We start from the raw sequence: 72,089 nt of genomic DNA on the forward strand, positions 1-72,089 counted from the left end.
AGAGAGAGAGAGTGTGTGTGAGCAGGAGAGGGGCAGAGAGAGAGGGAGAGAGAGAATCCCAAGCAGGCTCCACACCCGGCACGGAGCCTGATCCGGTGCTCGATCCCATGAACCGCAAGACCATGACCTGAGCAGAAATCAAAGGTCAGATGCTCAAGACTGAGCCACCGTGGTGCCCCTAATCTGCCTTCAAAATAGTTGTACCCTCTCATAGTGTCGATAGAACTTATTTGGAACTCTTCATAGATACATGTATTAGTAATGATATTTTTATATGAGTGACCTCCCTTCTTTTACTATATAAATATTGTTTGAGAGAACCAGTGTGTAAAGTCTTTGAGGATAGAGAATTTTAGTACATGTCCAAGGGAAGAAAAGACCAGGGTTTCTCAAGTTCTTGTTCATTGCCCTCTTCCTCTTACAGCTAACCATAAATGCTGTTGCATTTATGCATAAAACGCATAACATGCACAAAAGCTGTTGAAGATGAGAAGTCTATTATAAAATATTAGAGCAGGTGATTTTTCCACCTCCATCACGTCACTTTTCATATTTTCAGGAAAAAAAAAACATGCTTTTGCTCACTGTGCCCAAGCAATCACTACTATTTGAGATTTCTTTTTGTTTGGGGAAAAAAATGCCATTGATTTTAATCTTTCTAATCTATGAGTTTAACTTCTGAATTCTACATGGGAATTCAATTCATTAATACTGAATCTAGAAACTCTAGTCAAGACCAGACATTTTTTGAGGCCATGCAGCTTAAACTGTGCTGCGTACTGTCATTTTAAAAAGATTTTTCTTATAACTTTTAAGAATGCTTATTCATTTTTATTTTGAGAAAGAGAGAGACAAAGAGAGTGTAAGCGGGGGAAGGGCAGAGAGAGAGGGAGAGAGAGAGAAGCCCAAGCAAGCTCTGTGCTGTTTAAAATAGAAAAAAAAAATTTTTTTTTAAGTGTACTTATGTATTTTGAGAAAGAGACGGGGGGAAAAGAGAGAATCCCAAGCAGGCTGGGCACTGACAGCACAGAGCCTGACACGGGGCTTCATGCCATGAACCGTGAGGTCATGACCTGATCTGAAATCAAGAGTTGGTCACCCAACCAACAGAGCCACCGAGGTGCCCCTGTCCTTTTTTTTTTTTTTTTAAAGGGCCAAAGGAAGTATAGTTAAATATACATTATAAAATAAGGTCTTGACTTTCAAGAAATATATGAACAATTACAGACATCTGGAAGTGTGAGTGTGTTTAAGTGTCTGTTTTTACACGTTTCTGTGCCATTTCTTTCACCAGGCCCCTAGAGACCTTCCTGTAAGAGATCTTTGTCGGTTGTTGGTAGCCTTAAGACACAGACTTATCGTGTCACGTATCCCTGTATTTTAAAATGTATTTACTTAGTATGCCTTTATTTTAAAATTTGTCTTTCTGGGGCGCCTGGGTGGCTTGGTCGGTTAAGGACTTCGGCTCAGGTCATGATCTCGCGGTCCGTGAGTTCGTGCCCCGCATCGGGCTCTGTGCTGACAGCTCAGAGCCTGGAGCCTGTTTCAGATTCTGTGTCTTCCTCTGTCTCTGACCCTCCCCTGTTCATTCTCTGTCTCTCTGTCTCAAAAATAAATAAACGTTAAAAAAAATTAAAAATAAATAAATAAAATTTGTCTTTCTGTCGACCCTCTTTAATGTCATACTAAGGCCCTCTGCTCCACTTTTCTTTGTCTCCATCAAGATCCATGCCATCGAGGGGCACCCAGGTGGCCCAGCCAGTTGAGTCTCTCACTCTTGATCTTGGCTCAGGCCATGATCTCACAATTCGTGAGAGCGAGCCCCGTGTCAGGCTCCGTGCTGACAGCGTGCAGCCTGCTGGGGGATTTTCTCTTTTTCTCCCTCTCTTTCTCAAAATAAATAAATAAACTTAAAAAAGTTTAACAAAAAAAGATACATCCCATCAAATATTTATGCACAGAGACAGATAGTTGTAGGATAACTTGCAGGCATTTGATTTGGATGACTGGGAAGAATATGGTGTAGTGGATATTTATTTGTCATCATTTCAGATGTGCAGCAACTGAGTCACTCTCCTTTGCTGAGGCAGTCTTTGCCACATGAACCCAGATGGTAGGCAAGCCCTTCCCCACCATAGAAGCTAAAAAAGCTGTTCACTTTCCCAACCTCCCCTGGAACTTAGGATGCTGAGGGGCATATGGGCTATGTCCACTTAGATGTGCCCTAGTCAAACCTTGAGTAGGGAGCTATTTATGCACAGAAGCACTGGAAGTGGGGAAGTCAGTCTCGGGTAGGAGTGGCATAATAACATGAGCAATATTTAAATTGCAGTGTGTTCATGGGGCCCAAAACGTTTTCCATTGGTGCTAGCGGATTTTGTTTGCTAGAGCTATGATCAGAAACACAGGCACGCCTGGGTGGCTCAGTGGGTTAAGCGGTTGACTTGGCTCAGGTCATGACCTCGCGGTTTGCGAGTTCGGGCCCCGCGTCGGGCTCTGGGCTGACAGCTCAGAGCCTGGAGCCTGCTTCAGGTTCTGTGTCTCCTTCTCTCTCTGCTCCTCCCCCTCTCATAAATAAATAATCTTTCAAATATAAATAAACACCTCAAAATAAATGTGAAAAAAATTAAAAAAAAGAAAAAGAAAGAAGGAAATACAGAACAAAAGGGGCACCTGGGTGTGTCAGTCAGTTAAGCCTTCGATTTCAGCTCAGCCCACATTGGCCTCTGTGCTCACAGTGAGGAGCCTGCTTGGGATTCTGTCTCCCTCTCTCTCTCTCAAAAAAAAGAAAAGAAAAAAGAAAAGAAAAGAAGAGAAAAGAAGAGAAAAGAAAAGAAAAGAAAAGAAAAGAAAAGAAAAGAAAAGAAAAGAAAAGAAGGGGAGGGGAGGGAAGGGAAGGGAAAGGAAGAGAAGAGAAGAGAATGGAAAAGAAATACAGAACAAACATAGTTAGTGATAAATAGTTCATGTGGGGGCACAACGATATTAAAGTTCCTCTGAACATCTAAGTAAAGTTGTCTAGTAGGCATTGGTATACAAGATTCCAGATTTTAGGGAAGAGATATAATTAAAGCTAAAGGCTTAAAATTGTCCATATGTAGGAGTCGGCAGAAGCTTTGGGTATGGAAAAAAGCCTAGTTGACTTCTGAACAACGCATGTTGCAACTGCGTGGGTATGCTTATATGCAGAATTTTTTTTGATAAATGTAGTACAGTCATGATCTTTCATGATCTTTCTAAGAATTCTTTTGATAAATGTAGTACAGTCATGATCTTTCATGATCTTTCATGATCTTCTAAATAACATTTTCTTTTCTCTAGCTTCCTTAACTTTGAGAATAAAGTATATAGTACATATATAAAATGTATATTAATCAACTATTTACGTTATCAGTAGGCTTCTGATCAGCAGTTGACTATTAGTAGTCGGGTTTGCCGGGGGTCAAAAGTTAACTGGATTTTTGACTGTGTGGTAGGTAGGTCCATGCCCCTGACCCTGCCATTTGTTCAAGGGTCAAGTGTACATATAAATAGTGTATGGAGTAAGCATAAAATTTTTATATAGGAGTATCATATTATTCACATTATTTTATAATTAACATTTTTTTCCCAAAAACTTTGCTTCACTTTTAAAAGGAAATTCTTTATACTTTTTCCCTAATATGTTGCCCAATCTTATTCTTTGGACCGCTTCCCCTTTGTTCTCCCCGATTTATTAGGCAACATGGCTTCCTTCTTTTGTGTGAAACCTGAGTCCCAGGCCAAAGCTAACCGCCAGTCAACGATTCAATTTAGTTCCATTTTTTTGCAGAAACTGAGTTCCTATCTATAAATAGATTGAACCAACGGATAGGAAGAACAAATGTTTCATTATTATGTTTGTATTCGTGGGTTCTGTGGATTGTTTCAGAGCAATAGCAAATAATGAAAGTCGAATCCTCACTGACGAAATTCGAGCAATTTTCTTTGCAACACATATGGTACCTTCATTTTCATAGACTATTCATAACTTTGTTTCTATAACACAAAGTATTTATTAATTTGCTTATTAATGCAGAATTAATTATTTGTACATATGAAATTTTTCTATGTCACGTTAACTTTTACCTTTAAGAATCAACACATACCCTTTTTCCCTACCATGAGTGATGATGGGCATCGAGGAGGGCACTTGTTGGGATGAGCACTGGGTATTATATGTAAGTGATGAATCATGGGAATCTATTCCTGAAGCCAAGAACAGACTGTATACTCTGTATGTTAGCTAACTTGGCAATAAACTATATTTAAAAAATAAAAAAAAAAATAAAAATAAAAACCTCCATTGCTAGGGAAAAAAAGAATCAACATGTATATAAATAAATATCTCACATGCAATTTTGTAAACTTAAGGTCTACTGCACTGCGTTTCAAACCTTGTATATGGGATGTGAAATAATTTATTTTTTCTTTTAGCCTCAAATTTGTTGTTTGATTACCAGTTATTTAACTTTTCTTTAACTCAGCATTCTTTAAAGCATTTGATGTTTGGAGGGCTACCTACTAATTCACTACCTGCTACTAGATTGCTTGATTGACATATTTTTAAACAGACAAAAACTAGCTTAATGTTTATTTTTAATGTGTTTATTTTCTCACTACAAAAGGACAATGGGGGCGCCTGGGTGGCTCAGTCGGTTAAGCATCCGACTTCAGCTCAGGTCATGATCTCCTGGTTCGTGGCTTCGAGCCCTGCGTCGGGCTCTGTGCTGACAGCTCAGAGTCTGGAGCCTGCTTCGGATTCTGTGTCTCCCTCTGTCTCTGTTCCTCCCCCACTTGCACTCTGTTTCTCTCTCCAAAATTAATAAAGATTAAAAAAAAAGGACAGTGGAAGTAGATGTTACCTCTTTAGTACAGGTGTTGTGCATTCCTTACTTGATAGCATTGACCTCGGGGTAATCCAGGATCTGATCTTCTGTTTTTAAGATTGGAGATGGGAGACGGGGGCATATGAATTCTGGATCATTGTCAGAAGCTATCTATACAAGGGAGTTTGTATCAGCTGGCATTATTCTACCAGATAATTTACACTGATGGCAAAGAAGGTACAGACCTGCGAGGCCTTCATGAAAAAGTAACCAGCATTTTTTTTCATTCTTGCTATTTCCATCACCCTAAACTTCTTCATACCTTGACCCTAGGCTAGTACTATAACAGACGAATGTTTTTTTTTTTTTTTTCCTTTCCCAGAAGCTGTTTCCATTGCTACCTTAGCGTTCCCAAATTCAGGCAGTAATATGCCTCTTGGAGGGACAAGATAGGGTTAATGTTCTGCTGCAGTGGGGCCTTCATTTAGTGTTTCAGTTTTACTTTGCTACCTCATTTCTACTTTCCCTACAGGGAGCAGATGCTTGGCCACCTGTTCATGGATCACAATTCTCACCTTCTCTGGAACAATTGCCCTTCTTCTCCTTCTTCTCCTCCTTCTTCTTCTTCTTCTTCTTCTTCTTCTTCTTCTTCTTCTTCTTCTTCCTCTCCATCTTCTTCTCCCTCTTCTTCTTCATATTTTATTTTATTTTATTTCATTTATTATTATTAATTTTTAAAATTTTCATCCAAATTAGTTAGCATATACTGCCACAATGATTTCAGGAGTAGATTCCTTAATGCCCCTTACCCATTTACCCCATCCCCCCTCCCACAATCCCTCCGGTAACCCTCTGTTTGTTCTCCATATTTAAGAGTCTCTTACGTTTTGTCCCTCTCCCTATTTTTATATTATTTTTGCTTTCCTTCCCTTATTGGAACAATTGCTCTTCTAATCCAGACCTAGGCAAATACCAGAGGCCCTTACTTTTGGAATAATTACGGCTATGTCTTTTTTAATCAACAGGGAGGTGACTGGCCCAGCTGGAGTGTAGGTTTACATTGAGAAGTGGTAAGTAACATCAGAGGGAAAAGATGGTCCAGATGATGGTAGGGCTTGCATAACAGTGAGAAAGTGAGAAGATTCTTGCATCTGTGTTTTTTCTTTCCTTTCCTTTCCTTTCTCTCTCTCTCTCTTTTTTTTTTTTGCCTTTTTTTGGTTTTATTTTTTACATCTTCTTGTTTTCCAAAAAGGAAGAAAGTTTGAGGTTAAAAGTGTGGCATGTAACCCCAAACCTAAAAAAAATTTGTCAAAGTTTCAGAACAATACAATATAGTTTCCCATGCAAAGCTGATCCTCATGAAAATTCTGTTTTCTAGGTAGCAAATATTTTACTATGTGCATTTTAGAGAACAGGAACCAAAAGATTAAGCAACTCGGTTTGACACACCTAAAAATAGGTTGTCTGATTCCCAAATTCATGTTTTTTTCCATTGCGTATCTCTTCCAAAGCCAAATTCCCTTTTGTATATTTTAGATCGCCTTGGGGAAGTCTCCAATTCAAAAGTTACAACCAGGTGACTTATCGATGGGATTCAATCTTTATACTTCCTTTGTATTTTATAGTTTTTGGTGCAATTGTAAATGGGATCTATTACTTGATTTCTCTTTCTGCTGCTTCATTATTGGTGTGTAGAAATGCAACCGATTTCTGTACATTGATTTTATATCCTGTGACTTTGCGGAATTCATGGATCAGTTCTAGTAGTTTTTGGGGGGAGTCTTTTGGGTTTTTTACATAGAATATCATGTTGTCTGTGAAGAAGGTGAAAGTTTGACTTCCTCCTTGCCAGTCTGGATGCCTTTTATTTCTTTTTGTTGTCTGATTGCTGAGACTAGGATTTCCAACACTATGTTGAATAACAGTGGTGAGAGTGGACATCCTTGTTGTGTTTCTGACCTTAGGGGGAAAACTCTCAGTTTTTCCCCATTGAGGATGATATTAGTGGTGGGTCTTCTGTATATGGCCTTTATGATCTTGAAATATGATCATTCTATCCCTACTTTCTTGAGGGTTTTTATCAAGAAAGGATGCTGTATTTTGTCAGATACTTTTTCTGCATCTATTGAGAGGGTCATGTGGTTCTTATCCTTTCTTTTATTAATGTGATGTATCACATTGATTGATTTGCAGATACTGAACCAGCCCTGCATCTCAGGAATAAATCCCACTTGATTGTGGTGAATAATTTTTTCAAAGTATTTTTGGATCCAGTTGGCTAGTATCTTGTTGAGAATTTTTGCATTAATGTTCATCAGGTAAATTGATCTGTAGTTGTCCTTTTTAGTGGGGTCTTTGTCTGCTTTTGGAATCAAGGTAATGTTGAACTCTTAGAATGAGTTTGGAAGTCTTCCTTCCATTTCTATTTTTTGGAATAGTTTCAAAAGAGTAAGTGTTAACTCTTCTTTAAATGTTTGATAGAATTTCCCTAGAAAGCCACCCAGCCCTGGACTCTCATTTGCTAGGAGATTTTTGATTACTGATTCAATTTCTTTACTGGTTATGGGTCTGTTCTAATTTTCTATTATTTCCTGCTTCGGTTTTGGTAGTTTATATATTTCTAGGAATTTGTCCATTTCTTCCAAATTGCCCAATTTGTTGGCATATCATTGCTATAATATTCTTTTATTATTGTTTGTATTTCTGCAGTGTTGGTTGTCATTTCTCCTCTTTCTTTCATGATTTTATTTATTTGGGTCCTTTCCTTTTTCTTTTTTATCAATCTGGCTAGGGGGTTATCAATTTTGTTAATTCTTTCAAAGACCAGTTTCTGGTTTCATTGATCTGTTCTATTTTTTTTTTTTTTATTTCGATATCATTGATTTCTACTCTAATCTTTATTATTTCCCTTCTTCTGCTGATTTGGGCTTTATTTGCTGTTCTTTTTCCAGCTCTTTTAGGTGTAAGGTTAGGTTGTATATCTGAGACCTTTCTTCCATCTTTAGGAAGTCCTGGATTGCTACATATTTCCCTTTTATGAATGCCTTTGTGGCATCCCAAAGGTTGGGGACGGTTGTGTTTTCATTTTCATTGGCTTCCATGTACTTGTAAATTTCCCTTTTAATTTCTTGGTTTACCTACTCATTCTTTAGTAGAATTTTCTTTAATCTCGAAGTATTCCTGGTCTTTCCAAATTTTTTCTTGTGGTTGATTTTGAGTTTCATAGTGTTGTGGTCTGAAAATATGCAAGGGATGATATTGATCTTTTTGTACTTGTGGAGGGTTGATTTGTGACTCAGTATGTGATGTATTCTGGAGAACATTCCATGTGCAGTTGAGAAGAATGTGTATTCTGCTGTTTTAGGATGAAATATTCTGAATATATCTGTTAAGTCCATCTGGTCCGGTGTGTCATTCAAAGCCATTGTTTCCTTGTTGATTCTCTGCTTACACGATCTGTCTATTGTTGTACGTGGGGTGCTGAAGTCTCCTTCTATTATTGTATTATTATCAATGAGGTTTTTTTATGTTTGTGATTAATTGATTTATATATTTGGGTGTTCCACATCGGGGGCATAAATATTTACAATTATTTGATCTTGGTGGATAGACCACTTAATTATGATATAATACCCTTCTTCATCTCTTGTTACAGTCTTTATTTGAAAATATAGTTTGTGTGGCTGCTATGTGGCTACTCCAGCTTTCTTTTGATGACCATTAGCATGATAGATGGTTTTCTGTTCCCTTACTTTCAACATGCAGGTGTCTTTAGTTCTAAAATGAGTCTCTTGTAAGTAGCATATAGATGGTTCTTGATTTCTAATCCATTCTGACCACTTATGTCTTCTGATTGAAGCATTTAGTCCATTTACATTTAGAGTGAATCCTGAAAGATACGAATTTAGTGCCATTGTATTGCTTGTCGAATTGGTGTTTCTACTGATGTTCTCTGGTCCTTTCTAGTCCTTGTTGCTTTTGGTCTTTTTTTGTTTTGTTTTGTCTTTTCTCCATTCAGAGTCCCCCTCTTAAAATTTCTTGCATGGCTGTTTCAGTGGTCACAAACTTCTCTAGTTTTTGTCTGGGAAACTCTTTATCTCTTCTTCTATTTTGAATGACAGCCTTGTTGGATAAGGAATTCTTGGCTACAGAAGCACTTTGATTTTAAAACACACATGCCTAGGTCCCACTTGTGACCAACTTCATGGTAATCTTTGAATGGAGGCTCAGCCATACTTAACTCTATGTGCAGACACTAATGTGGCATATGTGTTCTTTGATTTTCCATGGTCTTCACTAAACTTCCACACTCACATGACTTCTTGACTTTTGTAGAAGTTTGAGTTGTCAATTCTGTTCTATCACCTTCTCCACTCCTAACTCAATTGGCAATTTGAACTTCTGTATTCAATGACTTAAAGTTCATTGGTTTTCATTTTCCTTACACTCAAAATATTATGTCATCCTGTTTCAAATGTGTGGAATCAAATTGGAAATAATCAATGCACAGTCTGGGAATTAGAGTTCATGAGCCTTTCTATTATAGTTCTTTTTATAAGAGGAGCTGGGGACAAGTGTTTTCTCTGTGTCTTTTTGCTTTTATGAATGATTGCAAACATGAAACCTGGTGATCTGTTGTTTCCAGAATGTATCAATTACATGGAAAACTTACGAGAATGCAATCTTATTTTTAGGACATTCTTAATTTATTTTGTGCTTCCCTCCTTCCATGAAATTCTTCCAGAACACCCAAATCTGTACCGTATGATCACTACACCGCAGTTCTCTCCATACTGTTTTGAAAACCAGAGATATTTTATGTTGATGTCAGGAAAGCCAGTAATTGCAAAAATGAATAATTTTATTCCACTTTATTTCAAAATATTGACGGGCTGTGCTGGGTCCAGTCCACAGATGCTAATTCTATAGAATGAGACCTCTGCAGTGTTGCTCATATTTACTCACTCTCTGAATTTAAGGGGATAAAGTTAAGTTAAGGTGCAGATTTGAGGTGAGGACTTTTCAGACTGAGGACTTCTGAGAAGGTAGGTCTACTATAGGCTGAACATGCCTCTATAAAAAGAGAAGGTGTTTCCCCCCAGTGTTTTCTTTTTTGCCCCAGTAAGAATAGGGACTTTCCAGAAAAGCTGGCAGTTTCTGAGTCTTCCACTCAAGAAGTGAAAGCAGAAGTTTATGTTCTTAAATATTCAGCCCTGAGGTTAGAAATCTATTTCCTTTAAATATTCCATCCTGCCCTATCGCTGTCTCTCATTTTGAGTCAACTCTGGTTTAATAGAAATAAGGACATTTCCTCCCGAGATCCTTAAGTTCTGGCTATTATATCTTATTGCTCCAGGATTAGATAGTTGGATCAATCTAAAAGGACATTATTTTATTTTTTGAATGAAACAGAAACAGGATATCCATCCAGCGCCTACTGGTTACAGTGAATATGCCAATATAATTTGTCAAAATTAGAGGAAGGGTTTTTATTTTATTGCCCGCAAGATGGAGTCAGAGCTGTTTCTCAAGTTGTGTGCAGTGGTCTGAATGTTTGTAGCCCTCCCAAACTCGTATGTTGAAATCCTAACGCCCAATATAATTGTATCAAGAGGTGGGGGCTTTGGGGGGTGATTAGTTCTTGAAGGTGGAGCCCTCATGAATGGAATGAGCACCTTGTAAAAGAGACCCCACAGAGCTCCTGGTTCTTTTCACCATGTGAGGATACAACTGGAAGTCTGAAGCCTGGATGAGGAGGCCCCTCCCTCGACTATGTTGGCGCTCTGGTCTGCACTTCCAGTCTCTAGAACTATGTGAACTAAATTTCTGTTGTTTCTAAGTTACTCGGTCTGTGGTGTTTTTGTTACAGCAGCCCTAACTGACTAAGACAGCGTCCTGAGAATCTTTTGTGCTCCAGAGAGATGTTTCAAGACCATCATGGACAGAGAGTGAGGAGAAGGAGGAGAAGTCATACCTGGGGCATCTTGTGAACCAACCCCACTGAAATCAAAGCTCCTCTATTTTTTTTTTTTTATCCATGTTGGTATTTTATCCATGTTGGTATTCCACATGGGATTTTGTCTCTAAACAGGATTCCATTACTTAAAGAATTTGAATACCACTGAATCAGAGGGAAGTTTCAAGAGGTTCCGGAGGCGAAAAAAAATGGCTCACGTAAAATTTCTGTTGAATGAACTACATTCTTATATCAATCAATCATTCTTACATCGGTCAAATTCTAATCAAGGGACTAGAACCCACGGTAATTGGAACTGGGAAAATTTAATATATAAAGTTATTAGTAGGGGATTAAAGTTACAGGGCCTTGGTTAAAAGGACGTAAAGAAAACTCTAAAGAATACAAAATCAGACACAGGGAGCAGCCATCAGCGCTTGGGCTGAGACAGTACATTGAAGGAAGAGGCTTTTCCCATACCACACCACAGACTGAAATCCTGACCTCGGCAGAGGACACCAGTGTGGCTCAGCAGATAACTGAGATGCTGGCTGAAGTGCCAAGTCAGCAGGAATCTGAAAATTTGGCCTTTAGGGCGTCCACAGAAAGGTGTTACAATTGCGCATTCATTCCAGAGCCACCGGATCCTCTATGAGGAGAAGCCCACCGTCAAAGCTGCCTTGCTGGGACCACTCAGTTATGAAGGCACCTGACAAGGTGTGATTCAAAGTTCCCCAGGGGGCAGGTGCTACATGCAGCTGGCCATCGGGTACTGAAGGAAACCCAACCGTGCAACAGCCTGGTGAACAAAGGACACTGGAACCAGGAAGAGAAACTCCTTCCCCTGACTGCCTTCCTCCTTCAGTTCCTTCAACTGACAAACGTTAGCACTGTGCCAGCTGGCATGGCCGAAAAACGTACAGGCCACGTCCATTATAATAGAGGAGATGGTGAATGATAGATTTGGAGCAAAGAGGCGATAAACTGGTAATTGACTCAATTCCTACACCAGTTATTCATATGAGCTCCTTAGGACTCTTCTGATAGAAACTTGAGGTACAACTGAATCCTTTGAATTCATAGAATTGCTGCTTAGACAAAGAAAGGAGAGTTAGGAGCTTAACTGGTGTTACCAAGCATCTTGAGAATGAAGGCATTTACTTCACTCACTCATTTATTAATTCATTCATTCAAATCCCTACTGTGTTCGTAGCAGAGGCAAAATATATAGCTCCTCAAGGGACAGGAGGCAATGCACATAAAATAAGGCTCTTGGTACTCAGTAACCTACTCTCAAATTATTCTGGAGGGTGCTTTGGTATGAATCCAAATCTAGGCCTCTACAAATAGAAGAACTATCCTGGAGGTGCCTCAAACACCATAAACAATACAAACAAAACACACTTATTGCTACAAAAATTTATTTTAAACGTTTCTGAGCTGATTTGCAGGAATATATACACTCAGAGGCAATATTCTCTTCACTATCAGGACCAAAGAATGGGAAGGCAACTTAATATATTGCCATAAAACTAGACAAAACTTGTGATTATTAAATACCGAATCTAACTTTGAGCTTTCTGGTAGCTAAAAGTGGGAGGAAAGCATGATTGTTTATATGTTTCTCCCTATTAAAATTATAGAACATATCCATTCCTCAGGGGTTGTGAAATTAATTTTTCTAATACTCAGAAGTGTATCTCTTACATGAAATTTTCTGTATTGAGGTATAGTATATCATAGACAAACTCTTATTTGGTTGACGCTCCGTCACCAAAATACAGGTATTTCCTTCAGAACTAAAAGAATTGTTAATGATTGATGCTATTAATGTTTCTGGGCTAAGACGTAGGTGTGATGTTCATGATCAATCTTATACAATGCTGGTCTAAGGTGAACTGCATACCAAAGACAGCCAGGGTATTTTGGCTTGCGATTGAGGAGGTTTAAATAGAAAATATCAATACTAATTTTGAATGTCTACCGAAGTTCACCACCGTCCCCCAAACGCTCATCTTTACTCAACCACCTTTACTCTCTGGAAGTTAGATGCAATATAACAGTAGCTAAGCGTGGGTTCTGAAACCAGATTACCAGAGGTAATTACATTTCTGCCCTGCCACTTACTAAATGTGAGACTTCGTAAAATGTACTCAGATTTCCCAGAAGGATAAGTTTCTTCATCTTTAAAATGAGAATCAAGGGCACCTGGGTGGTTGGGTCGGGCTGAATTTCTGACTCTTGATTTTGGCTCAGGTCATGATCTCACGGTCATGAGATATAGCCCCTGTGTTGGCCTCCACGTTAGGCATGGAGCCTGCTTGATATCTCTTTCCATATCTCTCTGCCTCTCTCTCTCTCTCTCTCTCTCTCTCTCAAAAAATAAATAAATAAATAGAAATAAAATGAGAATCATAACAGTATCCACTTAGCAACTTTTTGATATGGTTCAAACCTATTTAATATTCTTAAAGCACTTAAAACTATGCTCAACAAGCAGTATGTGCTGTTTAAGTGGTGACTTTTTTAGTGTTGGAGTTTGGGACCCAAGAGAGTCAGCTGTTTAAATTTTTTTTTAACATTTATTTATTTATTTTTGAGACAGAGAGAGAGAGACAGCATGAACAGGGGAGGGTCAGAGAAAGAGGGAGACACAGAATCTGAAACGGGCTCCAGGCTCTGAGCTGTCAGCACAGAGCCCAATGCGGGGCTCAAACCTACAGACCTTGAGATCATGACCTGAGCTGAAGTTGGAAGCTTAACCGACTGAGCCACCCGGGCGCCCCAATACTGTTCACTTCTTCTTTTTTTTTTTTTTTAATTTTTTTTTTCTTCAACGTTTTTATTTATTTTTGGGACAGAGAGAGACAGAGCATGAATGGGGGAGGGGCAGAGAGAGAGGGAGACACAGAATCAGAAGCAGGCTCCAGGCTCTGAGCCATCAGCCCAGAGCCCGACGCGGGGCTCGAACTCCCGGACTGCGAGATGGTGACCTGGCTGAAGTCGGACGCTTAACCGACTGCGCCACCCAGGCGCCCCAATACTGTTCACTTCTATATGAGAGTGGAGTGGAAGGATTCACTGGTTAACGGAAACCGCAAAAAATGAGATCTGGTAATACTGATTTACTTAAGTTTTCCATGCTCACCTTTTTTCAAACAAAAATCTGTTTAATGTAAATTTTAGTTTGTTAACATAACAGTGCAATTTAGTTGGTTCCAAGAGTAGAATTTAGAGATTCATCACTCACCTACGACACCCAGTGCTCATCACAGCACGTGTCCTCCTTCATAACCATCACCATTTAACACGTCCTCCACTCACCTCCCTCCATCGACCCTCAGTTTTTTTCTCTATTGTTAAGAATCTCCTGTGGTTCGTTTCCCTCTCTTTCTCTTTTTCTTCCCTTCCTTCCCAAATTTAAGGCTAATTTAACTTATTTCATTGGCTTGTACAAGGAATCCGATGAATTGTGGACATGAACACCAGGTGATCTAACAAGCATCTCGCTAGCCCGGGGTCACCTCTCTCCAAATCTATGTCCTCAGTTTGAATTTTTAAACTATTATAAATTAGCGTTAACAAGGAATTGATACATTTGGATGTTTCTTAAATTGATCACATACACGAGGCCTTCTGATTAGTACCACAAACTGAGAAAAAGACTTTACTGTGATCCAATCGAATGAAAATTCCTTTAGGACCTTACATTTTGTTATTTATCATTTCTCCCGCTTGATATTTGATATGGTCACTCACTAGTTTTCCAACATAAAAATCACATTACCACTGGCTAGTTATCACTTAACAGGGTTTTGTAAAAGCCAGATTCCTTCCTTGCTTTCATTTACTCTCCTATTCATTCAACTAACAGGTATTTAGTATATACACTACCTAGCATGAATTCATAAAATTTGATTAAAGAGATCACATTCTAATGCTCATCTTAAGACCTCTTTTAACTAACAGACTCATGAGTCAGTCTAGTCCATAAAGTCAAATCAGTTTTCTTCCCGGAGATATTTGAGAGAAAGGGTTTATACTAGCAGAAAACACGCAGCAGTTAAATTATTAAACTCGTTATTGTTAATAATAGGTGGACTTTTAAAAATGTCAACTCTCTTTCTATAATATAATAGAAAAAAAATAGTAACAATGTGTCCCCCAAATAGATGAATAGTAATATAAAGTGTTGGTCGTCATTCAAATTGATGTACTATAGCTCTGAAATGGCAAACCCTGACATTGTATAGCAACATACAATGGGTCTATTAAACACTGAATTAAGGGACAAGGAGAACACAAAATTGTGTTAGAACACTGGCGAATGTCCACTGCACTGTCGGGGCTTCATTGTGAACCTTCACATATCCCAGTTTTCAGTTATTAGGTACAAGTTTTGTTACAGAAATGTCAGTGGATGGCTTACCTGGCTGTAGGGACCTTAAATAAACCCCCTTCCCAGGCCCCTCCCACCCTCATTCCCTAGGAAGTGCACACACACCTCCCTCCTGTTATTTCCTGGGAATCACCAGAGACAACAAGGTGTTACTAAGCTCTCAAGACAGGTCAACTCATGCCTTTATGCTCTTGCCTCCATATCCATTTGCGTCTGCAGTTTGTTTCTGGGTTTTGTTTTTTTTTTTATATATATAAACAGATAAAAGTTGAATTATTTTCTCTCATTCCCTAAGCTTTTGTATGGTGTCTACTAGTTGATTTTTTTTTCTTTTTCCTTTCTTATCACTAAGCTGTAGTAAGTCCGTTATTGATGTTAATAGCTGCTCTCAATGTCTCAGAAGACCATAGAGAAAACGGGAAGTTTTCTACTGTCTCCCTAAGAACACGTTTGTTTAATGGCTCCCTCTGCTGGAGAGAGTCTGCACTGCTTGTTTTTGTTCTCTGATACAATGACGGGGACAAGCTAGGAAAGTTCCTAGACATAGCTGGAAATTTTCCAAGGAAATTGGCCTAAAGATGAAACCACTGCTAACAGCGTTGTGAGTTTATGAAGAGATGGATGTTCTGGATTATCAGCATTGTAAGATGTCTTCTGTTAAAGTGAGGGCACCGGTCGAGAAGGACTGAGATCTTGAAAACTGGAATGGGGACATACGGGAAGATTCCACTCAAGCTAGGGACATGGAACCCGAAATTCTATTGAGTCTTTTTTGCCAGTAAATGTAGCCCTTTCTTAGGAGGCTAACCTAATTCTAAAAATAGGAGATCATGCTCCCTCCATCAATTCCCAGACCTGAGCCATTTTACAGACCCAGAATCTCTGTAATTTAGAGTGGGGAGAAAGCCTTTGAGAAAGAACTCTACTAAACAAACAAAAAGAAATGATATAGTTCATCTTTTTCCTCCACTCTTCCCCGAAGAGATCTATGACCATTTACCTGGGTAACTATACATTGAGGAAAGAGAAATAATCAAACTTTTGAGCAGTTGCTGGGCAGTGGCTCAGAATGGACACTGATTTCAGGAGACCCAAGCCATCGGTGTTTTATACTGATCAGAGTAACAGCATAAGTAGGTCAAATGATGAGTGAGATTATGGATTCTGTCTGCCGCACAGTGAGTCCAGCTGGTCCCTCAAGCCCGAGTTTTGTTCTCTTCATCCATCACAGACTTCTCCCTTTGACTAGGCATGTGGATGCTGGTAGCTTCTATTTCCTGAAGACTATAATCCAAGAACTCCTGGATGTATATGTCCAAATGGGATAGGCTTCCAAATTTGAAAGGAGAAAGAAAATAAGAAAGGTTCATTTCCAAAGGATCTGCGCCAAGATTACTAAATGAATTATTCTAGGACCACCAGAGAATCACTTGCTAGACTTCCGCGTAGAGTCGCATGAGCAGAAAGCACGCCCAGCCCGTGCCTTTTAGTGAACTGATTGCAAACCAGAGTCCCTGCACAGTCATCAGCAGTGTCTGAATCCCAAGACCTTTCCAGACTACTTGCAGCACAAACTCTTAGCTACTTTTGTGCCTATTCCCCGTGCACAAGTCCATGGTGCTTATCATCCCTTACAATATTGTGTTTTCAAGTGGTTTAGTCCGAAAACAAGTCTAATAAACATTCTTATAGTCCTATGAACACCTCTGTGCTCATAAAATAAAACATTGTTGTTGGAATGTAGCGCCATCGTGCCATAACGCAAATGCTTTACCCATCCGTTCACATACAGTGTCCAACTCAACATACAGACGTAGGATTCTTACGTTATGATATGACTTACAAGAAAGCTTCTAAGGATGTAACCGCCATAAAGAGGTGAACATAAACGTCACAAGAAAGTTTGTTTCTGAAGCATTTAAGCCTCCACGTACACTCATTTGGCATTCATAGGATTCTCTGTCAATATCATCGCCCACGCAGAAAAATTCTCCAGTTTTCCCTTGGCACTCAATGACTTACCGGTGAGGCCTCCGTTGTCCGAGCCTCTGGTCTTTTGCAGCCTATCTTTCCAGCCTCATATCAGCATTTTACTTTTGTGATCATTTAGGGAAAACAACACCGTAAGTAGTTTTTTGAGCATTTATGCGCTAGACATTTAAAAAGACACGGGAAATATAAAACCAGTTATTATGTAGTTTATAGTCAAGTGAGGGTGGAGAACATTAATCAAATATTCACTCAAATACTGATATAGGTAAGACCAAAATTGTGATAAGTTCTGGGAAGGGGTATATAATGTTGGGATATTTGACCTCGTCATGGAGCTCAGAGAAGATCCTTAAGAATTCAGATTTTTATGGAGAGTGGTTGAGAGTTCACTTGATAGAGAATAGAGAAAAGAGACTTCCAGATACAGGGAAAATGTCTGTCAGACAGTGTGGCGAAATTGTGGATGAGTTCTTGAAATTAGTCTAATATGGTCGTGGTACTGGGAGTTTGGATAAGTTTTGTGTAGAAAGACACTAAGTAAGCGAGGATTGTAGCTGACTGGGATTTCTAGGCTGTGTTATGGAGTTTGGTGTTATTCTAAATTTATTACTTTTTTGACATACGTTTTTAAGTTTATTTATTCTGAGAGGGAGACAGAGAGTGTCTGAGCAGGGGGAGGGCAGAGAGAAGGAGAGACAGAATCCCAAGCAGGCTCCCTAATGTCAGTACAGAGCCCAACACGGGGCTCTATCTCACAAAGTGTGAGATCACGACCCGAGCTGAAATCAAGAGTCCGGCGCTTAACCGACTGAGCCACCCAGGCATCCCTGGTGTTAGTCTAAGAACGATGTTGCAGTGTTTTTCAAAAGAAGGGTTGTATTGTCAGTATGTGTATTTTTAAAATATCACTTAGGTTACGTGGTAGAGAATAACTGAAACGGATTAGGAGTAGAACAAGGAAGGCCTTGTTAGGTCAGTCACTTAATATTTTGGTACTTTTGTATTAAGGTTGTGAAAGCAATGAAGGGAAGAGGTGAGATTTGAGAGATATTTAGTAAAAACACTAACAATACTTGGTTTTGTGGGAGGGAGAGTGGATAGCAATACAGAAAGGTAGGCCAGATAGAGGGTGATGACGACACAGCTGGACTCTAAGTTGTGACATTTCTTGTCTTGTGTGGTGTGCCATTGACTGAGACACGGAGTGCTGGAGGATGGTTCCTTTCATGAGGAAAGTGATTGAACTATTTTTTTTAAAGAATTTTTTTAATGTTTATTTATTTTTGAGACAGAGATAGAGCATGAATGGGGGAGGGTCAGGGAGAGAGGGAGACACAGAATCTGAAGCAGGCTCCAGGCTCCGAGCTGTCAGCACAGAGCCCGACGAGGGGCTCGAACTCACGGACCGCGAGATCGTGACCTGAGCTGAAGTCAGACGCTTAACCGACTGAGCCACCCAGGCGCCCCATGATTGAACTATTTTTATATATTGAGTTTGAGATGCCTTTGAGATTTCAGATTTCATATGTTAAATGTCATTTATTAACTTTCTTTGATATAGTAGAGACAGTGTATGCACACTTGCTCGTAAGCAGGGGAGGGGCAGGAGAAGGAGAGAGAGAATCTTAAGCAGACCCCACACCTAGTGCAGAGCCCGATTTGGGGCTCAATCTCATGAGCATGAGGTAATGGCCTGAACTGAAATCAAGAGTCAGATGGTCAACCAACTGACAGCCCGGTGCCCCAACTTGATATGTTATATAAGCACTACCGTATATGGGTCTGGTGATCCGGGAAAAGTCTGGGCTAGAGATGTAAATTTGATTTTGATATGAAGTTCTTCGTAAAAATGTAATTAGGTAAGGATATTATAGAGGGAAGCTGTGGAGAAAATAAAGACCGAAGTTTCGAAACCACATGCAAAATGAGAATGGGGATTGAATAACTGATAATTCAGACGAAAAAATACATTCATTCTATCTTCTCAGTTTCTACAACATTTCATTTTCTCTATTAGCCTTCCTAAATCTCTGAGAAATAGTACTATTCCCACCCGAATGAACACACACACACACACACACCCCTGGGACACACGTGGCCCTCTGGACTTTGATATTTTCTGAGTTCAAACTTCATGTGGTGTCTTTCCGTCAGAGAAATGGAGACTGATTTCCTGCAGGGTGGGTTACAGTTGACAAATCCACGGATTAATTTTCTCACATTTTTGTTCAGCTATCTTAATTTGAGACACCTGGGCACATTTCATGCTCCGGGTCCGCCATTTTTCTTCTATTGAAAACCTATGAAGGAAGAAAATGGTTATCTTTACAACAGCATATGTCCAGAGACTAAAGAGGGCCTCAGAAAATATTTTCTAATTTTTAAAATAAAAAACATGAGTATTTAAAGAATTTAAACAATATACAATATGGTGGGTAAGGTAATTCTTCCCACCCTCAGTTTTATTTTGCAAGGGAAGTTAATAGTTAAGGAGTAGTAGTCAAGGTTATATGGATAATGCTAAAATGGCACTTCTGGTTTTGTTCATTTAAAAACTGTTGAAAAGAGCAGACATTTACATTTTGTAAACTATACTTGTGGTCTTTTTTTTTTTTTTAAGAGAGGGAGAGAGAGCATGAGTAGGGGAGGGGGCAGAAGGAGAGAAAAAGAGAATGTTAAGCAGTCTCCATGCTCAGTGAGGAGCCCCAAATGAGGCTCAACACCATGATCCTGGGATCATGACCTGAGCTAAATCAAGAGTTGGATGTTCAACCAACTGAGCCACCCAGGTGCCCCTAAACTTGTGCTCTTATAAGAGATTTCACATTGGTTAATTTGCCTCTGTAATAAAATAAAAGGACACTATTGGCAAATCCTGCTTCCCATCCCTAAATCTTCTGAGTGCGTGGAGTGAGATGTCTTTTTTTCCTCGACTTTCCGAGTAGACCATTTTATATGAATATTTGTCAGATCATATGATTAGGTTAGGAAATTTATACCTGTTTCCTCAGTTCAAGCCCAACAGCATCAGACGACTCTTTCTTGTCATACAGTATGGGATTAAAATCACAAAAAAGCTAAAATACAATAAACTCACAGATGGGAGTCAAAAGGGTTGTTGTCTACCCAGGTCCATGATTCCTCTCCAGGTGGAATAGTCAAGCCAATCCAGTAAAACACTCCCGTATTTAGGTGCTTCCATAGGAAACTCTAAAGAGAATAGGAAATATTATAGGAAACAACTGATCGATTCTTATAGATACAAAAAATAAATTTCTCAAGAGGACCTTTTGTATGCTGGTCCTACACGAGAAGCAGGGATTGAACTTCACACTTTCCTAACAGATCATACTGGAGGGACAAAGTGCCGCACTACAATGTCGTAAAGCGTGCGTGGTTGCCGGAGATCCTAAGACTGCGAAGATGAACTTCCAAATTTGAGTCCTGGCTCGACGATTGACTGCTGTGCATCTTGGCACAGTTGTTGAATCTTTTTACTTGTGTTTTCCCCAATCTCTGAAACTCAGATTATAGTAGTACCTATCTCAAAGAGCTTTGTTATTAAATAACATTATTCTACACTGCTTGGAACATAATAAATTCTCATTACATAAATGTTAGTGGTTATAATTAATTACAGGTAAGAAGTAATAGATAGAAGCAAGAGAATATGCAGGGAAGAAAGGAAGCAATATCTGAGCTGACATGGTACATATTGTTCATAGTTTCTTTTTTTTTTTTTAATTTTTTTTTCAACGTTTATTTATTTTTGGGAGAGAGAGAGACAGAGCATGAACGGGGGAGGGGCAGAGAGAGAGGGAGACACAGAATCGAAACAGGCTCCAGGCTCTGAGCGATCAGCCCAGAGCCCGACGCGGGGCTCGAACTCACGGACCGCGAGATCGTGACCTGGCTGAAGTCGGACGCTTAACCGACTGCGCCACCCAGGCGCCCCTATTGTTCATAGTTTCTTAACAACTTTTTCTGTAGTAATAAAACCCCTGAGCCATATCTATGGCCAGACATAGTAAGGATATGTGTCCCAGGCTCCCTTTTGGCTAAGTGTGACAATGTGACTAATTTCTGGCTAATGGAACACGATTCAAGCGCTACTGAAATTCTAATCAAGCACGTAAAAGGTAGGGCTGTATCTTTCCATTCATTATTTCCTTCTTTTCTGATGGCTAGAATGTCCACATGGTGGTCCATCAACCGGAAATAGGTGGACACAGACAGCACTCTACAGACAAGACTAGGCATCCATAGCTGTACGGACTAAAACGTGAGTGACATAACCAATTGCATAGAGGAATAGATACATTTTCCCCCTATTTTAGCACTTCAACATTGGAAACATCAGACAATCCATGGCTCATAGTAGTTTAACTGGGAGTTTTGTTTTTGCTTTCTAATTGTCCTGACGCTTTTAAGTGTACTAAAGGGATATCTTATAAGTGAAACTGTTTTAGAGTCAATAAAGTGAACATCTACCTTGTTTAAGCTACGGTGATTTTGGTTCTCTGTCACATGCAGCTGAACTCATAGGCTAAATGTCATAACTGTTTGTAAGAAAATAAAGTCGTTATGCACGCATACAAGACAACGTCGTGTTGTTCCATTGAATGATCTTTGCGCTATGGTAAAAAAAATCAGTTGACTGAATTTTTGTAGGTCTGCTTCTGGCCTCTCTATTCAGTGTCACTGGTCTGTCTTTTGCCAATTCTACACCATATTAGCTAATTTTGCTTTATAGTAAGACTTGAGATCGAGTAACGTACATCTTTCATTCTTCTGCTTGCTTTGGGCCTAGTTTGTTCTTTTCTTAGTTTCTTTTTTTTTTTTTAAGTAGTGTAGATGATTCTACATTATTTTCTTTTCAAACATAAGCACTTAATGCAATAAATTTCCCTCAAAGCTCTGCTTAAGTTGAAACCTGTAAATTCTGACACATTAAGATGTTGTTTTTATTCAATTGACAATATAGTTTAAAAATTTTGCTCTGATCACTTCCTTTTTGACCCAGTATCATTCAGAAGTGTGTTGCCGAATTTTCAAACGTTTGGGAACTTTCCAAACACTATTCAGTTCCTAATTACCAGTTTAATTTTCTGAAGGTCTGAGATGCTTTGTAGAAGATCTATTTTTGAAGATTTTAAAAGTTGATTAAGTTCCCACATATGGTCTGTCTTCATCAAAGTTCCATGTGTTTTGAAAAAAAAAAAAGTGTATTCTGATGTGGTTGGATACAGATTTCTATAAGATCAATTAGGTTTAATTGGTTTATAGAGTTGGCTATTTATTTATTTATTTGTTTATTTATTTATTGGGTTGTTTTTTCAGTTACTCAAAGTGACATGTTGATAACTCCAATAGTATTTGTGGATTCCCCATTTCCTCTTAGTTCTATCAGTGTTTATCTTGCTGATATATATATATATATATAATAAAATATATATATAATAATAAAATATATATATCAGCAAGATAAACAGATATATATATATCAGCAAGATAATAAAATATATATATAATAATAAAATATATATATATATATATATATATATATATATATATATATAATTGACTCCTGTTGTGGGATTCAAGGACCAAAGGGTGGAATATTATGGACCAAACTGCGTCTCTCCAAAATTCCTATGTTGAAGCCCTGACCCCCAGGACTTCAAAATATGACTGCATTTGGAGTCAGAGCCTTTAAAGAGCTGATTCAACTAAACTAGGGCTATTAGCATAGATCTTAATTCAATCTGATTGCTGTCCTTATAAGAAGGAAAATTTGGGCACACGGAGAGACACAGATACGCCCACACAGAGGAAAGACTACGTGAGGACGCAGTAAGAGGTGGCCGTCTGAAGCCAAGGAGAGAGGCATTGGCCGATACCTTGATCTTGGGACTCAGCCTTCAGAACTGCAAGAAATTCATTTCTCTTGCTTAAGTCATTAAGTTTGTGGTCCTTTGTCACGGCTGCCCCAGCAACCGCATACAACTCCTTTATCATTTTGCAGTATTCCTTTTTTTTTTTTTTTTTTTTTTGCTTGTTTGTTTGTTTGGAGTGTCCTGTTTCTTTGGGTCCTTTTATTTACCTCATACCCAATGATTTGACGCTAACTTGACTTGACAAAACCCACTGGTTTTGTGCGTAGTAATGAAACGAGGTTACTAGTCTGTCCTAGGGTTGAAGTTAATCGTTAGGAGGGTGGGTTTCGCATCTGTTGCTGCTCTGGTAATCCTCGGTGCACCTCGGGTTTCAAATTCCTGCCGTTGGCATCTTGTGTTCAGTGGTTTTGGTTTGTCTGTGTGCCAGGGAAATGTCTCCTTGACCTGAGAATTTAAGTCTCCCTTCTCACCATGCCTCATGAAGATCTCTTTGCCCATTCTTCTTCCTCCCTTGTCCCTCCCCCTTCTTGACTTCCTATTTGAAACTTGTTAGCTTGATAATAAAAGGCAGCGGAGGCAATGGTCTTTCTTGTTTTGATTATGCCTCAGTCTTAGGCAGGCACTCACCCCTGTCTTCTCCGTGCGGCTTTCTCTGTTCTGCTGCGCCTCCTCTGAATGTAGTCATGGTCCCATTGTGTATTCTCGACCCTCCCACGGGAGTATTTTCGGTTCCCAGTCCTCTTTCTCACCTGCAGTGGGTTTCACCAGCGCCCTCAAGGCAGCTGTCCTTGTCACCGGCATGCACATTAAGGCTTTTGTGCCATAGCACAGTTAACAGACAGGGGGACAAGGATCTAGGGGGAATTTCTTGCCACTTCCGCATCACTGCTCTTTTCTTCTCCCAGGTCTGTGCCACAGTGGACACTTTCTTATGGTTCTTTCCAATCTTTTCTTTTCTTCTTTTAATGTTGATTTGTTTTTGAGAGCAAGAGAGAGACACAGGGAGACAGAGCGTGAGTGGGAAAGGGCAGAGAGAGATGGAGACACAGAATCCGAAGCAGGCTCCAGGCTCCGAGCTGTCAGCCCAGAGCCCGACGCGGGGCTCGAACCCACAAGCCGCGAGATCATGACCCGAGCCAAAGTCGGACGTTTAACCGACTGAGCCACCCAGGCGCCCCGCGCCCCTCTTTCCAATCTGTTCTTTGAGAACCAGTGACGTTGACAGAAAAATAACCTTCCAGGGTTTGTCGAATTCCCTTATTTCTAAAGAGCCCAGGAGCCTCACACTGTTCTTGCACCTTACTCTCAGCCTGAACTCATCTTTAAATTATTTTGACTGAACTCTTCTTTCTGATGCGTAATGCCTGATTTGTGTATCCCAGGTGAGTGAGGGTGTGTCTTCTCTTTCCCACAGGTACCTGTTTCAACACAGATTTTGGCCCTGCAAACCTACCTTTCCCATGGATCTGAAACAAGTTGGCAATTTATAGTTGGCTATTTCTTACTGTAAAAGTTGTAGTAACGTTTCTTCAAGATCTTCGCATCTTGCCGTGAAAAATCTCCTCGCTTTTGTTGGTTTGTTTGCTTAAATACTTCTTTTTCTCGTTTTCTTCTTCTTCCTCCCCCACCCCTCCTTTTTCTCCTTCTTTCTACTTTCTTTTTTTTTTTTCTTTGCCATCTGTGACACTTGGGTTTTCTAGGTGGACTTATAATTCTCTTCCTTTCATTTTATTCTTAACTTATTTGAAAGCTAGAGACAAATTTGCTGGAGAAATTATTTTCCGTTTCTTGGAGTAATTATTCTTCTGTAATATATATCTTATCCGACTTTTACCTGCCTTCTTTGGAGAAATTTGGAAACGGAAATATTTATGTATAAATTCTATGCTGATTCCTTTTAGATTCTTATCTATCCGTGAAAGAGAACAATTATACCTGGCCCATTCAGTTGTTTAAGAATAATGTGAAGGGGTGTAATCTGAGCTGGAGGAGGGGATTTTTTTTATTAAAATATATTGTCTCAGTCTACTGGTCTCCCCCATCTGGTTTATTGATTGCCTAGATGATATGTCTTTTCTGTATTTCAGCATCCTTCCCTTTGATGGTGAGCAGGAAAGAGATGAGGTTCTTAGTGAAATATTTCACTGAACAATTTCTTCATGCAGGGATTTGTTATTTATCCCTTCCAGAGCATTCTGATGAGAAGCCTTCCAGTTGATACCTGCTTCCCCTCTCTTGCCTTAAAATTGACCTCAAGGAGAAGAATACAGTTCTTACTCTATCCTGGATTCAGCTCATATTTGAGTCAATTTGAACTGCATCCGATAGACAGTCTTACAGGTTGAGATTTGGTGTTACACCGGTTACAGTGAGAAGATAGTTTACTTCTTTTTTCTTTTTTTTAATTTTTTTTAACGTTTATTTATTTTTGAGACAGAGAGAGACAGAGCATGAACGGGGGAGGGGCAGAGAGAGAGGGAGACACAGAATCGGAAGCAGGCTCCAGGCTCCGAGCCATCAGCCCAGAGCCTGACGCGGGGCTCGAACTCACGGACCGCGAGATCGTGACCTGAGCTGAAGTCGGCTGCCCAACCGACTGAGCCACCCAGGTGCCCCACAAAACTTCAATTTAAATTCAGCCAGTTAGAGAAATACTCTGCTCAAGGAAGAAGGTCCTTAATGAGGACTATTCTGTATTTCTTTTCTCTCAGCATCATCTTAATTTTAGCTGCCATGATATCTGACTGCAGCCTTTGTGAATATTGCAATAAACACGAGAGATGAGGGAAGATATTTACCGTCTTACGTTTTAAAATGGAATCTAGTAAGCAATGGGGATCCCCGGTGGAGAAGTTAGGTGTAGAGTAGCAAATGAATTCCTCCAATCCATAGCCACTCCCTCCCAAAAAGCTTAAAAATAAACATGTAGTTCAACAATTCATTCAACCAACATTTATGTAGTTAATAGGAATGAGGCTTCACATTATTTTCATAGAAATTTCCAAGTATGTAACACAATAACTGTAATGAAAAGTGTGAAGGATGCTATAATCTCCAAGTTTGATATCTCACCATATCGATGAAGTCTCGAATCACCATGAGATGTGAATTTTTCATGGCACAGTCATTTTTACTTTCATGCCAAGATTTATTAGCCTCAGCAACCCAGTAACATTTCCCCCCATGTAGCCTCCAGTCTTTCGAAGGGCATGATTTATGAGCAGTAGAAGAGTTGAAAGAAACTGGAAGGAAAAAGGATAAGTAATTAAAAGAGACTTAGAACTATATCCCTAATACCACATACAAGCTTCTCAAATTTTGTTAAATTATGGTCTAAAGCTTTCTTTGACAAAAGTATATGCTTTTCTCAAGGTGGATTTGGAAAGAATACAGATTAACAGAATTTCAACCGTGTGTATATTCATTCATTCTTCCATTCTTTTTCTGTTTAATTCACTTAAAAATATATCATATTTTCTATCAGCAAGGCAATGCATAAGACACTAGGATCAAGACTGTATAGGGTCAATGCGGACACTGCCTGCACTCAAGTCTCAGGCAGATAAAAATTTTAAAGTAAAATACAAATTAGAGATTTTAATTAGTGGTCCACCATTACACCAGACATTTTGGGAGTTATCTATCACACTGGAATATATTTTCTTGGACAAAATTTGCATAATAAGTGGCCCCCAAAGCTTAAGATAGATTGATCCTCCCATATAAAAAGGATCCTGACATCCCCAAATGTGCTTGTAACAGGTAGTTTTGATTTATAATATTTGCCAGTAGGTTTAGATGATGACACATAGCCATCCTGGATATACCAGTAATTTATTGCCCTTGAAATAAATATCCTTTAAAAACACACATACATATACATAGAAAATGACTTGAAGGCACTGAAACATGAACAAAATCAGGCAGATTTTGGAGGGAAAGTGACACTTGAAATAGATATGGAAAGGTATATATTTTTTATTTTTACAACTTTTAGCTTAAGACAGCCCAATGTTGGTGCCATGTAGAGTGAGTAAAATTTCAATAGACAATCTGCAGTCTTTTGAGACTAAAAAAACAAAACAAAAACAAAAACAAAACAAAACAAAACAAAAAAACAGAGAACAGAGTTTGAAGCAACCACAGATATTGAAAATGGAGGATGAATCCCATGAAGAAGAAAAAGAAAACATAAAGGATGTGCACCGAGTTCCAAGTATAAAAGTTTTCCAAGTCGCTGCCTGATGCATGTGAAAGCTACATTATAGCTAAGGATAAAATAATTTATTTGGGAAATAAAAAGAATCTGTTTGAGATTTGAGCTACTGCCCAAAAGATAGATATTTTTGTTTGTTTGTTTTAGAGAGCAAAAGTGGGGGAGAGTGGCAGTGGGAGACAGAGACAGAGAGAGAGAGAGAGAGAGAATCTTAAGTAGACTCCACATTCAGTGCAGAGCCCCCATGTGGGGCTCAATTCCACATTCCTGGGATCATGACCTAAACCGAAATCAAGAGTCAGACCCTCAACCGCTCAACCAAATGAGCCACCCAGGAATTTCCCAAAAGACAGAAATTTAAATTTGAGGTCAGCTGTACCAAGTCCCTGCTAAAATAGGAAAATCAACACTGTTTGGAGAAATACATCAGCATACAGACTTCTCAGCATAGCCTGCACAATATCCAAGGGCACAATCTCCAAATGCTTGGCATAGGAAAATCAGGAAAATATGACCGATTAAAAAGAGAAAGGAAATCAATGCAGCACAACAGGAAAATGATGCAGATTGATAATTATCCCCAAATATTCTAAAGCAGCTGTTCTAATTAGGCACAAGTATGTAAAAGAAAATATGTTTGTAATTAAAAAATGGGATACTTCTAAGAAATAGAGAATTTTTACTTTTGTTAAGAAATGAAATTTATAATTAAGAAATGCATGATATGCAAATTTCGTTAGATTGGGCTTCAAAGCAGAGAATTAGCAGGAAAAAAAATGTTTAGGGAACTTGAAATTGTACAACATAAAAAAACAAGGAAAAACAGTTGGAAAAAATATACAAAGTCTCAACGTTTTACAGGGCAATTTAAAAATATTTAACATACATGAAATTGAAATCCTAGAACCATCAGAAAGAGAAAATAAGGGGAAAAATGGTAATAGTTCAATTTCCTCCAAATTATTTAAATATATAAATCTATACTTTCAAGAAGCTAATCAAACATTAGGCAGGTATTTTTACATACGTAAAAATAAAATAAACTGCTTACAACAGAGAAAAATCTTGAAAACAGAGAAAAATTGCATGCGATTTGTAGGGAAACATTAAAAAATAAGCCCTTTCACACAATGAATTATGGGGGGCAGAATATAGTGAAAAACATCTTCAAATTGTTGAACAGAACCAAGAAACACTTAACTGTAGAGAACAAAGTGATGGTTACCATAGGGGAGGTGAATGGTGGGATGGGTTAAGTAGGTGATAGGGATTAAGAAGTGCACCTGTGATGAGCACCAGGTGTTGTATGAAAGTGTTGAGTCCCTGTGTTGTACAGCTGAAACTAATCAGATATTGGTCCAGTGGTTTTGCATTTTCTGATTTGATTCTTGGTCAATTCTTATTACATATATATATATATATATATATATATATATATACACACACACACATATATATACACACATATATATATACGTATATATATATACATGTATATATGTATATATATACATATATACATGTATATATGTATATATATACATATATACATGTATATATATATATAAAATTTCTGTCTTTCTTTTCTTCCTTTATCTATTCTGGTTGTTGTTTTGCTTAAGCAGAAATTTTTAATCTATTCTTTTTACACCTCTTCTGTATCTCCTTCTTTATTTTCCTTTCTCTTTCTCTGGATTAAGTGATAGAGTTTCTCTGATTATCTGCTTGGTCAATTTTTCTCTCTCTCTCTCTTTTTTTTCCTTTCTTTTTCTCTGCCCCTGTCATTTCTGTCTTTGTATGGGATAAGGCTTCTTCCACTACCACCCCATTTTTAAATGTTTTCCAGGGTTACTTCAAAGACCAAATCAAAGCACACCTGGTGGAAGGTCAAAATCACCACTACGAGTAGGGAAATAAAGCAAACAGAGTCACAACAAGAAAGAGGGCACAATACACTCCCAAAAGACCTTCTGAAGGGCCAGGCCCTGGACAGTGTATGACCCCCTTTTATAATAGTAGTGCTCACAGGTGCAGGACATATAACAAGCTATTAGGACACATAAAAGACAGAAAACTAGCCAAAATGGTGAAACGGAAGAAATCTCCTCAAAAGAAACTTGAGAAAGAAATGACAGCTAGAGAATTGCTCAAAACAGATGTAAACAATTTATCTGATCAAGAATTTAGAATAATAGTTATAAAATTAATAGCTAGGCTTAATAAAAGCATAGAAGAGAGCAGAGAATTTATTGCTGCAGAGATCAAGGAACTAAGAAACAGTCATGATGAATTAAGAAATGTTGTAAGTGAGGTGCAAAATAAATTAGGTGCAGTGACAGCAAGAATGGAGGAAGCAGAGGGGAGAATAAGTGAAATAGAACATAAAATTATGGAAAATGATGAAGCTAAGAAAAAGAGAGATAAAAAATACTAGAACAAGAGGGGAGAGAATTAGAGATAAGTGATTCAGTGAAACATAATAATGGCTGCATCATAGGAGTTCCAGAAGAAGAAAAGAGAGAGAAAGGGTCAGAAGGTTTACTTGAACAAAATATAGTTGAGAACTTCCCTAATTTGGAGAAGGAAGCAGACATCCAAATCCAGGAGGCACAGAGAACTCCCTTCAGATTCAACAAGAATGGGCCTTCTCCATGGCATATCATAGTGAAACTGGCAAAATACAAAGTTAAAGAGAGAATTCTGAAAACAGCTAGGGACACATGGGCCTTGACCTACAAGGGTAGACACATAAGCGCAGTAGCAGACCTGTCCACTGAAATGTGGCAGGCCTGTAGGGAGTGTCAGGAAATATTCAATGTGCTGAATAGGAAAAATATGCAGTCAAGAATCCTTTATCCATCAAGGGTGTCATTCAGAATAGAAGGAGAGAAAAAGGTTTTCCCAGACAAAAACTGAAGGACAAACTAACCCTGCAAAAGATCCTAGGGGGACTCTGTGAGTGGAACACTGCAAAGACTACAAAGGACCAGAGACATCACCACAAGCATGAAACCTACAGATAACAAAATGACACTAAATCCATATCTTTCAATAATTACTCTGAATTTAAATGGACCAAATGCTCCAATCAAAAGGCATAGGGTATCAGAATGGATAAACAACAACAACATCAACAACAAAGAAAACAAGATCCATCTATATGCTGTCTACAAGATACTCACTTTAGATCTGAGGACACCCTCAGCTTGAAAATGAGGGAATGGAGAACCATCTATCATGCTACTGGAAGTCAAAAGAAAGCTGGAGTAGCCATACTTATGTCAGACAAACTAGATTTTAAACTAAAAGCTGTAACAAGAGATGAAGAAGGGCATTATATCATAATTATGGAGTCTATCCATCAAGAGGAGTTAACAATTATAAATGTTTATGCTCCCAATTTTGAAGTACCCAAATATATACATCAAGTAATCACAAACATAAGCAATCTTACTGATAAGAATATGGTAATGGCAGAGGGCTTTAATACTCCACTTACAACAATGGACATAGCATCTAGGGAGAACATCAATAAAGAAATGATGGCCTTGAATGATACACTGGACCAGATGGACTTGACAGATATATTCAGAATTTTTCATCCAAAAGCAGCAGAATACACATTTTTTTTCGAGTGTACATGGAACATTCTCCAAGATAGATCACATACTGGGTCACAAAATACCCCTCAATAAATAAAAAAGAATAAAAGAATTGAGATCATACCATGCATATTTTCAGATCGCAACACTATGAAACTTCAAGTCAACCACAAGAAAAATTTTGGAAAGCCTCCAAATGCATGGGGGTTAAAGAATATCCTACTAAAGAATGAATGGGTCAATCAGGCAATTAGAGAGGAAATTTAAAAATATATGGAAGCAAATGGAAATGAAAACATGACAGTCCAAATCTTTTGGGATGCAGCAAAGGCAGTCTTGAGAGGAAAATACATTGCAATCTAGGCTTATATCAAGAAACAAGAAAAATCCCAAATACAAAACCTAATCACACCTAACCTAATGGAACTTGAAGCAGAATAGCAAAGACTCCAAAACCAGCACAAGAAGAGAAATAATAAAGACTAGAGCAGAAATAAACAACACATAATCCAAAAAAAAACCAATAGAACAGATCAATAAATCTAAGAGCTGATTTTTTGAACAAATAAACCAAATTGATAAATGCCTAGTCAGACTTCTCGAAAAGAGAGGGAACCCACATAGATAAAATCATGAAAGAAAGAGGAGACATCACAACCAACATGACAGAAATACAAAGAATTATTAGAGAATACTATGAAAAATTATATGCCAACAAACTGGACAACCTGGAAGAAATGGACAAATTCCTAGACACCCACACACTACCAAAACTCAAACGGTAAGAAATAGAAAGTTTGAACAGACCCATAACCAGTGAAGAAACTGGATCAGTTATCAAAAATCCCCAACAAACAAGAGTTCTGGGCCAGATGGCTTCCCTGGGGAATTCTACCAGACATGAAAGCAGAGTTAATATCTATCTTTCTCAAGCTGTTCCAAAAAATAGAAACAGAAGGGAAGTTTCCTGACTCATTCTATGAAGTCAGTATTACCTTGATTCCCAAATCAGAGACCCCACCAAAAAGGAGAATTACAGGCCAATATCCCTGATGAACATGGATGCAGAAATTCTCAACAAGATACTAGCAAATTGAGTCCAACAGTATGTGAAAAGAATTATTCACCATGATCAAGTGGGATTCATTACTAGGCTGCAGGGCTGGATCAATATTCACAAATCAATCAATGTGATACATTACATTAATAGAAGAAAGGGTAAGAAAGCGATGATTCTGTCAATAGATGCAGGAAAAGCATTTGACAAAATACAACATTATTTCTTAATAAAAATCTTCAAAAAAGTCTGGATAGAAGGAACATACCTTGAGATCATAAAAGCCATATATGAAAATCCCACAGTTAATATCATCCTCAATGGGGAAAAACTGAGAGCATTCCCTCAGATTAGGAACACGACTGAGGGATGTCCACCCTCACCACTGTTGTTTAACATAGTGTTGGAAGTGCTATCATCAGCAATCAGACAACAAAAGGAAATAAAAGTCATCCAAATTGGCAAAGAAAAAGCCAAGTTTTCGCTTTTCACAGATAACCTGTTACTCTGTGTGGAAAACCTGAAAGACTCCACCAAAAAGCTGCTAGGACTGATACATGAATTCAGCAAAGTTGCAGGATACAAAATCAACACACAGAAATCGGTTGCATTTCTAGACACCAATAATGAAGCAACAGAAAGAGAAATGAAGAAATCGATCCCATTTACAGATGCAAAGAACCATAAGATACCTAGGAATAAACCTAACCAAAGATGTAAAAGATCTATACTCTGAAAACTATAGAAAGCTTATGAAAGAAACTGAAGAAGACACAAAGAAATGGAAAAACATTCCATGCTCATGGATTGGAAGAACAAATATTGTTAAAATGTCAATACTACCCAAAACAATCCACCCATTCAATGGAATCCCAGTCCAAATAACACGGGCATTCTTCTCAAAGCTAGAACAAACAATCCTAAAATTTGTATGGAACCACAAAAGACTCTGAATAGCTAAAGTAATGTTGAAAAAGAAAACCAAAGTGGAAGGTATCACAATCCCGGACTTTAGCCTCTACTACAAAGCTGTAATCATCAAGACAGTATGGTATTGGCACAAAAACAGACACACAGACCAATGGAATAGAATAAAGAACCCAGAAATGGACCCACAAATGTATGGCCAACTAATCTTTGACAAAGCAGGAGAGAGTATCCAATGGAAAAAAAGTCTTTTTAGCAAATGGTGCTGGGAGAACTGGACACCAACATGCAGAAGAATGAAACTGGACCACTTTCTTACACCATACACAAAAATAAGTCAAAATGGATGAAAGACCTAAATATGAGACAGGAAACCATCACAACCCTAGAGGAGAAAACAGGCAACAACCTCTTTGACCTCAGCCACAGCAACATCTTACTTGACATGTCTCCAAAGGCAAGGGAAGTAAAAGCAAAAATGAACTATTAGGACCTCATCAAGATAAAAAGCTTCCGCAGTGCAAAGGAAACAACCAACACACCTAAAAGGCAGTGGACAGAATGGGAGAAGATATTTGCAAATGACATACTGGATAGAAGGTTAGTATCCAAAATCTACAAAGAACTTACCAAACGCAACACCCTGAAAACAAATAGCAGAAGACATGATTAGACACTTTTCCCAAGAAAACATCCAGATGACCAACAGACACATGAAAAGATGCTCAATATCATTCATCATCAGGGGAATATAAATGAAAACCACATTGGGATACCACCTCACACCGGTCAGAGCAGCTAAAACTAACAACTCAGGAAACAACAGATGTTGGCGAGGATGTGGAGAAACAGTAACCCTTCTGCACTGTTGGTGGGAATGCAAACTGATGCAGCTTCTCTGGAAAACAGTGTGGAGGTTCCTCAAAAAATTAAAAATAGAATTACCCTATGACCCAGCAGTAGCACTACTAGGAATTTATCTAAAGGATACAGGAGTGTTGATGCATAGGGGCATGTGTACCCCAATGTTTATAGCAGTGCTTTCAACAATAGCCAAAATATGGAAAGACCCCGAATGCCCATCTACTGATGAATGGATAAAGACGTTGTGGTATATCTACAGAATGGAATACTACTTGGCAATGAGAAAGACTGAAATCTTGCCATTTGCAACAACGTGGATGGAACTGGAGGGTATTATGCTAAGTGAAATAAGTCAGTCAGAGAAAGACAGATATCGTATATTTTCACTCATATGTGGGATTTGAGAAACTTAACAGAAGACCATGGGGGAAGGAAAGGAGAAAAAATAGTTCCTAACAGAGAGACAGGCAAACCATAAGACACTCTTAAATACAGAGAACAAACTGAGGGTTAATGGCGGGGGAAGAAGGTTGATGGGCATTGAGGAGGGCACTTGTTGGGACTAGCACTGGATGTTGTATGTAAACGATGAATCATGGGAATCTTCTCCCAAAGCCAAGAGCATGCTGTATACAGTGTATTTTAGCTAACTTGACCATAAATTATATTTTTAAAAAAAGACACCAGCAACAATGCAACTAGGACTTTTAAGGATACATTTAATAAGAAATTACTATATTTGTACTTCTATATTTCTAATAGTAGATACTTTGACCAGATAGTATGAACCAGTGCTTCTTAACCATTTCTATATTATGGAATATAAAAAAAATTTCTGAAGTGTAGCAAGATAAAAAAATAAAAGTCTATGGTTTACCAATTAGTGACCTAGATCTTTATAGCTCAAGAAGCTTAAGGCATACAAATGCTAAGGCACAGTGTTGAAAAAACTCTCTTTTAAAGATACTTTTCTAGAAGATAATTATATCCTAAAAGAATTAGATAAAAAGGTATTGCTTAGAAGAGCCCGGGTGGCTCAGTTGGTTAAGCATCCAACTCTTGATTTCAGCTCAGGTCATGATCTCAGGGTTGTGGGATCGCACCCCACATAGGGCTCTGCGCTGCTTGAGATACTTTCTCTCCTTCTCCCTCTCCTGCTTGTGCTGTCTCATTCTCTCCCTCTCTAAAATATGAAAACAAAAATGAAAATAAAAGTATTGCTTCGTTCGTAAGAAATAAGGAAAATTGCTGAAGGGAGGCACTTAGCTAGAAGTCGAATAGGAAGCATTTCCATAAACGAGTTCATAAAGCAAGGTTGCCCTCAAAGCTAATGATTTATTTGTTTATTTTTATCTTAACACGTGTGTGTTTATTTTATTTATTTTAACGATATTCAGTGCCCATCCATGATAAAAACTCTCAGCAAACTTGGAATAAAGGTAACTTCCTTAATCTGATTAACATATAGAAAGTATTATACTTAATGGTGAAATACTGAAAGTTTTACTTTTTTAAAATTTTATTTTTTAATTTATGTGTATTTTGTATTAAATTAATTTATTTTTAAATTTACATTCAAGTTAGTTAGCATAGTGCTATAATGATTTCAGGAGTAGATTCCCGTGATTCATCCCCTACATATAACCCCCAGTGCTCATCCCAACAAGTATCCTCCCTAATTCAAAGCTAATGATTTATATCAGTTCTAGGGTCCTAAATCCAGACCTTGGGTTTGCTGTTTCTTCAATTATTTTTTTTAACATTTATTTATTTTTGAGAGAGAGAGAGAGAGAGAGAGAGAGAGAGAGAGAGAGTTAGTGGGGGAGGGGTAGAGATAGAGGGAGACACAGAATCTGAAGCAGGCTCCAGGCTCTGAGCTGTCAGCACAAAGCCTGACTGGGACTTGAACCCACAAACCGTGAGATCATGACCTGACCTGAAGTGGGATGCTTAACCGACTGAGCCACCCAGGAACCCCAGTCCAGTGTCTTCAAAAGCACCTCAAGTCATTTAACCATTAGCCCCTCACTACCTCCCTGCAGATGAAAATGCAACCAATCTTTGCAAGAAAGTATTTTTCTTTTAGAAATTCCATCAATTGAAATCATTCAAATTAGAATAAAAACATATCAAATGCTTTAAAAAACAAGCCACGTTGCAGGATACACAAAGAGCAGATTTGGTCACCAAAGACTTTAGATATTTAATTCATCATATGTATCAAAAATCATAATGTTTTAAATGATTTAAAGAATAAAAGAATAAGTAGAAAAATGATCAGCTAACAGGAGACTATTGAAAGCTAACACAAGTGTGATTGAAATTAAGTCCTTAGAATTGAACACTATAATCCCTGAAATCAGACTCCATGAATGAGTCTGTAGTTTAGACCCAGGAAAAGAGAGCATGTGTGGACTGCAAAACATATCTGAAAACATTGCCTTCAGCACAAATCGATAACTTTGAGGACACAACGGGATGCTAAGAGAAATGGAGGGTAAGCCTATTGCACATCTAATTTAAATTCTAGAAAGAAAATAGAGAGAAGGTAGACAAAAAATTAGAATTGATGGCTGAGCAGATCTATTTTTATTTTACATATTTTAAGTTTTATTATTTTATTAACATCAAATTTAGAATTGATGTTCTTTCCTTTTTTTTTAAATTTTTTTTCAACATTTATTTTTTGGGGACAGAGAGACAGAGCATGAACGGGGGAGGGGCAGAGAGAGAGGGAGACACAGAATCGGAAACAGGCTCCAGGCTCTGAGCCATCAGCCCAGAGCCCGACGCGGGGCTCGAACTCAGGGACCGCGAGATCGTGACCTGGCTGAAGTCGGAGGCTTAACCGACTGCGCCACCCAGGCGCCCCTAGATGTTCTTTCCTGATGAATTGATCTAGGAATCTAGGAGAGGTGACATACATCTATAGCAATAGGATGAGGATTAGAAAACAAGTCTAACAAAATTTAAAGCTAGAGCTTTATTTAATAACACTAGTATGACCTGTGTCCCCGGTATAGTACATTATAGTACTCTTGCTCTGGGGATGGCGTCCCACAAAATTTTCCTTCAGCGTCACACCAGTTAAAAAAAAAATTAACATGTGTTGTATCAGACAGCTTTTAGAATGTGGTCAAGGGGGCTTGGAAATATCAAAATCCAATTTAACGTTTTAATGAATTCTCAGAATTTGAATGTACTCTGTATTATGGACTGGTAAGTCTTTCTAATAGAATTATACCTGGATGTTCAGAAGAATGGTATATAATTAAAATTAAATTAATAGATTTAAACATGTAATAAGGTCTTTGGAAAATAGAAAGCAGAAAGGCTAAAAGTAATTGAGTGTTTTCTTGATTTTTAAAAGCATGCAGGGGCACGTGGGTGGCTCAGTTGGTTAAGTGTCTAACTTCGGCTCAGGTCATGATCTCACGGTTCGTGGGTTCGAGTCCCACGTGGGGCTCTGGGCTGACAGTGCACAGCCTGCTTGGGATTCTCTCTCTCCCTCTCTGTCTGCTCCTCTCCCCCTCTCTCTTTCTCTCTCTCAAAAATAAATAAACTTTAAAGAAATAAAAGAATGCAAATACATTCATATGAGACAGCAAGAGAAAGACCAACGTAAGATTACCATTTATAATTATTGTGCATTTAATAACATCACCTGGTAAGAAAAAAAACTACCTTGGATAATCATGGACTTTAAAAAGGAAAATATTTTGATCACATTCTACATCCGCACATGCCCCAATAGAAATAAAAAGAATAAAATGCAAATATTTCAATGAAATACCTTTACATTTAGTTAGAACTCTATCTAAGCTCATTTTTCTCCTTTGCCTTGTAACTCTGAGTATTTTTGTCATGGACTGCAATGGGTCTATAGAAAGTAATGATCTCAACCATACCTCTGCAGGTGCAGAGGAACCTTTCTAGTCAGATATATTCAGGAAAAACCAAAGCTACTGTCAATGCCTGGCTCCTCAGGGATTAGACAATATATAGTAATGTTACCTTTTGAGGCGATTGTTCCAGATTTATTTTCCCCGGCACAGAATTTCTCTTTTGATTCATCATCCATTGTATTATGTCTTGCAGATTTGAACTGGGAAACTGATGAAAGAAGAAACATATTTTCCTAACTAAATAAAAAACACAAAACCATTGGGTTCTAGTGACTGAAGTTCAATCATGTAGAAACTCTCTAGGAACTTAAATAATTAACATTCTAAGGGGAAAAACAACATTATTTCCCCCAAGATTTGGACTTTCCTTTGGACTCTTAATCTTATTAATGTTAACTTTAGTGAAAATGAAAAGATATGATCTGGGACCAGATGTTGTTCACCTGATTTTTTCCTGGAGGCTTCATACTTATTTTAATAAGCACAAAATAACCAGCCATGGATATAAGCCTCATTTGGAGAGTTTGCGTTTAATGAAACACAATTATATCAAGTGTTAAGGACACTTGTTTCAATCAAGTGTCACCTGATGCAGGGAAAGGATTTTATTTTCTTCTACGAGTTTATTTATTTATTTTGAGAGAGAAAGGGAGTGTGTGCATGCACATGCGAGTAGGGGAGGGGCAGAGTGAGGGAGAGGATTGGGGTTCCATCTCATGAACCATGAGATCATGACCTGAGCTAAAATCAAGAGTCAAAGAATCAGATGCTTGGGGCACCTGGGTGGTGCGGTCAGTTAACTGCCTGACTCTTGATTTCATGATCAAGAAATGATCTCATGGTCATGATCTCAGGTCATGATCTCATGGTTCGTGGGATGGATCCCCGAGTCCGGTTCTGTGCTGACAGCACAGGCCTGCTTGGAATTCTCTCTGTCTCTTTCCCTCTGCCCCTCCCCTACTCATGTTCTTTCTCTCTCTCACAAAATAAATAAATAAACTTAAAAAAAAAAGAAAAAAGAGTCAGATCCTTAATCAGCTGAGCCACCCAAGCTCCCCTCAGGGAAAAGATTTTATATGTTTTGATTTGGTTCATAATTGTTTCAATACTTTGCATGTAAATGCTATATATAGAAGTATAGGGTGAGCCCAGAGTACTTTTTCTACAACGACAAATATTTCTGTCTTTCTAATGGCCATTGAACTGAAATTACCTTTGGTAATTTATAATTTCATAATAATGTGTATTAGGCAATTAAATATTTAAAATCTACTTTGGTAACAATTATATTGGTAAAAAATACATTTTATTGACACACTGATGTTTTAGTAACAAACAAATCTATTAGCTTAACATAAAAACATATATAGAAGAGGTTTTTAATGCTAATTATTTTTGCTTCCCTCCTCCCTAATTTTATAGCTGCAATTAGACAATAGACTAGTTATATTAAACTAATGAAACAACTGATCTTTCTGGGGTTTTGGGTGTTCATCTCAACTAGAGGCTTGACCTGGACTTCTAGGTCTTTCCCATTCTGGAATTCTATCACTGTGCCTATTTCTTCGTAACTTTCAAAGCCATTCATAATTGCTAATACCATTTACAAGGATTCTTGACGTAGGCAGGTATGCCTTGGCCTGTTCTAGAGTTTGATTTAATCTGGAAACCTGGATTCCTTGCAATATATACACTCTGTGTGTTACCTTAGTTCTATAGACATAGGTGAAGAAATTTCTCCAAGCATTTATTCAATAATTAAAAATATTTGCCATATGAATAATTGGATTATGCTCAGTTATGTTCAAAGTACATGAGTAGAATTTTTAAATGGTTTATTAGGAAATGTTTTCACCTATTGATTTAAGATTGATAGTGCCCAGGATTAGCTCATGTGAATAAACTTACAAATTTAAACTTATAAATTTAATTTCCTTTCATTGAAAAATAGATTTAGAGCAGCTTGTGTATATCTCAATATCAAACTGCATTGTGCGGTTCGATCATAAAATATAAATATATTCTTGACATCTGTTTCTTTTATCAATGAAAAGAATCCACAATTATATCACATACTGAAGTTCTGTGGAGAATCTTTCATTTTAATTGTTTCGAATTTCATACTTTTTGTGAAGTTGTACTGCATTGTTTAGGGAACCATTGAACAGCAAACACAATTACAACAGGTCACTAGAGAAAAATACTTCAGGATAAATGAATAATACTGATAATTACTTACCCAAAATGCTCAACACAATTACTATTACAAGAAGGATGATGATAATTGCACATCCAACTTTCAAGAAAATTCCATGATGGTGAGTATCTACAAAATTGGATAGATTGGAGAGAGAAAATTGGATAGTAACTCCAGCAGATATTTCCTTATATGGTGAGAGGTAAGAGGGGGCTCAATAAATTTTCTTGGTTATCATGCTTCTAAGTTACTCTCCTTTGAAATATATAGACCCAGCTTCCTTTCTGCGGGTGCATGCACACACACATACGCACTCACGCAGAACGTATATACTTTTCTGGTTTGTGAGGAGGGGACTTATAAAACTTTGAATGGGTATGAATTTTTGTTTGTGGGTTCATTGCACTTATTCCACAGCATTACAATGATCTACTGTGTGCAGTCCTAAATTTTTATATAAGACTGAGACTCTCCAGATTCTCTAATAAGTTTATTGACAGCACCCACTGATGTGGATTGATCCATTCTTTTCTCTCTTATGTAACATGCCTACATACTGTGATACATAACTGTGATTTCATATGTTTCACTCATTTTTATTTTAAAATAAAGTACTCTTAGAGATGACCTCACCCAACATCTGCACATTAATGGGGATATTCAAGTCCACAGCCACATAGTTATTTGATGACAGAGCTGAGATCAGGCGTCAGCTGTCTTGACCGACCACCAAACCAGTGGTTGGTTTGCTGTTCACTCTATCTCATTGTCTTTGGAGTAGTCAAAAGATAATAATAAATCACAAAAAAAGGACTTATTAGCTTTGGCTGATAATTAAACGGGCAATCTCTAATGCAAAATAATTGCAGCATATCAATTCCACTAGATAGATGATATATACACTGAGAAAGTAATAAAATAATGTTGATACATAACCAATTACAAAGTCAAGCGTCAAGACCGGTTAACCTGAATGCTTATTTAGTGGTATATTAATTTTTTTTAATTTTTTTTAACGTTTATTTATTTTTGAGACAGAGAGAGACAGCGCATGAACGGGGGAGGGTCAGAGAGAGAGGGAGACACAGAATCCGAAACAGGCTCCAGGCTCTGAGCTGTCAGCACAGAGCCTGACGCGGGGCTGGAACTCATGGACCGCGAGATCATGACCTGAGCCGAAGTCAGCTGCTTAACCGACTGAGCCACCCAGGCGCCCCAGTGGTATATTATTATAGAGTGCTTTGGTCTATGTTCAAATTCTTACTGTTATTGAATAAAACATCTTTAGTGGGATTTTAATTGTCAGAAGATAAAAAAGGCTGTGTATTTTCATTTATCATGTAAAGCAATGAGAATGGTGCCAGTCAAGGTATAATCTCAAGAAGAATGTGATGGTATCCCTACACACGTTTTTAATATAAAATAGACATGGTTTGGTTTTTTTTTAAATTTTTTTTCCCAACGTTTATTTATTTTTGGGGGGACAGAGAGAGACAGAGCATGAACGGGGGAGGGGCAGAGAGAGAGGGAGACACAGAATCAGAAACAGGCTCCAGGCTCTGAGCCATCAGCCCAGAGCCTGACGCGGGGCTCGAACTCACGGACCGCGAGATCGTGACCTGGCTGAAGTCGGACGCTTAACCGACTGCGCCACCCAGGCGCCCCAAAATAGACATGTTTTTAATAACATGTTTCAGGTTACAGACCTAAACACTTACAGAATAAAATTTCAGATTTTGTGAAGGGACTGACATAAGGGATATTAGCTCATTTTTTTGACCCTCAAGGTACGATTTACCAAAAGTGTGAATTTCTCAATTTTAGCCTGGGATATTCTCAGTGGCATCATACTTTTTCACTTTTTCACTTCAGCTCAATTTCATCATGACCACCCTCTTTGTTTTATATCTTAAAGGACAAATGAACCTCTAATACCTATTGAGTGTCTCATGAGATCCATTTATTTATTTATCCATTTATACATTCATCCACTTACCAAGCATCTACTGATGGCCTGTTAGGTACTTGGTACTATGTGAGGTGTTGGGGATGCAAAGATTAAGAGACTAGGGACAGGGTCTCAGCATTTTTGAGGCTCTGAAGAAGTAAGGAATATGGTAACTTTAAGGAGCAAAGAGAAAGACAATAGCCAGAGAAAAATAAGTAAAACATACGGAGTTAGAAGAAGACTAAGAACCTGACATATCATATGTAGGGCTCTAGAGGACATGACAATTCAGTGCACCAAATAATGTTTTCCCTCTACTGTGATATGACACATGAGAACAGAAGTTGTATTTATCCAACACTAGGGACATGCAGTGAAAGAGTAATAAAGTATTTGATTTCTGGTCAGAAGCACCATTGTGGGTAAGTAATTTAATCTTTATATATTTATGTTTTCTCTCTTTAATACTGGAATATTGAACTAGATGGCATTAGAGATGTTATCTCCAAATCTCTAAACCTGGAGGGAAGTAAAGTTCTATCTGTAAACAAAAAGGAAATCAAACCCTGGAATGTAGAATTGAAAACACTGGTTTTGTTGCTTGAAGTGAGTTAAAATAATGCTAGAAAAATGGACTAATAAGCAGCACTCTCAACAATAGCCAAATTGTGGAAAGAGCCTAAATGTCCATCAACTGATGAATGGATAAAGAAATTGTGGTTTATATACACAATGGAATACTACGTGGCAATGAGAAAGAATGAAATATGGCCTTTTGTAGCAACGTGGATGGAACTGGAGAGTGTGATGCTAAGTGAAACAAGCCATACAGAGACAGACAGATACCATACGGTTTCACTCTTATGTGGATCCTGAGAAACTTAACAGAAACCCATGGGGGAGGGGAAGGGAAAAAAAAAAAAGAGGTTAGAGTGGGAGAGAGCCAAAGCATAAGAGACTCTTAAAAACTGAGAACAAACTGAGGGTTGATGGGGGGTGGGAGGGAGGGGAGGGTGGGTGATGGGTATTGAGGAGGGCACCTTTTGGGATGAGCACTGGGTGTTGTATGGAAACCAATTTGACAATAAATTTCATATATTGAAAAAAAAAGAAAAAAAAGAAAAAAAAGAAAAATGGACTAACAGTGTGAGAATTTTCACAATGGGAGAATAAGAATGCAATTCTCTTACACATTATTTTTCAAATTAAGTTCTATCTTCTCATCGAAAAAGAAAGCACCCAGTGTAGGGAGAAAAGAAAGCAGATAAGCTTCTATTGGGCAAGTTAGAGAGGTGACATTTAACAGTAGGGAATAATATGCTTTTGCAATCGGAGAAAATCACACATCAGTTTCATTTCATAACAAATTTAAAAATATAAAAGAAGAAATACATTCTGTGGAAATATAGAAAATCATACATTATATTCATTCTACAAGGGCAAACGCAATGAGGAGATTTTAAATTACATAAATATTTAATATAAACTATTTATTATTATTTTTAATTATTTTTTTAATATGAAATATATTGTCAAATTGGTTTCCATACAACACCCAGTGCTCATCCCAACAGGTGCCTGCCTCAATGCCCATCACCCACTTTCCCTCCCTCCCACCATCAACCTCTATCCTAGAGAAAAGAATGGAAATGCAACGTGAAATTTTCCCTAGTACTTTGGAGGATAAAAGACACATTGAATTTTAAAATCTATCAGTTTTGAGTGGTTTGTGATTAAGGTGCGATGTTATCTTTAGCTATATGCCTATCTCTTCATATTCCAAAAATATTCTATTACTCAGATAGTCACTAATTCTAAACTTCATGAAATAAAATACTGGCATTTCATGTCTCCTTAGTTTAGTTTAACATTGTTACCCTATCAATTTGCAAGTTTCAAAAAGATAATTAACAATGTGAATAGTAGCCAGGAATTTTCCCTTCTGTATAAATAAATGTATCATTCTATATTAAAAGGGCAGGTTTAATCAGAGGTATATAAAGTGTAGAGAAAAAAGGGGTCATGAGTACAGATGTCACTGTATGAGTATAAATGTTCACTGCAAGAAATGCAAAGAATAGAAAGTTTACAAAAGCCAAAAGCGAAGTTCTGTGTATTAAGAATAGAAGTATAGGGGCGCCTGGGTGGCGCAGTCGGTTAAGCGTCTGACTTCAGCCAGGTCATGATCTCGCGGTCCGTGAGTTCGAGCCCCGCGTCAGGCTCTGGGCTGATGGCTCAGAGCCTGGAGCCTGTTTCCGATTCTGTGTCTCCCTCTCTCTCTGCCCCTCCCCCGTTCATGCTCTGTCTCTCTCTGTCCCAAAATTAAATAAATGTTGAAAAAAAATTTTTAAAAAAAAGAATAGAATTATATATAACACCCAGTGCTTATTATAAGTGCCCTCCTTAATATCCATCACCCATTCAACCCATACCCCCACCCCCACCTCCCCTCCAGTAACCCTCAATTTATTCTCTATAGTTAAGAGTCTATTTCCTGGTTTACCTTTTTTCTCCACTCCCCCCACCATGTTGACCTGTTTTGTTTTTTAAAATTGCACATATGAGTGAAATCACAGGGTATTTGTCTTTCTCTGACTGACTTATTTCACTGAGCAAAACACTCTCCAACTCCATCCATGGTGTTATATGTGAGTGATAAATCACTAAATTCTACTCCTGAAACTAATATTATACTGGATGTTAACTAACTGGAATTTATAAACATTTGAAAAAGAAAAGCATAAATTACAATTAACTTTATGAACATTTGTTTCATTAAAAACATTCACTCTTACCCTTGCATTTTTCTATTTTTTAGTAAGGCATATACAAGCACAGGACAGAAATAAAGGAGATCAGAAGTAAAATATTAATTTTAGAAGGACCCCTAAATCCAACTTACCAGATTTCTGAAGCGAAGATGAATTTCCTAGAGAAAAAGCCCCATCAGTTTTAATATCCGCATAGATTATATCTCCAGCCATTGCACATATTAAAAAAAGAGAGACCAAAAATGAGGTTCTGCTAAGGGAGTCTCATAGTTCTGCAAATACATTTCTGGTAAGTCAAATAAACTGAGATGAACAATTTTCTTTTGCTCTCCCAAATTTGGTGGATTTCTTCTATGAATAAGTGACAAAGCAATGTGTTCAGTCTTACCAATCAAGACAAGAGATTTCCAAACACTTCACGATAGGGAAGAAAACTACTATTCGTACAGGAGTTTCTTGCTCTACAGTTAGTTTTCTGCCTAAATTTGGAATAGTTTTCACTTTTGATATTACCACGGATGACCTCCTGCCATTTTTTCTTCTATAAACTACTTCCTCTTTTAGTTCAGACATATATTCTCTGGCAGAAATTCTGTGACCATTCAGCATTTTCTCCAAAGTGGAATAGCAATTTGGAAGGGAGGACAAAGAAAAAGAATGATTTAAAAAAAAAATGTTTATTTATTTTGAGAGAGAGGGAAAGCATGAGCAGGGGAGGGGCAGAGAGAGAGGGAGAGAGAGAATCACAAGAAGGCCCCGTGCTGAAAGCACCAATCCCAACGCAGGGCTTGATCTCATGACTATGAGGTCATGACTTGAGCTGAAATCAGGAGTCAGACACTTAACCAATTGAGCCACCCCGGTACCTGAAAACGAGGGATTTTATAATGGATGTGATAGAACTAACTGATAGACTTCTCATCTTGAAATGCATCGTATTTACCTAGGTAATACCTTTTTCACCTAGGTAAAAATTCCCTTAGACCTATTTCTTCTTTTCTATGTTTTATAATATGAGCATCAAACTGAGTTAAAACATGGATCATGCAGAGGATTTCCAAGCTGATAATTATATTTAAGGCATGGAAATAAATTCTATGTCAAAATAATTCAAGGTTATATCATTAAAGAAAATAAATCTTATGTTTAAACTAGGTTCATAGAAATTTCCTGTTGAATGCAATGTATAAAACGTAAATTTTGATCTCCTGTTTTTTCTAAAGTTACACTAAAATTATATTAAAGGAATAAAAATGTAAAAGTCTCAAACAATAACAAAAAAGAAGTGAGTTCTAACAGATAAGGAAAAAAAAGTCAGTCAATTCGTGGAAGATAGAGATATCATCACTGATGAAACGAAGTAGAAGAAAGTGACGTCTAGAATATTCATAGGGAAATAACTGAGGAGAGAGCCCAACTACCTGTGAAATTCTCATAAGACTCAGAGGTCAGAAATGCCAGATATGAAAAATGACAGAAAGCTTTAGTTTATAAGCAGTAGATTAAATGGGCTTCTGTACCGGAAGGAATTGGTTTCCTCAATATTCTCTGAAATACGTTGCATGGAATTATTTAAACTGTAGTCATCCTTAATCCCTCCGATCCAAGGATTTTACCTATATTAACCAAATAGCTAGAGAACAGATCGTGGTTTTCTGGCATCGAGGGTTCCCTAATGGATTCTGACTCACAAGGCTTCTGACCCAGGATGGGCTATACGTTGACCTCATGACCACTATGACACTCTCTCTTTCTTGGGATGTTCTAAAACTCTATATGTTGAACTGAATTTTATACATGAAAAACTGACTTTGAGAGGTTATATGAAGATGGTTGCATGACCACACATTTTTAGAGTGAGGATTTGAACTTACGTCAGTCTGAAGTCCATAGTATAATACAATAATGCCTTCTAGATTTTGAGGGTGAGAATGACATTTTCTTCTTCTTCTTTGTTATATCCATCACTCAATCTATGCTTGAAACATAACAGACACTTAATAATTATGTAATGGATTACCAAAACAGTTCAGGCTACCCTGAATTTTATTAGCGAACTCTTAACATTTTTCCAGAATGAGAGCAATCGGTTTTGACTAAAAAGTAGACTTCTATTCGTATAAAAAATATTATCAGAGATTCAGCCATCTAAAACTAAAAAAAAAAATCCTAGCATGTGGAGAATTTATGTAATAAATCCTTGGAATTTACAGTTATATATATATATATATATAACATTATATATATAAATATAATAAATATTATATATTTAATTAATATGTATTGTATATATGATTATATAAATATATATATTTAATGTTTATTTATTTATGAGAGAGAGAGTGCTCAAATGAGCAGGGAAGGGTCAGAGAGAGAGGGAGACAGAAAATCTCAAGCAGGCTCCTTGCTGTCAGAGCAGAGCCCGAGGCAGGGTTCCAACTCACAAACCACGAGATCATGACCTGAACCAAAACCAAGAGTCTGATGCTTAACCAACTGAGCCATGTAGCAACCCCCACATTTGATATTAATAATCTCTGCCTTCTCTCCTTGCCCAAAGTAAGTCACCAAGGTATGAGTTATGGAGTAATCTCTAAGTTTGTTGAGATTTAACTTTTGATTGTCATGATTCTTGTAGGTATAGGACTCACTTAGCCAGAAAAACCATTTTATAGGTAGTCAACTTATGGATTAATTGAAAAATGGGATATTAAAAGTTGTGGTGTCTTGTGGTGTATGTGATTAAATAATAGAAATATGTCTGGAAACAAAATAGAGCTATTCAGTTAGGTACACTAGACTCATGAAATATTCATCAGTAAAGTCGTGAAAGAATAACAGATATTTCATTAGGCTGCTGTATTTTATAAAGAAAATTATATGCTTACAATGACGTCCTCAAACTTGGTGACAACTTCCCTGGGCTATAACTTTTTTGAATGTTGAGTTGTTCCGTTACCATTGTTATTCAAAAACATTTTTTTTTTTTGATGTTTATTTATCTTTGAGAGAGAGAGACAGAGCATGAACAAGGGAGGAGCAGAGAGATAGGGAGACACAGAATCCGAAGCAGGCTCCAGGCTCTGAGCCGTCAGCACACAGCCCAATGCGGGGCTCGAACTCACAAACCACGAGATCATGACCTGAGCCCAAGTCGGATGCTTAACCGACTGAGCCACCCAGGCGCTCCTTCTGTTACCATTATTGATAGATGCCAGTTCTAAGTAATTAAGTAGTATGCATTTGAAATATGTTTTATTACTGTCCTAACTTTAACCATAATTTTATTAATCATGGCTCCGGGTCTGGATTCCAAGTGGAATCCTCGATCTTGGCCCACTTCCTGGAGTGCAAGTCCTCATTTCCAACTGCCTTCCAATATCTCAAACTCAAAATGATCCAAAGTAATCCAACTTCACCTCTCCTTCCCCCGTGTCACCTCTTTCTTTTGGTGGCCCCACTACTTTTGCATAAACTCAGACTTAATATCTCCCCTTTGTATACCTCCTTCTGTCACGTTTCAGTGTGCATGCGTGGGTGAGTGATGGAGAGTCGTATATAATAATTTATTCATTTAAGATGAAAATGTCCTCTTCACCTCAGACAAGCATGGGATTGAGAACATATTCAGAGAAATATAATGCCGTGGGAGGGCAGGGAGGTAAATCTGGAGAGTGATTAAAAGCTTACCAGTCAGATAAGTAACTCTTCCTGTGATGGTAAGAGTGAGAAACAGAAAAATGTACATGTTTTCTCTGAATATTTCTGAGGGGGAAAAGGTTTTATTTTGCAGGTTGGCTGGGGCATGGGGACAGGGAAATAATTGTTTGTTCTATGATATATTTGTATCCATTTATATGTGTGTGTGTGTGTGTGTGTGTGTGTGTGTGCACATACATATTTTTAAGGTCAACTATATAAATATATATATAAATATATATATTTATATATATATACACTTTATAAAGTGTGTGAAAAGATTTCATTTTACATGCAAATGACACCTTTTGCCCTTTTTCAGTAATCTATAACAATTATCTAATTATGTAATTATTCCGGGTTAGTGGTTCTTAACCTTGACTGAACATTGAAAACTTTTGGAAAGCCTTAAAAAAATGAGGATGTAGGGGCGCCTGGGTGGCGCAGTCGGTTAAGCGTCCGACTTCAGCCAGGTCACGATCTCGCGGTCCGTGAGTTCGAGCCCCGCGTCGGGCTCTGGGCTGATGGCTCAGAGCCTGGAGCCTGTTTCCGATTCTGTGTCTCCCTCTCTCTCTGACCCTCCCCCGTTCATGCTCTGTCTCTCTCTGTCCCAAAAATAAATAAACGTTGACAAAAAAATTTTTTTAAAAAAATGAGGATGTAGAGAAAAAGGAACACTTGTGCACTGTTAGTGGGAATACAAATTGGTGCAATCACTGTAGAAACACTATGGAGATTCCTCAAGGAAGTAAAAATAAAAAATGCCATATGATTCCGTAATTCTACGCTGGGTATTCACCCAAAGAAAATTAAAAAAAAATACTTTGCAACATTACATGCACCTCTATGTTTATTGCAGCATTTTTTCAGTAGCCAAGAGATGGAAGCAACCTAAGTGCCCATTGATAGATGAATGGATATAAAAGATGTGATATATTATGTATGTATATATTTATCTATTTATAATGGAATATTCCTGAGCCATAAAAAGAATGAGATCTTGCCTTTTGCAACATTTACAACAACATGGGTAGACCTAATGGGATTCGTGCTAAGTAAAATAAGTCCGGAAAGGAAAATAAATAGCATATGATTTCAATTATATGTGGAATGTAAAGAATAAAACAAACAAATGAAAAACGGAAACATACCCCAAAGTACAGAGAACAAACTGATGGTTCCCTGAGGGGAGAGGGTGGTAGAGGGGGCAAAATGGGTGGAGGAGAGTGGGAGATACAAGCTTCCGGTTATGGAATGAATAAATCAGGGGGATGAAAGGTGCGGCAAGGGGAATACAGTCAGTGGTATTGCAATAGTGTTGTGTGGTGACAGATGGTAACTTCACTGGTAATTACACATAGCATAAAAGTGTCAAATTACTACATGGTACACCCAAATGTAACCTTGTGTGTTAGCTATACTTCAGTAAAAAATAAATTGAAATAAAAATAAATTTGAAAATGAATGAAAATTATCACCAACAAAGACTTCGATCTATCTCACTCCTATTAGTAGAACAAGAAATGAAAATAAGACACGAAAAAAAATAAATGAGTCACGGGGATGTAATGCACAGCATGGTGACTACAGTGAGAGTACTGTATTGCATATTGGAAAGGTGCTAAGGTAGTTGATCTTGAAAGCTTTCGTCGCAAAGAAAAAGAATTTCTGTAACTATGCATGGCAATAATGCTAACTAGACTTATTGTGATGATTATTTTCCCATGAATACAAATAGTGAATTATTATGTTGCCCACCTGAAAGGAATATAGAATTATATATCAATTATACATTAATAAGAACTTATTTATTTATTTATTTTTAATGTTTATATATCTTAGAGAGGGAGAGAGAGAGAGTGAGAATGGGAGAGGGTCAGAGAAAGAGGGAGACACAGAATCCGAAGCAGGCTCCAGGCTCTGAGCTGTCAGCACAGAGCCAAATGCAAGGCTCGAACTCATGAACCCGTGATATCATGACCTGAGCGGACCCTTCCCCTTCCCCTTCCTTCCTTTCTTCATCCCTTCATGGGTCAAGTTACCTGCATATAAGTTTAACAAGTTTGAAACCTGTTTTTCATTGTTGTTAGGTTAGGTACGAACTAATGTCAGGGTTCGTTTATTCCCACCACTAAGGTCTGAGGCTTCTGTAATGATGGCCCTGGTGAATACTAATGACTCTCTAGTTGGGCGAGTAAGAGCTTGAATGTCTCCTCACCCTGTCTGGGCTCTGAGAATTGGTCTGCGGATAACCGCTTTGTTGTTTTTTACCTGGATTGGTGCATTTTTATTTTATGTATAAGCATCGTAGTATTCAGCAGAATCAAGGGAGATTCTTTTTTGAAATTCTGCCTGCAACTTCCAGCTGCCTCAAAGTCCTACTCTGTATCTGTGTGTCCTCAATTTCAGTGAGACTGCTAGCTTCCTTTGGATGCTCTTTCCTGTGCCTGCATCATGGAAGATTATTCCCAGTGAAATCCGGAGTCATCTTAGTGCCCATCTTACTTTCTTCCCTTTTCTGACACGATCTGAGCTGTCTGTTGTACGATTTCTGAAAGCCTTTTTTGGTAGGTTTGCTGAATTTCCTACTTGATTACAATGGGAGGTTAACAGTGATTCTTGTTAATCCATCATGGCCAGTGGTGTTGTACTTTTTAAACATATTTGCATTCACATTTTATTCTATAAGCAAATTTTATTTATTTATTTATTTACGTACTTAATTAGGGGAGGGAGGGGCAGAGAAAGAGAGAGGGAGAGAGAGAATCCCAATCAGGCTCCATGCCACCAGTGCAGAGCCTGATGCAGGGCTCGATCTCACAAACCATGAGATCATGACCTGAGCCAAAATCAAGAGTCAGACGTTTCACCGACTGAGCTACCCAGGTGCCCCAATAAACAAATTTTTTGAAAAGATGACTATTATATTGCTAATATTTTGTTTTTATTTTCTCTATGATTTGTTTTTGAGTTTCCATCATAATCCATTTTGAGACTAGGGAGATCGGAATTCAAAACACCTGAGCTTGAGTCCTGACTTCAAATTGGTTTAGGTAAATAACTTTGGGCAAATTTATCTTTTTAATGCCCATGTTTCTATCTACAACAGATATATAATAATATTAAAGCACTGTTGTAGCATATGCGACATTGTAACCGTTAGTGAACTATACAAATATTGTTGTTTTTCTCTTGCTCACTACTATGAGGAAGGAAAAATTTTCCTCTACCCTTTAAGCATCTTCCAGCTAGTGTAAGAATTACATTGCCATAAGGCAGTTTGATAGGAGAAAAAAACCCAGAGTTTAATTAAATGCACACAGAGACCCAATAACAAAATTGATACCCAAAGAAATGACCGAGGCGGGCAGTTTTGATATATTTCAGACAAAGAGACAATACATTTGTAAAGAATTGGCAGAACAAAGAATGTTATGTTTGGGAACTTCAATTAGTAAGGATCTCTAAACAGAATTTGGACTAAGGTGGTAAATTAGTAAACAGTTACAAGGTTTATTTATAAATGATAATGATATCCCTCTACCTCCCGGTACATGGAGAGTACCTTTCACATGAAATATTTCCTGTTTTCAGCAGGACAAAGGAGGGTCAACATGTCCTTCTTGCACGGGCTGTTTCCTAAATAGCTTTAATTCAAAGTAATCAATATGCCATTGTGGCAAATTTTGCCTGCCCTGGGTCCACACAACTGACTTTCTGTGACATTTATTCTAGTAGTTTTTAAAGACCTCCCTCAAGCTCTGGTGCTTTATTTCATTTTCCCTCTTTCATTAATCTGAGGTTCCCAAAGAGGCATTTTTGTGTTTAGAAAAAAAAAAAAGACTGAGCATAGTAACACTTAAGGAAGAATACTTAATAAAAAATAGTTATTAAAAAAGAGTGTAATTCTAACACATCGTAAGAATTTGTAAAGTTCCCTTTCTCTCCCAGTGTCTTTGAAGTACAAGGCAGAAAAATAAGATACAGCATCACAATAAAAGATCCAATGTCAATAGTGCTGAAATGTCAAAAACATAAAAAATAGTGTGTTAAGTAATTAACCACATTTAGGCGGGAAGTCTGAGAAAAGAGAAGTTGTGAAATCAGGAGTGTTAAACAGTTACAAAAAGAGGAAATATGTTCTGAAACAGTAAAATTTTAGCTTAAGAGAAACCATAGAATTATTAACTTCGAATGCAGATAAAGAAGTTAGGTTTAATCATCAGTGGAGGGAGCGATATTGTCTAACGTGATGTTGAAAGTAACTCAAAGACATTTACTTATCAGCACAGAAATTTGTTCACATTAGGATTAAGAGATGTTTGTCAAGCATGAGATATATATGAGAGAGAGGAGACAGAGAGAGAGAGAGAGAGAGGGAGAGATTATAGCTTTCGGTAATTTGTTTGAAATGGATTTTTATTATACGTGTGAACTTGAAATACAGTTTAGATACAAAATTAAGATTAGTAATCACATTTCCTCTGAATTTTAGTGGCACTTTCTGTCAGATGGGATATCATTATTAAAAATTACAATTATTGTTCCAATTTCTGAGTCTGTGTCTGTAGCCTTTTTCTTTTTTTTAAGTTTATTTCTTTTGACAGAGAGAGAGAGAGAGAGAGAGAGAGCGCGAGCGAGCAGGGGAGGGACAGAGAGAAAAGCCCAAGCAAGCGCCACCTGCTGTCAGCACGGAGCTGGACCAGGGACTCAAACCCAGGAACAGTGAGATCGTGACCTGAGCTGAAATCGAATGGGACACTTAATCAACTGAGCTACCCAGGCACTCCTGTACTTTTCCATATGGAAACTTTAAGAACCTTTATTTTGTCCCTTGAATTCTGAAATTCTGTAATGAGGTGCCCTGTCAGCCTATTTTCCCTCTTTCTGTCGGGCATTCAATGGGATGTTTTAAATGGGAAACATGTCCTTCGTTTCTGAGAAAGTTTCTTTCATATTTCTATTATAATTTTCTTCCAACTTTTCTGGAATTCCTATTAGTGAGATATTGGTGCTCTTGGGTTGATTTTCTTTCTTTCTGTCTTCTTTTTTTTTTTTTAACATTTATTCATTTTTGAGAGACAGAGAGAGACAGAGCATGAGCAGGGAAGGGGCAGAGAGAGGGAGACACAGAATCGGAAGCAGGCTCCAGGCTCTGAGCTGTCAGCACAGAGCCCGATGTGGGGCTAGAACTCACGAACTGTGAGATCATGACCTGAGCCGAAGTAGGACGCTCAACCGACTCAGCCACCCAGGCGCCCTTGATTTTCTAATATCATTAAACTTTTCCCCATTTTTTAAAATCGGTTTCTCTTTAGATTCTACTAGCTAGGCTAGTTCCTCAAGTTCTTCCTCCACTCTCTTCATAGAATCTCTTTCCTGAATTTATTATAACTTTAATTTCCAAGCATTCTTTCTTATTCTTTAAATGTCCTCTTATGTGATGAAGTTTTTTTCCCCCACTTCCCCCACCAAATATATTAATTATAAGAATATTTAGAATTTTTCTTGTTGTTTGCCATCAACTTTTACATGAATGTTATCTGATATGTGCTTGCTTTGGCCTCTTTTTGTTTGTTTGTTTGTTTGTTTGTTTGTTTGTTTGTTTGTTTTGGAGGGGGGAGGGGCAGAGAGAGAAGCGAGAGAATCCCAATCAGGCTTCATGCCCAGCGTGGACGCCCATGCAGGATTCAATTTCACAACTGTGAGATCACGATCTGAGCTGAAATCAAGAGTCAGGTGCTTACTGTACTGAGCCATCTAGCTGCCCCTGGTCTCTGTTCTTTTAAGGGACTTTCCTAAATATCTAGTGTCCCATAAGTGCCTATTAATATGTGAGAGTGAGATACTAAATAAACAGTAGGACATTATGTATCTGGAACCCGCGGACATCCTTACGGATGTTAAGGCAGAGACTGTTCATGTCTTCTTATTCTCAATAGGTCTTTTGTATTCGTCACTTTTCTCAGAGAGCAATTCTTCTTTAGGCTGAGTGAAATAACTCAGAAAGAGTAAGACAAATATGATAGGATCTCATTTCTGTGTGGAATCTTTAAAGGAACAACAGGAAGAACTCATGGATATAGAGAAGAGATTGGTGGTTGCTTTAAGTGAAGGGTTAGAATGGGCGTAGTGGGTGAAGGTGGTCAAAAGATACAAACTTCCAGTTATGAAATAAATAAGTCCTGGAAATGTAATTTATATCCTAGTGACTAGAGTCAATAATCCTGTATTGTATACTTGAAAGTTGCTAAGATAGAAGAGCTGAAAAATTCTTATCACGAGAAAAAAAAAAGCTTATCATTACGTGTGGTAAGAGATGTCAACTAGACATTGCGATGATTTCACAGTATATACACATATCAAGTCATTATCTTGTACACCTAATGCTAATATAATGTTATCTGTCAATTATACCTCAATTAAAAAAACAAAGAAAAGAACAAGGTTTTCAGTCTGGTTGTGTTAAGCCTGCATCTTAAGGATCTTGAAACTAATGAAAGAGTCTCTGATCTTATTATTCATAATTGCAGTTAATTTCTCTCTTTTTAATAAAATACCTCCTCCTTTAGCCTTTCCTAAAGACTCCCAACCTGAATTCAGATTTCTTTTTGGTTCAGTCATTCCAGGCAGCAAACTTCCAATCTCCTGCAGAGATATCAGATTGGAGTTTGGTTGTTCAAGGTGGAAAGGAGCTCAAAAGACTGAAACGTTTCTTATGTGTATTTTCAACTAAGACTCCAGTTTTCCCCTTGCGGTATTTGTTTTCTACTTCTGACCAACAAATTACCATAAACTTAGTGGTTTAAAATAATTTCACTTATTTATTATCTCATTTTGCTTATGCCAGGAGTCTAGGCATGGCTTAGGCGGGTCCTATGCTTCAACCTCTCACAAGGCTGCAATTCAAGTGTTGCTTGGGGCTGTGGTCTTATCTGAGGCTCAACTGTGGATCTACTTCCAACGTCTTGTGTTGGCAACATTCAGTTCCTTGTAGGCTGTCAGACTAGAACCTCCATTTCTCATTGACCAAAGCTTTCAATTTCTCACCACAAAGACTTTTGCAACATGGTATCTTGCTTTCTCAAAGCCAGCAATAAAAAGAGTCTCCTCCAGCAAGACAGGAATTAACAATCTTATGTAACATTATTATATCTCATGTATTTTTCCTTTATTTTATGGGTAGAAGCAAGTCATGGTTCCCACCCACACTTAAGGAGAGGGGATCACGCAAGGGCACAAAGACCACAACAGAGAGATCGTGGGGCTATCCTACAGTCTGCCCACCACATCCAACTTTAGAGATGCATAGTCTCTCTAATTTCATAGCATTCAGAGTTCTATGGCTTAAGTCACTTGACATATTCTAAAGTGTATAAACATTTATCTTTTGTGTTCATTTCCTCCTAATCCTTTCCAGTCCATTATTTGTTTTTGAATGAATGTTGTTTTAATGGAGTTTTTGAACAAAGCAGAAACAAATACAGCTGTTCAATATTATGAATACACCTGAAAGTCCCCTACTGAATTTTTAAGTAACCTTTGTTCAGCAATTAAAAACAAAAATCCAAAAAAAAACCAAAAAAAACCAAAAACAACAAGAACAACAACAAAAATCCATGATATCTTAAGAATAACACAGACACATTACACTTAATGCTTCATTTAGTTTTATTAAAGGGCAAATAACTTATGATGTTAACTAATTAGGTTTGAATCCTATATGATATCTATATAATATTATAAATTTATATAAGTATAAATACAGACCTTAAATTATATATATATAGGTGGTGTGCATATGCATATATACCAAAACATTTTCTATTCAGGGAAACATTGGGTTTATTTGTATTGATAGATGAATTTTCAAAAAATGGTATATAAAGTTTATAGTATTTATATGAAATTTGCACAATTTTAAGGTAAACATATTCGCAGAAAGGGAGTAACCTAAATTTACATGAAACCTACAAAATACTCTGATGATTTTATTAGCAAAGAGCTAACATTTATTAAGATTATTATATACTTCAGATATTAACTTACTTAAACCTCCCAGCATCACAAGAAATATAAGAGCTAGGTACTTTGACTATCCCTATTTACTGATGAGGCACACAAGGCAATTTACCCAAAGTACACAGAAATGTGAAACCAAGCTATTTGACATCAAAGCCTATACATTCAATAACTAAACTTAACTGCTTCTCTGAAACTAGAAGCTGAGATTGAATATGGTGTCCTCCCTATAGGAAGTCGATTTTCTAGTGAGTGAGACAAACCATTCGCTAACAATTAATATATAAAGCAAAAGAATTCTGCCACAGAGTATGCACAAAGTTCTACTGCCACCTAGAAATACACCAGAAAGGAACTGACACTCACAAGCAGGGGTGAATTTTGAAAGAAAAGAACCTTTCATTTTCTTAGGAAACAAAGCTAATGAAGAAGTGCCCTAGTCACGCTGCAACGCGCCATCAAATATTTTCAGGATACGCAGCCTTTGGTGTTAGGATGGTTTTCCCTGCCACTCCAGACTTTTTAAAACACTTCATAAAAGCAGAATCATGCAATTTGGAGTCTTTTGTGTCCAGCTTCTTTGATCATCGGTTTTTTGGATACATATTTGTGTCGCTGCCGGTGTGATAAATACAGTGCTTTATGGTATAGATGCACCACAATGTATCTATTTTCCAGTCGAGGGACACCTGTGTTGTTTCCAATTCAGGGCTAGTAAGATAAAACTGCTCTGAAATTTTTGTATCTTTCATTGCATGCACATACACGTTTATTTGTGTCAGCAGATGAATGGAATTAATGGGTCATAAGGTGTCCCATTGGTAGAGACTGCCAACCAAGATAGTAGCTGTCAGTTTAATCTCCCTCCACAAGTGCAGTGGGCGCTTGAACAACACAGGTGTTAGGGGGACAGACAACCCTACAGAGTTGAAAAATCTGTGTACAACTTTTGAACGCCCAGAAACGTAACTCCCAATATCTTACTCTTGACAGAAAGCCTTATCAATAACATAGACGATCAATTAACATATATTTTACGTGTTATATGTATTATATACTGTATTCTTTTTTTTGTCTATTTGGGAGAGAGAGAGAGAGAGTGTGTGTGTGTATGCGAGTGGAGGCAGAGTAGGAGAGAGGGCCTCTCAAACAGGCCCCAAGTTCAGCATAGAGGCAGACGTGGAGCTCAATTCCACGACCCTGGGATCATATGCTGAGCCGAAATCAAGAGCTGGTCACTCAACTGACTGAGCTGCGCTGGCGCCTCTGTACTGTATTCTTACAATAAAGCAACACAGACCAGAAAATATTATCCAGAAAACCAAAAGGAAGGAAATACATTTATAATATTGTACTATACTCATTGAAAAAAAATCTGTGTGTAAGTGGACCCACACAGTTGACACCCATGTTGTTCAGAGGTCAACTGTACATGAGTTCCAACTGATACAAATTCTCACTAATGCTTGGTAGTCTCTGTTTTTGATTCTTTTTCTAAAAAAAAAATAGACATTGTAGTGGGTCTTACAATAACTCCTTTTAGTTTTAATTTCTATTCGATGACGATTTTGATAAGCGTATTTGCCATTTCAGTTTGTGTGTGTGTGTGTGTGTGTGTGTGTGTGTGTGTGCATACAATGACCTTTCAAGTCTTTTTGCCCATTCAAAAATGTGCGTGTTTTTCCTTCTTGCTGATTTCTCAACTCTTCATCTACAAATCTTTCAGTCTTCACTGAGGGAGTCTGTGTGCCTGTCGAGACGCATCTTCGACACTCGGTCAGGCAGGTTGCAACTTTTCTCAGCCTTCCCTTCCTGTTTGTGCAGACTCTCGAGGTCAGTCAGAGGTGAAAGCTTAGGCCCCCCCCCCCGCCCCCCCCCCCCGTTCATTCCTGGGCATGCGTCGGATCCTGGCCTGGCACCCTACACATGTGTATCACCTTTTAGGGTCCCAGGAATATGTTCAAAGCCCACTTCTCAAAGTCCGCTACAGGTGTTCAAAGCCCACATGCAGCAAAACAAGTATCAAAACTCTACTAATGAACAAAATTTTCGCTTGGATGTTTTGGTCAGCTTTTCATGCCCATTGTTATTATTGTTGCCACTGGAAGCAAAACAATTGCCACTGAAGTTCTGAACAAACACCTGCAGGAAATGGGGAAGGACTAGACGGTTTTGACGAACTCTCGTTTGAAGATGACTAGGCAAGCTTTCGCAGCAGGTGTAACCTTGAGGAAAAGGAGCTGTTTTGTCGGTAGGGGGCCCTAAGTGATTGTGGTTGCCATAAACTTTAACAGCAGTGACCCGTGACGTTCAGCGTGACACATTCTCAATGGCTATGTCCCAAAGTGTCAGACGGCCCGGGTATGAATCCTCGATCTAAAATTTTAAGGCCTTGGGCAAAGTACTTACTCTCTATGTAACTCGGTTTCCTTATATACAAAATAAGACATTAATAACACGTAAGGCACAGGGCTGTTGGGAAGATTAAATGAATTAATTGTATGGTAAGCGTTTAGTCTCTGGCTGATAGAAGCACGATGTAATGTTGGTTATAATTATTGCTATGTTTTTATTATCCTTATTAATCATCATATCGTCGTTCAATACAAACGTTCCTTACTTTTATATTTTTGGGTGCTTTGCATAATGCAGGGAGCGAGTATCGGCACATTTAGCAAAGTAGTAGGGTTTGAAGGCCGTACCACGTGGATGCAGCAAAATGAGACTCTTGGAGAAGCCGGCAACAGCAATTAAGGGTGAGAGGTATTAAGCAACAAGTAACTTTTTGAGCACTGAGTCTGAGAATTTCTCAGAAGATTTCTTAAAAGCAGGAGGAGACTTCCACTACTTTCGTTTGGTTATTCAAAAGAAACATGGTGATTTCCTCCCTAGGTAATACCGATCCTCACTCCACAAAGGAAAACGTGTCGAGCCAGCAAAATATTCTAAACATATTAACGGCATCAGTGAGATAGCAAATTAGTAAGTAACCCCAGGCAAGTCCAAAAGAAAGTTAAAACCCAGAAAGAAGAGCTGCCTGTCCTGTACAAGATTCTCAAAGACAGAATCAGAGCAGCAGAAGAGGGTTTGGGGCAGTCTAAGAGCTTGGGCAGGGGTAGGGAGATTGAAAAATCAATATATCTGGTTGGTTCACCAGAAAGCTACACCCCAGGACAAGATTGTCTCGCCTGGATACCACGGACATTTTGAATCAGATTATTCTTTGTTGTCGGGAGCTGTTCAGTGCCTTGTGTAGTTTAGAAGCGTCTCTTACTTCTTCCTTCTAGAGGCCAGTATCAAGCTTTCCCCCGGCATTGACTGCCCGCCATGTTGGACAACCAAAAATACCTCTAAACACTGCGCTAGGAGTAAGGCTGAGGAAGAGTGGCTGGTCTTTGAAGGAGATGAAGGTCAACTTCAAACTTTTCAGTCACTAAAATTGAAGGGAAATGATGCCAGATTGCCAGTGTTGAGGAAGGAGAAATTTCCTTTTCTTCCCCACCCCCAGGGTTCTTCTAGCTAGTGAGGAATTAAATTGGTATGAGATAGATTAATAGGAGGAAAAAAAAGACACAAGTTTTATTACATGTCATACTCAATTATGACATTGAGATGCAAAGAAATGACCAAGGCAGACAATGTTTACACATTTTAGAAAAGAGACAATAGGAATTGACCAGATAAAGAAAACAGGGACACCTGGATAACTGGGTCAGTTAAGTGTCTGACTTTTGATTTCAGCTCGAGTCATGATCTCATGGTCATGGGATCCAGCCCCCTGGTGGGCTCCATCCACACTGGGCATGGAGCCTGCTTGGGATTCTCTCTCTCTCCCTCTCTCTCTCTCTCTGCCTCTCTCCTGCTCACGTGCTCTCTCTGAAAAGAAGAAGAAGAAGAAGAAGAAGAAGAAGAAGAAGAAGAAAACAGGTGTTTGGGAGCTTTTTTTTTTTTAAATATGAAATGTATTGTCAAATTGGTTTCCATACAACACCCAGTGCTCATCCCAAAAGGTGCCCTCCTCAATGCCCATCACCCACCCTCCCCTCCCTCCCACCCCCCATCAACCCTCAGTTTATTCTCAGTTTTTAAGAGTCTCTTATGGCTTGGCTCCCTCCCTCTCTTTTTTTTTTCCCTTCCCCTCCCCCATGGGTTTCTGTTAAGTTTCTCAGGATCCACATAAGAGTGAACACATATGGTGTCTCTCTTTCTCTGTATGACTTATTTCACTTAGCCTAACACTCTCCAGTTCCATCCACGTTGCTACAAAAGGCCAGATTTCATTCTTTCTCATTGCCAAGTAGTATTCCATTGAGCTTTAATTAGTAGCTTTAATTCTATGTGGAATTTGGGCTGAGGTCATAGATTCCAGTAAAGGAGTAATGAGAGGTTTTTTTCTACAAATTTCTCAACTTCAAAGTCTCTGTCTTTGGTGATAAGGAGGTCTTTTTCCTTCCTACCATGGGGAGGGCATTTTTTTCACATGGGGGATTTATTTCCTGCTTTCAGGGGGACAAGGGAGGGTCTGAGTGTCCTCGCGTTGGTTGTTTTCCAAATAGCTTCAATTCAAAACAATCAATATGGCATTGTGGCACATTTGGGATGGCCTGCCCTGGGCCTCTACAGTTCCAGTTCCTGCCCTGGGCCCCTACAGTTTCCAGCTTCCCTGGAAACTTCCACACTACAAGCTGATCTGGTGACTGTGGAGAGAGAAATGGAATTAGTAAATGCGTGGTAAGAGATCTGCAGAGAGTAGAAAGAACATAGGTTAGAATGAAGTTGACAGGGGCGCCTGTCAGGAGCACCCACAGGAGCCTGGGTGACTCAGTCAATGAAGCATCACTCTTGATTTTGGCTCAGGTCATGATCCCAGGGTCATGGGAGGGAGTCCCATGTCTGGCTCCACACTGGGTATGGAACCTGCTTGAGATTCTCTTTCTGTCTCTCCCCTGCTTGTGCTCTCTCTCTCTCTCTTTCTCTCTGTCTCTCTCTGAAAAAAAAAAAAAGACTGAGGATGAATAAACAGAAAAGAACAAATCAGAGCCCATTTCCCACATCTCATTAAGCCAGTCCAAGCTCCAGAAATAGATCAGGTCTATAAAATACCTGTACTTCTTTTGTCTGACAAAAAAAAGTTTAATTCTTTCTTTTAACAGATTTAAATTAGATATTATTTGTCCTGCTTTGTTTACAGTGAAGCAACATTTTTCACTGATGATGGCATAAGCTCCTCTTCGCATGACGGCGTTGGAGTACCAAAGAGGCTGAGCTGTTAACTTCTGAGTATTTCTTTTTTTTTTTTAATATGAAATTTATTGTCAAATTGGTTTCCATACAACACCCAGTGCTCATCCCAACACGTGCCCTCCTCAGTGCCCATCACCCACTTTCCCCTAACTTCTGAGTATTTATAAAGTTCACTTTGTGGTATTGAACTCCGGTTCCATGACCATGGAGAGACTTAGGATTGCTTTTCTGACTGATTATCTCCCAAATTTGACTAATGGGACCTTTAGTGCTGAATAGAATTTGGAATTGTGACATACTAATGGATTTTCTATGATTTCTTGAGGGACGCATTTATGTGGCACAATTTTAGGCACAAAGGAGCACAGGTTTGTAATTTGGCAGGCAGTTAGCTGGAGTGCTTACTCACAGAAAGGAACCAGATATCCAAGATCACATTGTCCTGACCACGTAGTTAGGAACCCCATTTATGCTTTGTTGCCGCATAACACAAGGAGATTTTTATGGACAAGATTAAGTTGAAATTTTGAAAGTCTGGGACATCTCATGACCTCTGCCACCGATAATGTTCACATCCACATGTCTCCATTTCTCCTGTGAGAGCAGAACAGGTTGAGAAACAGCCGACATAAGAAGCCTGTAGTTGCCAATCACAACATTATTTGAATAGGAGTAAAGGGGTTCAGAACAAGTCTCTCCAAAATGTGCCACGTGGGCAAGCAGACTCTTGCAAGCTGAAGTCAATCAAGACCCAGCGGACTCAAGAATACCTTTACCTCTCCCTTAAACTATCTAAAAAATATTTAGATAGGGGACCTGGCTCAGAAAGAGAGCCATTAACAAGAGATAACATTTTTACGTGAATGACTTATTTGCATGGCAGGTCAAATGTCTGTTTATCAAACATCTCTGTTCTTCTCTTTGGTCTGTGAATTATTCTTCTTCCCTTTGAAGCCCCAGGCCTTAGCTTAAGATGACATAAAAGTCTCCATTGCCCGGCTTGTCCTTGGGTCTTACATTTTTATGGGGTCCCTGCACATTTGCAATTAAATTAGTTTTTCTCCAGTTACTCGGTCTAACGTTAATTTGATTGCCAAAGAAGTTAGAAGGGTAGAAAGAAATTCTTTTTCCTCGTCCACAGTAAAAAACAGAAAACAACCCAAATATCAATCAATACTGCCTATTCATACAGGAAACAACATGTAAGAATGAAAAGTAATTAACAACAGGTACACCTAACAGCGTGGATGAAACTCACCCATGTGATGTTGGCTATGAGTTTGAGCTTGAGATCTACTGAGGGAAACTAGACACAGCGGAACACTTACCACTTCATTCCATTCATACAAAGGTCAAAAACAAACTGCAAACATCAATTTTAGAAGTTATGAAAACAGGTATCTCTATTTCTGGGGGAGATGAAAGGGGTAGAGACGAAAAAAGGGCAAGAAAGTGTCATTTGGTGTTAGCAATGTTCTGCTTTTTGATTTGGGTAGAGTTTTCATGGATATTTGTTCTGTAAAAAATTGTTAAACCTACATTTATGTGTTGTACCCTTGTCTGTATGTTGGTTACAAGTTATTAAATATATTTCATTAATATTAATTAATACAGTATTGTGTTCATTGCAAGCTATTAAACACGTATAACATATGTATAAAATAAGATATTAATATTCACTATAATAGTATGTTATATTAATATCACATTTATATAATATTCATTATTATATTAATATTGATAATTAGTCATATTATATACTAAGAAAAATGTGACTTTCAGGTCTCAAAAACTAGACATTTTGAAGTATGTTTTGGTAATATAGACTTTGGTAGTAGAGGCTTTAGCATATACAAAGTACTTTAGCATATTTGCACATATTACATAATAAATAAACATTAAAAAGGTTTTGAAAAGTGAGTTCTTTGGAGAAGTGTCTATTTAAGTCTTTTGCCCCTTTTTAAATCAGGTTATCACTATTATTATCTTCTTGCTATGAATTAAAAAAAATTCTTTTATATTTTGCATATAACACTTTATCCAGGTGTATGTTTTCCAAAGATTTTTTCCTCATTCAATAGGTTACCTTTTCAATTTTTTTTTTAAGTTTATTTATTTTTGAGAGAGACAGACAGCATGAGTAGGGGAGGGGCAGGGAGAGAGGGAGAGGGAGAGAATCCCAAGCGGGCTCTGCACCGTCCACACAGAGCCGACGTGGGGCTTGAACCCACGAACCGTGAGATCACGATCTGAGCCAAAACCGAGTCAGACGCTGAACCAACTGAGCCGCCCAGATTCCCCAGTTACGTTTTTATTCTGCCATTCCCTCTACTCCGCAGAAGCTTTTAGTTTGATGTAATTCTACTTAACTATTTTTGCTTTTGCTGCCTGTGCTTTTGGTGTCATTCAAGAAATCATTGTGGAGACCCAGGTCAAGAAGACTTTCCCTTATTTTTTTTTTCTGGGATTTATTTTCACGTCTTTAATCCATTTTGACTCAATTTTTATGTATGGTGACGTCAGGTAAGGATCCAATTTCTTTCTTGTAGATGTGGATATCCAGGTTTTTCAACACCATTTATTCAAAAGGCTATTCTGTCTCTACTGTGTTTTCTTGATACCCTTGTCAAAGTTCAAATGACTCTATATGCATGCTTCCCCCCACCCCCCGGGCTCTCTAGTTCCACTGATCTCTATGTCAGTGTTTATGCCAGTACCATACTGTTTTGATTACTGTAGCTTTGTAATATATTTTATTATTTAAAAAATTTTTTTTCTTAATGTTTTTATTTATTTTTGAGACAGAGAGAGACAGAGCATGAGCAGGGAAGGGGCAAAGAGAGGGGGAGACACAGAATCGGAAGCAGGCTCCAGGCTCTGAGCCATCAGCACAGAGACCAATGCGGGGCTCGAACTCATAGACTGCGAGATCATGACCTGAGCCGCGTTGGACGCTCAACTGACTGAGCCACCCAGGCGCCTCTGTAATATATTTTAAAATGAGGACGTATGAAGCCTCTAGCTTTGTTCTTGCTCATGATTGCTTTGCCCATTTGGGGGTCTTTTGTGGTTCCATCTGAATTCTAGGATTGTTTTTTCTTCTATTTCTATACACTATATCTTTGGGATTTTGATAGGGGTTGCACTGAATTTGTAGATTGCTCTGAGTGATATGGCCTTTTAATAGTATTAACTCTTCTAATCCATGGACACAGAATGTCTTTCCAGCTATTTATATCTGCTCTAATTTCTTTTATTAATGCGTTCACCGTGTAAGTCATTCACTTTTTTGGTTAGGCTTATTTCTAAGGTTTTTTTAATTCTTTTTGGAGCTATTGAAATGGGATTGTTAATTTCCTAGTGTTTGTTGTTGGCGTATAGAAATGCAAGTGATGTTGTATTTTGATTTTGTAACCTGCAACTCTACTGACTTTGTTAAAAGGTTAGATTTCATGCTGTGATTTTTTAAATGTTTATTTATTTATTTTGAGAGGGGGGGGAAATGAGTGGGGGGAGGGGCAGAGAGGGAGCAAGGAAGAATCCTGAGCAGTCTCTGTGCTCTCAACGTAGAGCCTGATGCGGAGCTCAAACCCATGAACAGGGAGATCATGACCTGAGCCGAAACCAAGAGTCAGAGGCTTAACCAACTGAGCCATCCAGACGCCCCTCATGTTGTGAGTTTGAAACACAAACAAGCAAACAAAATCCAAGAGAACAACTTTGGGAGGTGATGGATATGTTTATCACCTGGATTGTGGTGATGGTAACATGAGCATATATGTACATGTGACCAAAGTCACCAAATTGTACATATTAATTATGTGCCATTTTCTTGCATACAAATCATACCTCAAATAAATGTAGAAAACAAAACAAACTAAAACAAAGCTACACGGTAGGTAGCGTTATTTGTGGTGTAGATCATCTCCTTGGTCTGCACTGTGGGGCAGAAACTAGATGCAGTGTCTTTATAATGAAATACGTAAACCTGATTATACTACCCACGACACTTAAACTGTGTTTAAACTGCGTTTAAAAAGAAAAACAAACCTGCAGTTTCTCTCCCGTTAAATACATCTTCCGAGCCAAGAAACAACCCAACAAAACAAAAGTGCAGTAACTTTGCCCCGCCACTAGGTGACACTGCACCATGCCGTGCCCATAAGAGTGGGGGAACTTGAGTTAAATTAGGATAGAGGAGATTCTTGAAGCAACCTTATTATTTTTTTTTTCTTTATTGAAGTATAGTTGAGGGATGCCTGGGTGGCTCAGCCAGTTGAGCGTCCAACTTAAGCTCAGGTCATGATCTCCCGGTTCGTGGGTTCGAGCCCCACGTCGGGCTCAGCACTGACAGCACAGAGTCTGCTTGGGAGTTTCTGTTTCCCTCTCTCTCTCTGCCCCTCCCGACTTGTTTCTCTCTCTCTCCCTCTTTCTCTCTTTCTCAAAAATTAATACTAAAAAAAGTATAGTTGACACAGTGTTGCATTAGTTTCAGGTGTACAACAGGGTTATTTCACAAGTCGATCCATTATGCTAGCTAGGGTCGTCACAAGTGTAGCTACCATCTGTCACCATACAGGGCTATTGTAGTATCATTGACTATAGTCTCTGTGCTTGCTTTGCCTTTTATGCCCAGACTTATCCATTCCATAACTGGAAGCCTGTATCTCCCACGCTCCTTCACCCATTTTTCTCATCCCCTCATTCCCATCCCCTCTGGCAACTATTAGTTTATTCTCTGTATTTATGGGACTGTTTCAAAGCAAACTCATTTTTTAAAAATATTTATTTTTGAGAGAGAGAGAGAGGAGGAGGAGGAGGGACAGAGACGGGGTGGGGGGAGAGGACCCAAAGGGGGCTCTGCACCGACAACAGGAGTCTGATGCAAGGCTCAAACTCAGGAACCATGAAATTATGACCTGAGCCGGATGCTCAGCCAAGGAAGCCATCCAGGCACCGCAAACAAACTCATTATTACATTTTTTTAATGTTTATGTATTTTTGACAGAGAGAGAGAGAGAGGAGGAGAGAAAGGCAGAGCCCAAGGGGGGAAAGGGCAGAGAGTGAGGGAGGCACAGAATACGAAGCAGGCTCCAGGCTCGGAGCAGTCAGCACAGAGTTCAACATGGGGCTTGAACTCGTGAACGGTGAGATCATGACTTGAGCCGAAGTTGGATGCTTAACCGACTGAGCCGCTCAGGTGCCCCCAAATTCGTTTTTAAATTTTTTCTTAATGTTTATTTATTTTTGAGACAGAGAGAGACAGAGTATGAACGGGGGAGGGGCAGAGAGAGAGGGAGACACAGAATCGAAACAGGCTCCAGGCTCCGAGCCATCAGCCCAGAGCCTGACGCGGGGCTCGAACTCATGGACCGCGAGATCGTGACCTGGCTGAAGTTGAACGCTTAACTGACTGCGCCACCCAGGCGCCCCTCATATTTACTTAACTAAATCTTTAATTCTGGACCATTAAGTGGTTTCTAATTTATCATTATTAAAAATAGCTCTTTGATAAACATTTTGTGGTTATACCTTGAACACCAGAGATTATTCCTTTAAAGTCTTCTCTCTTCCCCCCCAAAATGGTCACATCAAAAGAAACATGGAACCTTTTTAGGGTTTTTGATAAGTGTTTTAAAAACTGCATTCCAAAGGTTAAACTATACCAATGTGTATGATCATCAGCAATCTTTCCAATCATATATATTCCAACATTTTCTCTAGAATTTTATTAGCATAGATTTTCATGTGTTAAAATCTAGTCAAATTTATGAAAACTGAGAGCAAGCTTAGAAAGATCATTTCTATATTAGAATTATAAAAATGTTGAATCAGTTCAATACGGACTAGGATCCAGCATTTCAATGGCATTCTATAATTTTAAAAGTAGTTGTCATTTTATTGAGTCCCTATATTTATGTGAAATAAGTAGATGAACTGTTATTCCTCTTTCCAGAGGAGGGAATTGAAATTGTGTTGCAAACGCCAAATAAAACACAGATAATTGGTAGGTACCTTCAGCACCCATTAACATAATTATCCAAGGTGAATATAGCCTGCAAATTCAACATTTTAAAAATTACGTAAAAGCTTGAACACGGGAGCAAATCGAGTATATGTATCAGCTGAGGTCATGACCTCGCGGTCCTTGAGTTCAAGCCCCAAGTTGGGGTCTGTGTTGACAGCTCGGAGCCTGGAGCCCGCTTCAGATTCTGTGTCTCCCTCTCTCTCTGCCCCTCCCCTGCTCGTGCTCTGTCTCTCTCCGTCTCAAAAATAAATAAGTAAATAAACATTAAAAATTAAAAAAAAATGCTATAGAAATAAACATATTATGTAGAAATGCTGCTCTATGTCAATACTGGACCTTTAATGACATAGGGTTCCCGTGTATAACAATCATCATTCAAAGTTAATACATCCTGGGGGTTCACTTTGAGGCAGGGACTCTTCTCAGTTCGTTTCCATGTATTAACTAATTTAGTTTCTACCCAATTGTAAGTAAGTTTCTGACTAGTGCTAACTAAAACTGCTGGACAACTGGTGACGGTGACGGTGCGGGGCAGAAGCGAAACAAATACTTGTCCTGTGCTTTGGCCTTTAGCTACACTTTCCGCCTACACATTTCATAACACGTAAATCACAAGACATTGTTTTCTTTTTTTTTCTTTTTTTAACTTTTTTTTTTAACTTAACTTTTTTTTTTAACTGTTTTTTTTTTTTTTTTTTTTTTTGAGACAGAGAGAGACAGAGCATGAACGGGGGAGGGGCAGAGAGAGAGGGAGACACAGAATCGGAAGCAGGCTCCAGGCTCTGAGCCGTCATCCCAGAGCCCGATGCGGGGCTCGAACTCACGAACCGTGAGATTGTGACCTGAGCTGAAGTCCGACGATTAACCGACTGAGCCACCCAGGCGCCCCAAGACATTGTTTTCTAAGGTGACTCAAGAGTGCTTTGTTATTATTAACGATAGGATATTAGAGTTTGAAAGCCATTTGTTTTATTTTGCAGCTGTGGGAACTGAAGGGCACTGAAATTAAGAAACCTCTATTTTTTTTTTATCACTATAGGCAGTGTCTGGAACCCACATTTCTTTGCAATATGGCATTCTAGTGATAACAGTTTAGAGATATCAGAATGGCATTCAGAGAAGCCTTCAGAGAAGAATATGATGAAATACATTGCAGCTTTCGGAGAAGCATATTGTGAAACGCATTCATCAAACAATTTTGAAGGTAACAGAATTTTTCCTGACTCGAGTGTCTCGTAGAGATTAACATAGCGCCTTGTTTCTACTTTATGGATTATTTTGTGTAAATGACTAAAATACAGAGCATCAGTTATGAGGGCCAATTATACTTTTATTGGAGAGAAGATGAGCTTTATTTATTTAAAAAATTTTTTTCAATGTTTATTTTTGAGAGAGAGAGAGAGACAGAGCATGAGCGGGGGAGGGGCAGAGAGAGAGAGGGAGACACAGAATCAGAAGCAGGCTCCAGGCTCTGAGCTGTCAGCACAGGGCCTGAGAGAAGATGAGCTTTATAAATAGGCCCTTGCAAACTAACTCTACATGTCTCCTAATTTCTCTATGTCTCTTTAGTATGAGGGTGATGAATAATAACAGAAAGGAAGAAAATAACAGAGTCAAAAATTTAAATGACCTACATTCCTCTCAAGCCAATTTGAATGTTCACTGCACATCTGCTCTACAGAAAAATAAATAGAGCCCTTTTGGAAGGACATATGAAAACAATTCAAAAAGTACAAACTGGGGGCACGTGGGTGGCTTAGTCGGTTGAGCATCTGACTCCGGCTCAGGTCATGATCTGGCGCTCTGTGAGTTCGAGCCCACGTCGGGCTCTGTGCTGACAACTCAGAGCCTGGAGCCTGCTTCGGATTCTGTGTCTCCCTCTCTCTCTACGCCTCCCGGGCTCCCGCTCTGTCTCTCTCTCTCTTAAAAATAAATGTTAAGGGGCGCCTGGGTGGCTCGGTCGGCTGAGCGGCCGACTTCGGCTCAGGTCACCATCTCGCGGTCTGTGGGTTCGAGCCCCACGTCGGGCTCCGTGCCGACAGCTCGGAGCCTGGAGCCTGTTTCGGATTCTGTGTCTCCCTCTTTCTCTGACCCTCCCCTGTTCATGCTCTGTCTCTCTCTGTCTCAAAAATAAATAAACGTTAAAAAAAAATTAAAAATAAATAAATAAATAAATAAATAAATGTTAAAAAAAATTCCAAAAACCAAAAGTACAAACTGTGCTATAAAGCTAAGTTTTTACTGGAGATAAGTTTAGAAAATGTTCTAGTGTTCTGCTTTCTGATACTATGACATATATTAGTGCATTTTGAAGGAATGAACACTTCTTAGAAACCGTTTTGTGGATTCTACCTTTATTTTAACTTACACAAAATCAGCTTATAATGGCAGTGAATACGAAAGACAAAGAAACACTATTGCACTCAGAAAATACTTCATCTGAAGCATTGCACATGGGAGAATTGATTAGGAAAGGTACAAATTTATAGCCAGATAAGACGTGACTATTCCAGGTTTGAAGAATACAGACTTTTTCCCGATAGAAATTTACCACATCACATATTGCACATTTTCCAACACTTGCATCTGCTTCACGAATACCCGTTATAGTCTTTGCGTTTGTCTGCGTCTCTGTAAAATGCTACATGTAAGATTTTTAAGACAATGAAGTAGGTACCATTGGAAAAGATGAGTTACATAGAACTAAAAACAAAAACAAAAACAAAAACAAAACCCAACAAACCATATAAATACATGATTCTCCCACACTTTCGGCAGGAAAATGACAAAGTAACTTGGCAAACTTCTCTATAAAGAGAAAAATATTATGAAGCTTAGTTTCATAAGCATTTGTCCACTTAGAAATGTTCTCTGATTTTTTTGTTCAAAAAATGCATTTAGACTAAATGTCTGCACTACCGGTTAAAATTTCTTAGGTTGACGGGGCGCCTGGGTGGCGGCGCAGTGGGTTAAGCGTCCGACTTCAGCTCAGGTGACGATCTCGCGGTCCCTGAGTTCGAGCCCCGCGTCAGGCTCTGGGCTGATGGCTCAGAGCCTGGAACCTGTTTCCGATTCTGTGTCTCCCTCTCTCTCTGCTCCTCCCCCGTTCATGCTCTGTCTCTCTCTGTCCCAAAAATAATTAAAAAACATTGAAAAAAAAATTAAAAAAAAATTTCTTATGTTGACATTTGGTTTTTAATACCACCAGTTAACATCTTCAAATAGTGCAAATATGAGGAGCACACTCAGTTTCGGCAGTCATTCAACAATAAATAATAACTCTAAGCCTAGTTATTTTACTATTTCTGAATTTTAAAATATAAAGTGCATCCATAAGGCTTAAAGTCATTCTCATTTTTGCACGTAATGAATGATTAGGCAACCTGTGCCTTTTTCAGCTCACGGCTGGGTAACCTGGAATTTCTTTTCCTTTTTTCCATAGTCTCATTTGGAAGAAGGTTTCCAAAATAATACGAAGGTTTTTTTTTTTCCCCAAAGTCTTTATGGAAAATTTCTGACCATAAAGCAGCATCCATCAACACAAATTTCCTCGAGTTCCAAGTCACCATAGTCTAGAAGCAAATATGTTTCCTCATTATTTGAAGGGCTTACTACATATCCAGTATAAATTCCTTTCACATTCTGTGCTGATGACCCCTGTGCTATTCAGAAATGCACAGTTCTCAGATCCCGTAAGGTTGAACCTGGCAAACAATAAAGAAAGTCAGCATTATTTTCAGTTCATTATTTCCATTCAGTTACAGGAGAATGAACTTTGTGAGGGTGGTCTGTGATTTTTTTTTTTTTTCGCTTGGTAGGACCTCATGAAGCATGTCAGCTGGTCAAGTTGACCATAAATTAACTTGTAAAGACAGTAGATGGGGACTGGAAGGAAGACGATGTGGAGGGTAGATACAGAGCAGAGAGTAAGAGTTCCATTCCTTCGGTTGGCATACGACCAGAGGAGTGATTCTTGGTTGCTCCTGAGTTAGGTTTATGGCCCTTAAAGCCCATTTGCATGTATAGTCCCATAGGACACATATTAAGAATTCCTTTTCTAGAGATTTAAATTTATTCTCCATATCAGTAATTATCATAAAACTATTTAGATAGCTAGAGATTTATTCAATTCTGAGTTTTCAGATGAAAAGATTAACACTAAACATATAAAATGTCCTTTAAACTTTAAAATGTACATTAATTACAGGTAGTAAAATTAGGCAGTATCTTTCATTCTGAGGCAAGTTTTCTCTTAGGTTCACAGAGGCTTCTAATTCGTGATTAGAAATATTGTTCTTTACCTCTGTGGTGATGAGAATTGGGAGAGGGTAAAAGGGAATTATTTTCTAAAAAAAAGAAAAGAAAAAAGAAAAACTCCAGCTTATCAGGAAAATATATATACGAGATTGGAAATGTTGGATTTTTTTCTTTTTGCAGCATTGTAATTATTTCTGGAAAACTTCTGAGTCTGTTACTCACACTGAAATTTGCCGAGATAAACATACTCGAAGCATTTAT

At 38.4% G+C, this 72,089-nt stretch overlaps 2 protein-coding genes across 4 annotated transcripts in view; both read right to left on the bottom strand.

The window, feature by feature from the left end:
* Positions 1-15,450: 15,450 nt before the first annotated feature.
* CLECL1 (C-type lectin like 1) lies at positions 15,451-45,099 on the bottom strand. 3 transcript variants are annotated; one of them, XR_006600531.1, is made up of 7 exons: positions 44,710-45,094; positions 39,902-39,988; positions 37,772-37,870; positions 26,164-26,333; positions 20,292-20,404; positions 17,225-19,494; positions 15,451-16,531 (listed from the first exon to the last, which is right to left on the bottom strand). XR_006600531.1 is itself a non-coding variant. In XM_006933505.5 (6 exons), the coding sequence occupies exons 1-6, from the start codon at positions 44,789-44,791 to the stop codon at positions 19,380-19,382; spliced, it is 666 nt and encodes a 221-aa protein (XP_006933567.2). In that variant the 5' UTR covers positions 44,792-45,094; the 3' UTR covers positions 15,451-19,379. The 3 variants fall into 3 exon arrangements, 2 of the variants coding, with proteins under 2 accessions (XP_006933567.2, XP_019690040.1); XM_006933505.5 differs by having other exon boundaries at positions 15,451-19,494; XM_019834481.3 differs by lacking the exon at positions 39,902-39,988 and having other exon boundaries at positions 15,451-19,494; positions 44,710-45,099.
* A 24,809-nt stretch (positions 45,100-69,908) lies between these two features.
* Positions 69,909-72,089, bottom strand: part of CD69 (CD69 molecule) — an 8,976-nt gene continuing 6,795 nt past the window's right edge. The window contains exon 5 of the mRNA XM_003988395.6: positions 69,909-71,275. Coding sequence (XP_003988444.1) covers positions 71,167-71,275 — 109 coding nt within the window. The 3' untranslated portion in view covers positions 69,909-71,166. The remainder of the gene's footprint in view (positions 71,276-72,089) is intronic.

The sequence above is a fragment of the Felis catus genome, chromosome B4, assembly GCF_018350175.1.
Source record: "Felis catus isolate Fca126 chromosome B4, F.catus_Fca126_mat1.0, whole genome shotgun sequence".
NCBI lineage: Eukaryota > Metazoa > Chordata > Mammalia > Carnivora > Felidae > Felis > Felis catus.

Excerpts from the sequence above, each read along its gene's own strand:
- CLECL1 (XM_006933505.5), bottom strand. The coding sequence starts at position 44,791 with ATGGCTGGAGATATAATCTATGCGGATATTAAAACTGATGGGGCTTTT. Across the intron at positions 37,871-39,901 it reads AATTGTGTTGAGCATTTTGG|TTTCCCAGTTCAAATCTGCA; the intron begins GTAAGTAATTAT and ends TTCTTTCATCAG. Across the intron at positions 26,334-37,771 it reads TGGAACAATCGCCTCAAAAG|TTTCTTTCAACTCTTCTACT; the intron begins GTAACATTACTA and ends TTTTCCTTCCAG.